Source organism: Vicia villosa, unplaced genomic scaffold, assembly GCF_029867415.1.
Source record: "Vicia villosa cultivar HV-30 ecotype Madison, WI unplaced genomic scaffold, Vvil1.0 ctg.000585F_1_1, whole genome shotgun sequence".
In the NCBI taxonomy this organism is placed as follows: Eukaryota; Viridiplantae; Streptophyta; class Magnoliopsida; order Fabales; family Fabaceae; genus Vicia; species Vicia villosa.
In genome coordinates this window covers 146,626-218,714 of record NW_026705267.1, presented here as the reverse complement: position 1 = coordinate 218,714, position 72,089 = coordinate 146,626, and the positions used below count along the sequence as shown (strand labels likewise).

Sequence of the window (72,089 nt, the reverse complement as noted above, 5' to 3'; positions counted from 1 at the left end):
AAAAATAGTGCGGTTTGGTTTGGTTTGGTTGGCTTTTTAAAAAAATCCGAACCAAACCAAACCAAACTAATGCGGTTTGGTTCGGTTCGGTTGGTTCGGTTTCTTACAAGAATAGAAACTTAGTTGGAAGTATTTAGGATATCTCGTAAGCACTACCTTCCACGAGGTTTTTATTGATTGAGGTTATATCATATATTATTCATATTTAAGACTGCTTCAGACATCCAACCATTGATCATATCACCATCCTATTTTATTGTGCTCTCAAGTCGGAGTTAGGACTTATTTCACCTCATAGAGATCACCAAACACCTTGAAACACAGAAAAACCCAAGCACAACAACAAACAACACAATAACAATAATGTACACAGATAAACAAAAATAGGCTTAACCCATTTAAGGAATCTCCCCAGCAGAGTCGTCAGTCTGTCGCGGCAGAAAAATCGGAGATTAAGCTATTGATTAACTTAACTCACAAATAAAGCAAGAGTCGCCACCGGTATTTATTGTTTCCAAAAGGATAGGAAAAGAGCGAATAAAACTCAAATAAGTTTTTAAACAAACTTATAAAACAGAGAAAAAAGGATACGGAGTTGGTTATGCGAGGGTAAGATATTAACACCCATCTCATTTGTGGTATTCCACACGAGTCTTTTTGAAAATTTGTGTAAAACATAAAGAGTTGTGTGCAAAAGATGGATGCAATGAGAAAAGAAAATATTTTTGGTTTTTATTCATGCTCGGCAAGACGTCGCATCTTGTGCCTACATACCTCCTCAGTACAATGGAGAAGTCAGAGCATTTGTTGTTCTGCTCACAAAGAAACATGATGGTTTGTCTTTAAAATGAAGAGACACTTTGTCATCTCAGAGGAGAAAACTCGACTAATCAACCTTGAACATGAGAGTGAGTGGACCTTTGCATCACAAGTGAAAGAAGGGCTCCAACTCGGATAAAGATCAACGAGTATGCCACTAACTCTTTCAAGTGGAAAGAAAATCAACACTATATCGATCAATATCAAGGAGATAGGGGAATTATATCTCGATTATGATGATTACTCATGCCTAATCTTTAGAAAAAGATTTTAAAAGAAGAAAATTCAAATGGAAAAATATTTGAATGAAGTTTATTATCAAAAGTCAAAGTTATTTACAAAAAGAGTTAAATTTGAAAACAAAGAAGATTTTGAAAAGGAGAGAGAAAACTTTGAAAATTTAAGAAGAGGGGCAAGAGATGAAGGGACTATCCTAAAGTATAATGTAAAAGTTAAAGACAATAACAATCTAACCAACAAAGAAGCCAACACTTAACATAAAGTCAACATGAGTATTCCCTTCCTTTGGATTCACTTCAAAGCATAGCAAATAAAACACTTGAACAAAATAGCTAGAGTTTCAAGATAATAATCCCATTTAAGCATTGTCTCAAGAATCTTGGTTTTGCCTCAGATGAAATTGTCTTTGATAAACACTCAAAATTTTTAAATCAATATAACACCTGGACACATACAAAAACAACCAGAACAGACAGGCTATCAAAATTTCAAGGGCCTCAGATGAATCGGTCTTAGATGAAGGTTCCAAGGTCGCAATCCTAATCCTAGGTCCAGAGGTCCAACTCCTTGAGCAAATGACAGTGGACATAGTCTAAAGTTTAAAGAATCAATTTTTTTTAGGATTTTCTTATTATTAAGTGTCTTTTAACAAACAAACAAACAAGATAGAAGCTCAAGTGATTAAAGAGAAAATAAGTGATCAAGTGAGCAAAAGAAAAAAAACGTAAATATAAAATGCTATGAATGATAAAATGGCATAAAATAAGGAGTGCAAAAATAAAAGGTGGAATAGTAAATTGCAATAAAATAAAGTTAGTACAATATAAAGTTAGAACAAATGGTTAATAATCCGATTTGAGACAAATTTAGCGTTATGCTAAGCAATTGTAAGTGAACTTATATATAAGTTGCACCTATGGGAGGCCGTCAATAACAATATATGTGCTTAAGAATAAATTAGAGAAATGATATAGAATATCATCCTCCAAAAACTTGCAACACATGTAAAACAAATAAAAATGATTAAGACAAAGTCAAATATTTAATGAGATTGTTAAGATACGAAAGACTAAGAGACATTTGAATAAACCGTGTGTCTTGTAAAGCACTACGGAGACTTTATTATATATAGAGAGATTACAACTAATTACATAATATAGTCGATGTGGGACTATTCTATATACAAATATTCTTAACACTATATTTACAAATATCAACACTCCCCCTCAAGCTTGAGCATATAAGTCAAATGCACCAAGCTTGCCACATATATAATTAGTTCTGGGACTTCGCAGGGATTTTATAAACACATCTGCTAATTGATCATTGGAGTTGACAAAACTTGTAACAATTTCGCCTGATTCAATATTCTCTCTGACAAAGTGATAGTCTATCTCAATATGTTTGGTTCTTTCATGGAAGACTGGATTTGAAGCAATGTGCAATGCAGCTTGATTATCACAAATAAGTGTCATTGATCTTGCTTCTTCAATTTGAAGTTCTTTGAGTAACTATTTTAACCAAATAAGTTCGCATGTTGCCATTGCCATGGCCCTATACTCTGCCTCGACACTTGATCTTGCAACTACATTTTGTTTCTTACTTTTCAAGGATATAAGGTTTCCTCCAACAAGTACACAATACCCATAAGTGGATCGTCTATCAATGGGTGACCCTGCCCAATCAGCATCAGAGTATCCAACTATCTGGGTATGTCCTTTATCTTCATACACGAGACCTTTTCCTGAAGCACACTTGATGTATCTCAGAATCTGGACAACAGCATCCATGTGTTCTTGGCAAGGAGAATTTAAGAACTGGCTTACCACACTAACTGCAAAAGAGATGTCCGGACGAGTGAGTGTGAGATAATTCAACTTTCCAACCAATATCCTATACCTTCCTGGATCAGATAGAGGCTTCCCCTGATTGGGTAGTGTTGTACCCCAAAATTTGCCCACTTATTTATTCCCCAATTGAATTTCATATCACATTCATGTGCATACTTCATCTAGGTCATTCATCCAATACATTCATTCATATAATGGTTACTATTCAGAAATGGATAAAAGAAAGATTTTGTGGAAAATACTTGGTTAAGAAGAATCAGATCTGAGGTCCCATGAGAAAACATCATTTACATCATTTCCATTCCGATCCTCTTGAGATCAGGCTTTCATCGCTTATAAGTCAAAGCTTTGTTTAAAAGGAGATGACATTTGAATGGAAAATATGGATGCTCAGAAGAAAATGTACAGTGGATTTTATTGGTTGAGGTCTGAGTGGAAACTGGATTAGAAGCTGAGTAATCTGGAAAATTCGCCTAGAGCTGAAAAAGTCAAACAGGTGACTTTTGAATATTTTGGCCAGAATCAGAGTCAAATTGTCATATTGTGGACTTTCATTGGAAAATTGACCAAGAAAGTCAAAGAAGTAAATAAAATCAAAGATTTCTCAAAGTTACTAAAAGTGGAAAGTTAGTTGAATTTGAAATCTTCCATAAGTGGAAAGTCTTGACTTAGAGAAATTCTTTGGGTTTTCAAGATGATTGCGCAGCTGACTTTAGGTCTAATTCACACGTGGATAGAAGCTTTATTTCAAGACAAGGTCAACTGCAAAATTACTCCTCTCATGGCATAGAACAACTTTGTAGTTGTGAGTTTTTCAATTTGAAGTCTAGATGGAAAGATACAAAGCCATGAAGTTTGGAAATTATAACTGGTGCAAGTCATATTGCTGGGCAGAGCTTCTCGTCAGCGCAAGCATTTCCACAAACACATAGTGTGCCGTTTATAATCCAATTCTTAAAGAGTTACGAGCATATTATCAAGCCAATTCAAACATACATGTGTTCTACTCCATGCCTCCTATTCATTGAGCTAAACATCATCGATTTTGACTGTGGGGTTGGGAAGATACAAGGCTCCAAAGTCATGCCCTTGGAACGGTTGTGGGGTGGTCCCTTGACTAGGGCAAGTGCGCAGGCAAATCCAGTTGCGAAGGACTGAGTTCCAATACGTTTTTGAATAAGTTCCAGCCCTCAAGTCAATGTTCTCTCAACACAAAAGTTGTTCATATCTTAGCCCACTACAAAATTGTAGTTGGAAATTTCTCCATTTAAATTTTGTATCAAAAGATGTGAAGGGAAAGTTGAGGATTCAATGTTGATTAAGTTTCCAATACTTGAGAAAAATCCAGAAAATTGGAAACTGAGAGAATGCATGGCTTTAAGGGGAACTTGTGTAATGATCCAAGTCTCAATTGGAGAAGTTATTGAAATAATAATTTCTCTATCCCATCTCCTCTTTCAATCGATGCCCTGATCATATCATTTGGTTGAGGGAATCATAAGATGTAAGGTTGCAAAGTGGTGTATTTGGCATGGCATCATGGCCGGCATCGGGAAAGGACTGGCATACGCGTGTAGCAAGAACGCAAGGGCCTGTTTCTCAGGAATTCCGAATGAGTTACAAGTATCTTCCCCAAATCATTCCAATGTAAAACTTGTTCTATCATACACTATCTCTATCGTGAGGCCAAGATGAACTAATTTGAGAGTTTGGTTAGCAGGTTAGAGGACTACAAAGTATGCCTTTTGAATCTGCTAATGTTACAAGGCTGTCCAGCAGGTGTTGCAACACGAAGGCAGTGGGGGTCGAGGCTTTTCGAAGTCGTTTGTTACACGCACACAGCCATCATTCCGGGAACGCATCAACATTGTTGTTGCTCTAGTAAATAGCCCTGTTACATTGATTGTGAGCTTGAGCTAAGAGGCGGCCTACTGAGAAGATTATACGCGCTTGAAGTTAACCACGACACGTCGAACCGGCATGATATGGTGAACCGAGGTTTGTGGCTGCCTCACGAGAACGTTCCAACAAGTGCACCCCTTGGTGCTACTCCAATCAGCAAGTTCATTTCTGTTGCGTGAAAAGCAATGGAGAGAGTACGCATGCATGAAACAGGTATCATGAGCAAAGCACACCAAAAAATTCATCGAGCCGTTTGTCTCAGGACTGGTGCAAGAGCTTTACGTGGAAAAAGGCTGCAGCGTGACTGTTAAACATCATGGGCTTGCTCATTTTTGCGTGACAGGATTCTGTATATAAATAAAGGTAGAGAAGGGATTACTACAAATACTCCACTATATGAGTCCACACCATAATAGCCATGCAACCTCGCCATATATATAGAAAACCCTTCACAATTTTCCGGTCACGATTCATTTTCTTTCACTTTTCTTTTTTCCAGTTTCAAACAACACAACTCTCTTCTCTCTTCCCTCACCACTCTCTCACTTCATCAACCCCAACAACTCTCACAAACCTTCACCCACATCTTCAACACTTCAAGGAACTTCATCACCATCATCTTACTACAAGTTCCAAGAACCATTGCATACTAAGTTTATTTCTCAGTGGAAGACTTATACAGCAAGAGGCCATTGTTGACACCAGCATCATCTTCAAAGAACAAAGGAAACAACCGGATTCTTCTACAAATCTTGATTAAGACTTTTCCAAGTAAGATTCTTTTTTCCCTTGCATTAGAAGCATGTATAGGCCTGGAACCCGTCATCAGGGATTGGGTTAGGACCATTAGACCGCCATGTTTTCGTCGTATGTGTTGCATATTGTGTATGGATTTGTTTCCATTGAACATGAATTCGGTTTGCGTGATATAGTTCTCGTATGAATATTGAGTTGCGTATTTGAGCTCCTTGTAGCATGAGGAGTATTTTGGTATCACTTTTGTGTGCATTAGTGGAACTTTTGAAAGTTAGGGTTCACTTGATGCCTTCGGTTTGTATGATAGAGAGCGAATTAGGAAAATCTAACACCGGATCTGTGACCTACGCGAGATTTCGAGGGGAAAGGCATAGGCTTTTTTAGTTTCTGGAAAAAAAGGTGTGGCTCCGCCGTAGCCCCTCACCGGAGAAGACGACCGGAGAGTATCTCCGGCGTCTGAGTTTTGAACAATCTTTTCTTTTTTTTTCCTTCAGTTTGCATACGTGGCGCCTTCTTATTGGATCTTGTTCCCATTATATTGTGGTTTTGGCTTTATTATAATGATTAGTGTGTGTTGTGTTGTGTTGTGATTGGTTCAGGTCCCACTTTTGTCTTTTGTCACTTAAGTAGATGATGACCCATTGATATATGTCTTGCTTTACTGCATGTCACGTTTCTTGTTAATAATAAACCACATATAATAAATATCATGCAAGGAAATGAAAAAAAATGGAATAATAAAATGGTAACGGGCCACACGTGTTGATTGGGCCATAGCGCCATTGTTTTCTGCACCCCCTCGCGTCAGGCCCATTGTGCCAATGAAGAGATTTCAGTCCTTCAGTAATTACTTTCTCACCCCCTGGCTAGGCAGAGTTGCATCTTTGTTTAAACTTGTTTTCCCTCTAGTTTTTTATTGGTAAATCATTTTCTCATGAAATAGAAAATCAATAAAAATATGTTTTAAATAGAATAATGTGTGTAGAAATTTTTGATATTTTTGTTAGATTTTTAGAACTTAGTTTGTTGTTTTTAATAAATCATTTTCTTTAGTGTGTTCATTGTGTTGTTTAGTTTGATCGGTTTTGCAAATTAATTTTGTTTAATACCTTAGGAGTAGAATTTAATTGCCATTTTTTGTGTGATATCAGTAGACTCATATACCATATTGTGTGAAAAAAATAAAAGTTTAATTCTATGTTTTGGTTAGGTTTTCATTAGATTTTCTATACCCGATATGTGTGCGTTCCTAAACGGATAACCATGTGGATTTGACCTATAATTTGCTTTGCATTTATGCAATTGACTTAGGTTCTTTTTGTATATATAATTAGAGATGTTTAGAGGTCCTAAGACCTGGAATTAGATTTTTCAAGTCATGTTTTCTTATTTTACTTGATTTTTCTTTTTCACTTGTAAATAACTCACCTTTGGTTAACGATCGCACCGTAATTTGTCCGAATGACCTATAATTTTGTATGAAACTTCTTGACTTGTTTTGTGATTGTTTAGACACCTATTAGAGGTCATTAGCTACTGACTTATAACATTTGATCACATCTTTCTAACTTCACTCCTAATTTGAATTCTATTAACTAGTTTTGACATAGTTTTGTATAGTTTTGTTAGAACTTTGTTTGTTTCAAGTTAATTGACTAACATAGATTGGTATAAGGTCTTGGACCTATAAATGAACTAATTGCTACTGACTTTAAGCTTTGTTCATGGTTTCATTTGCTTTTTGTTTTGATTAATGGATGTTTGTTCACTAATTGTTAAGTAACGATTCATGCGATACTTTGGTAACTCTTTGTGAATATTTTTGTGTAGTGCCATATGGCTTTTGTGTTTGATTTAGGACATTTATTTCCTTGATTTGCTACTGCCCTAGGGCTCTCTTCTCATCTTGTTGGAGTTGTAACTCCATTCTTTTGCCATGTTCCCTTAGACTCTTCCTTCTTTGTTAAGAGGAATTGAGATAGGTTAGGATAGTTATCCTTGACCTTAGGGCCATTAGACTTAGATTAGAATAACTTAGATTAGAGAATAGGTTAGTTCCCCTTTGTTCATTCTTTTTTCTTTTCAACTTTAAAACACTAATAAATAAAGAGGCGAATCACATTAAGAAAGTGATAGAGAAATGAGTGGGATTCATTCCCTAATCTGTTTCTCAATCACTTAGTGGCATAGAAATGAGTGGGATTCATTCCCTAATCTGTTTCTCGGTCACTACTTAATGGGAGAGAAATGAGTGGGATTCATTCCCTAATCTGTTTCTCAAACATTAATTAATGGAATAGAAATGAGTGGGATTCATTCCCTAATCTGTTTCTTGAACATTATATAATGGGATAGAAGTGAGTGGGATTCATTCCCTAATCTGCTTCTCGATCATTATACATTTTTATGTGATTCTAATCGCAAAGTAAATCCCCTTTAAAAAATACCCAACCAAAAACATTTAAAACACTTAATAAAGGCTCGAATTAAAACAAAGTGACGAAGTGGTGCAAAACCTTGTATTGGGTTTTGTTCATCATGTAGTTACATAAAAAAACACAAACCCAAGTTCATTCTTTTGCCTTGTTAGGCGCTTAAGAACAAGTTAAGTCCTTTCCAAAACTAGGCGTGTAAGTCTCCAAAGGTCGAGCATCGTGGATTGTGACCTTAACCTCTGTTCAACTAAAAAACACAAAACAAATGGAAACTATGGAGCCGAACTACGGTCGTTCTGATTCCTGAAAAGGATACGTAGGCATTGGGTCGCGGGGCCTAAGCGAACACACTTGTAAATAATTCCTTCTTTTCCCCGTTTTTCTTTTGCATTCATTCGCATTTAGGTTTAGACATAGATACACCCTTTAGATAGAAACAAACATAGGTGGATACCATCGAGTACGATGGGCGTGAGGGGTGCTAGCACCTTCCCCTTGCGTAACCGACTCCCGTGCCCTATTCTCTGGTCGAAAGACCTTGTTCTTGTTCTGAGTTAGGTTTTCTGATATTCCTTTCCCGCGATGGGATGAATATATTAGTGGCGACTCTGATCCATTTTTCGCGGTAGCGACAGCTGGCGACTCTGCTGGGGATGTTGATAGACCTGTTGCTGGTCCATCCTTAGTGAGTCGATCCTAGCCTGCGTTTGTTTGTTTATTTACTGGGTGTTTATTTGTTTTTATGTCTATACCTTGTATATATGTTTACATGTTTACTTTTCTGCTTGCATATCATGTTTATTTCTGTTTGCACATCATGCATATGGATTATATTCTGTGTTCCTTGGGGTCTTCTGTTCTGTTTTGCAGGTTGGGTGGGTTGTTCTATGAGGTAAAAGGCCCAATACCCAGGCCAGAGTTAACACATAGGATACCTAGGATAGAGTGGATAGTCATGACGCCAACAGAATGTCAGGTTCTGTTGATTGCGATCATGAGACCCACGACCAGCCGAGACTCGAATGGGATACCGTTGTTGGCATGTATTTGCAACAATGATGGTGTTTCAGGAGAGTTGTTAACGCTGGAGACCTTTTGACCTACCTTGACCTAGATTTACCTGTGAGTGGGGAGGGATATACATGACAGGTACCGTTGGTGACTATTCTATTCTGCTGGTGACTATTGGTTCTCCTGGTATTCAAAAGGGTGTCGGACCTTTGATCTCATGACATCTGACCTACATCAGTTATATAATGGTTACTCGGATTATATGGACCCTGATCCCATGCTTTTGCATTGCATAACATCATTACTTTATCCTTTTCATTTGTGGGGGATTCTAAAGTCTATTTCCAAAAGAAAAAGAGGAAACGAAAAAATAGAAAAACAGAAAAGATGGAAAAGAAAAAAAAGAAAAGATATTATATACACAAAAAAAAAAGAATAAAAGAAAAAAACAAAAGTTGATGAAAGGACTTTGGGATCCCTTAGAAATGAAACATGCATTCATACTATCATGCATTTCATTGTTCTCTCAGAAGCTTATGAGGGCCCTTTCCATTCAAATTCTGACTTCAACAACAAATTGACTTCTCACCGCTACGTGCTCAAAAGTTAATGATGGAACAACTCCATGAGGACTTAAATGAGATGAGGACAGAAATGGGGATTAACATGAATCAGTGTATGGAGGTTATGCAAGCCTTTTCTCTTAGACAAGAAGAGTTGAGAGAGAGTATTCAAAGGCTAGATGCAAATGTTAATCTCACTCATGAGATTGTCTTGTGAATCAAAATTGTTTGAAATAATGTTGAGATTCCTATTCTTGGTAAGGAGAGCTCACATCATTGAAGTCTTCAAGTTTCCGAGTATTGAAAATAACAAAAAGACTCCACCTCTTGAAGACAAGGTTGAAAGCCATAGAATATTATGACTCCATTGATATAGACATCGTTGGATTGTGCCTAGTGCTTGATGTCAATAGCTGCAAAGGTCATTTATTTTCTCTCTGGATAGTTTGGACATGCAAGCAAAAGTGGTATTCATCTCTTGTACATATGTGGAAGATGCTTGGGGCTCCCGACCGAGGGATAAGCAAGACGTATCCTGGTCTTGAGCACTGCACCATTTGCATTGCTCGAATCCCTTAAAGCATTACAAATTCTTGTGTGACTCCGTCTGAATCTTTTTCCATGTGATAATCAAGAATGTTCTACAGAGGCATTTCTCATTCTCAAGCTATTGCTTCATATCATGTGTCATCTCTTCCCGGAATTTTCTTCTTAGTGGCCTTTGCTCGTCAACAGAGAAAGACAGAATAGGAGAAATGAACCGATGTAATTTCAGCGCCTTGTGTCCAAGTTGCTTCCCTGCTTGTTGGAATCTCAATTGGTTAAGATTTGTGTTGTGGGTCTTCCTTACCACATATAGTTCTCCTGAGTTTGATGATCATACTAGCTTCTTCCATTTACGATGGTGATTACCGTTCTAGCATCTATATTTGGGGCTCCCGACCGAGGGATAAGCAAGACGTATTCTTATCTTGAGTATTGCATCATTTGCATTGCTCGAATCCCTAAAGTAAGGCAAGAATGCACCACTCCTGTACGCCTTTGTTGGAACATTCTTCTGGGAAGCAATCTAAAGTGTGCGGAGAGAACATATGATAATGCTAAGTGGTTACCATGTTGGGGGCACCTAGCCATTTAACTGAAGGTGGTAGGACATTCAAAGGAAGAATTCAAGTCTTCGACGATTCCAGAGCAATCTCATTCACTCCAAGAGTTTTATGCACAAATTGAAGTCTCAATGGGGTATCAAAACTGCAAAAAGCATTCAAGAGCAATAAGTCCATACGGAGTCAAGTCTCCTCAACAAGGGCATCCATTTAGTTCTTTATTGCATTCTCATTGGTAACACTTCATTGTCTGTTTAAGCATTGCTAGCATGTAAATACTTGTTAATTTTCGAATGAAAATCATAATACATTGTTTATGTTTGTCTTGAAGTAATCCATTCGTTTTCACTCATAAAAATGTTTTTGGCATTACGATACCAACTTTACTAATCACTTGCTTAGGCAAAGAGCGGAGGGAGAATGATGACATAAAAAAAAAAATGCAAAATCCCTAATTGTGTGTTTTTGAATAAAATCCTGCTGACGATGTACAGGCATTGTTTCAATCCCCAAACACCGGAGATATAAGGGAGATAGACCCTCGTCAACCCCTTTGAGCCTTGAAGTAGGAGTTTCTTTTCTATTCAGAAAAAAAAACCTTTAATTTTAACCCTGGGGCAGGGTAGTGTTCATTTAACTTGATCAAGTGTTCAAAACTCACAAATAATATGCATCTAAGGATACAATAATGGTTATCTTTCAAAAGGTTGAGGAAAGTAAGAACTGTGATGGTTATCCTTCACCTACCAAGAGGACAAAAGATGACGGTACCACAATGGTAATCCTTCATTAATCAAAGAATGAGGCAGTCGCAATCACTTCCAATGAATCAAAGACAATGCAAGGTCACACGACTTATTCAAAAAAAGAGCAAAAATGATGATGAAAAAAAATGAAAAAAAAAAGAAAAAAGAAAAAATATATAGCAATAAAAAGAAAAAAGATGGTGAAAATAAAGCAAGAACAAAGTCGTGTGATAATGAATCAAAAGAATAAAAGGTGAGCGACTGCCATGTCCGAAGAGCCTCATTGATTCCTCAACCATTTCAAAAATTCCTTGTGAGGGATGAGCACTCATGTTGAGTTAATCGAACTTAGGAGTGGAGAACATCACGAAGGGGGTGGGCACCAAATAATTTTGAGCCTAAAAATCCTTTGTTTCTGAAAACCATGAACTCGACCAAGTTACAACCCTTAAAAGTCCTAATTGAAGTAGGGTTTATTTCGAAGACGCACTCCAATGAGATAGTGTTTACTGACTCCCAATGAAGCGTAACACATGTATGTTGGTATTGTATGCCCGCTTTATCATTTCATTCACAAGAGGTGGCCACCTCATTGCATAAAAAGTTTTTAAACTTCAAGACTAGCATAGGCTTTGCATTAGATTTATCATTCTTAGAATTAACATTCTTTTGCATACAAAACATTTGCTTAAACATCAAGGAAATTTCTATGATGAGAATCCATGAAGAGATTGATCATGTCAGAGTAAAAGAGACTTGAAAACTCCGTAGAGTAAAAAGAAATCATTCCAGAGACTAATATATCAAGGGGCATGTTGCCTGAAGACTCCATTGAGCATAATCAGTTTATACTTTCTTTGATTGACTACCCTGAGGGGAGAAGTTTGAGTACTCGGTGGAGTAGATGCATGTTGATTAAGTACCCTGAGAGGAAGAGTTTGAAGACTCCATCGAGTATGCTAAAGTTGCTTCCACAGTTCGGTTGACTTCAAGGGAAGTAAGCTTGAGGATTCTGATAAGGTGTGCATTATCAGGGGCAGTCACGACGAGGAATCTCTCTCTTGATTTTAATCCATCTGAAGCAGTGACGTCGAGGAATCTCTCAAACTCACTCAATCTGGGGCAATTATGTCGAGATTCAAAAAAATCTCTTCAAGGATCCGTTGATCAAAAGAAATAGTATTTCAAACGCTTGAATATGCTGGGGTAGAATTATCTCAAGTAATTGTGGTGGAAGGATCCTTTCGAGGCAAATATCTTTGTAAATCAAACCTCTTCGTAAGTCAGGTAGCCTGGGGCATACTCTTTTGGTTTGTATTGGGGAACCATAATTCACTTGTAAAGTGCAGTTGACCATCACAAAATGGAGAAGTATCATAATGCTTTTCCCCAACAAGTTACTCTCTCCCCAAGCATAGGAGTTTATTTCTCCTAAGAGTTAGTTCCAGTTATCAAGCATAGGAGTTTATTCCTCCTAGAAAAGCCTCTCCCCGCGCATAGGAGTTTAGTTCTCCTGAGAATTATTTCTCTCCCCAAGTATAGGAGTTTATTTCTCCTCGAAGGTGTTCCACTCATCCCATAAAGAGTTCCTCATCAAGGTTTCTCATCCCCAATATGGTAAATTGAGGGAATCTCCTCAAGCTAAAAATTCTCCGAGCTATGGCACATGGTGAGAAGTCCGAAGTTATTCTTCAACCCAACGAAGAGATATATCTTGCAAGGGGATTCTCCCTGGCGTTTACCTCTCCCGAGGTCAGAGACGAAGCTCGATTGACAAGTCAGCGAAATATTCTTTAAAAGGCCCTCATTATCTCTACATATAGTAGCCATTGCATTCACATTGCATCTACAAAAACGCGTAGCATTTCCATGAATATGGAGCATTACGCCATGGAAAAATTCAAACATGCATCAATGCATAAGCCAAGTTTGTATGTGCTCCCAAAGGCACAAGGTAATATATCCCCATAAAAAGTATCACTTGCGGACTGGATACAAAGTCTTTCTTAGTCAAGATCATTGCCTCTTTGGTTATTTCCCTTTTGTCGAGTTCAATCGTTTGGATAACCCATACTTGGTGTGTGGCAGTTCGAATGATTGCCACTCTTGATGAGTTACACCCCGCCTTTGGCCTGAGGGATCCATGTAATTCTTATGCTTCGCAAGCATTGATATCTCCTTGAAAGCCCAGTATTTACTAGCATCCCCTGACTGACTCTAGTTGTCACTAGCCTTTCTTTCAGTCAAGTCCAATGATTATTGGCATCTCTTACAAAAGTCCCATGGTTATGGGCATCCTTCAAATTCTGGTTGTTACCAACAAAAGCCCTGTTGTTACAGGCATCCTTTGGTTGAGTCTAGTGGTTACTAGCCTTTTCCTTGAAAGTCCCATGGTTATGGGCATCCTTCGAATTCTGGTTGTTACCAGTAAAAGTCCTATGGTTATAGGCATCCTTTGGTCAGTTCTAGTTGTTACTAGTCTGTTCCTTTAAAGTCCTGTGGTTACAGGCATCTTTCGGTTAGGTCTGATTGTTATTGGTCCTTTCCTTCAAAGTCTGGTTGTTACCAGCAAAAGTCCTGTTGTTACAGGCACCTTTGGCCAGTTCTAGTCGTTACTAGTCTGTTCCTTTAAAGTCCTGTTGTTACAGGCATCCCTTGGTCGAGTCTAGTGGTTACTAGCCTTTTCCTTAAAGTCCTATGGTTATAGGCATCCTTTGGTCAGTTCTAGTTGTTACTAGTCTGTTCCTTTAAAGTCCTGTTGTTACAGGCATCCTTTGGTCAGGTCTGATGGTTATTAGTCCTATTCTTCAAAGTCTGGTTGTTACTAGTAAAGGTCCTGTTGTTACAAGCATCCTTTGGTCAAGTCTAGTGGTTACTAGCCTTTTCCTTAAAGTCCTATGGTGACAGACACCCTTCGGTTGTGTCTCTTTTTAAAGTCTAACTAAGGTTAGCAAAATAGGATCGAATTCCCCTTCGGCTGGTTTCATCCTTTATCGAGTCACCCTTCGGCTGTGTCTCTTTTTGAAGTCTAACTAAGGTTAGCAAAACAGGATCGGATTCCCCTTCGGCTGGTTTCATCCTTTATCGAGTCACCCTTCGGCTGTGTCTCTTTTTGAAGTCTAACTAAGGTTAGCAAAATAGGATCGAATTCCCCTTCGGCTGGTTTCATCCTTTATCGAGTCACCCCTCGGCTGTGTCTCTTTTTGAAGTCTAACTAAGGTTAGCAAAACAGGATCAGATTCCCCTTCGGCTGGTTTCATCCTTTATCGAGTCACCCTTCGGCTGTGTCTCTTTTTGAAGTCTAACTAAGGTTAGCAAAACAGGATCGGATTCCCCTTCGGCTGGTTTCATCCTTTATTGAGTCACCCTTCGGCTGTGTCTCTTTTCCAAGTCTAACTGAGGTTAGCAAATTAGGATCGGATTCCCCTTCGGCTGGTTTCATCCTTTATCAAGTCACTCTTAGATTGTGTTTCCTTTTGAAGTCTAACTGAGGTTAGCAACCTGTTTAAGGTCCACCTTCGGCTGGTATCCTTTGATAATACTCAATACTCTTTGTTGTACCATAGAATGCAAATTTTGATGGTACTTTTGGGTATTCAATCCACTTACACCTCTCATGTCTCGAACTTGTGTCGTTCGTACATTCAGGTCCAAGAAGATTGAATAGGGGCAGCTGTTGTACCCCAAAATTTGCCCACTTATTTATTCCCCAATTGAATTTCATATCACATTCATGTGCATACTTCATCTAGGTCATTCATCCAATACATTCATTCATATAATGGTTACTATTCAGAAATGGATAAAAGAAAGATTTTGTGGAAAATACTTGGTTAAGAAGAATCAGATCTGAGGTCCCATGAGAAAACATCATTTACATCATTTCCATTCCGATCCTCTTGAGATCAGGCTTTCATCGCTTATAAGTCAAAGCTTTGTTTAAAAGGAGATGACATTTGAATGGAAAATATGGATGCTCAGAAGAAAATGTACAGTGGATTTTATTGGTTGAGGTCTGAGTGGAAACTGGATTAGAAGCTGAGTAATCTGGAAAATTCGCCTAGAGCTGAAAAAGTCAAACAGGTGACTTTTGAATATTTTGGCCAGAATCAGAGTCAAATTGTCATATTGTGGACTTTCATTGGAAAATTGACCAAGAAAGTCAAAGAAGTAAATAAAATCAAAGATTTCTCAAAGTTACTAAAAGTGGAAAGTTAGTTGAATTTGAAATCTTCCATAAGTGGAAAGTCTTGACTTAGAGAAATTCTTTGGGTTTTCAAGATGATTGCGCAGCTGACTTTAGGTCTAATTCACACGTGGATAGAAGCTTTATTTCAAGACAAGGTCAACTGCAAAATTACTCCTCTCATGGCATAGAACAACTTTGTAGTTGTGAGTTTTTCAATTTGAAGTCTAGATGGAAAGATACAAAGCCATGAAGTTTGGAAATTATAACTGGTGCAAGTCATATTGCTGGGCAGAGCTTCTCGTCAGCGCAAGCATTTCCACAAACACATAGTGTGCCGTTTATAATCCAATTCTTAAAGAGTTACGAGCATATTATCAAGCCAATTCAAACATACATGTGTTCTACTCCATGCCTCCTATTCATTGAGCTAAACATCATCGATTTTGACTGTGGGGTTGGGAAGATACAAGGCTCCAAAGTCATGCCCTTGGAACGGTTGTGGGGTGGTCCCTTGACTAGGGCAAGTGCGCAGGCAAATCCAGTTGCGAAGGACTGAGTTCCAATACGTTTTTGAATAAGTTCCAGCCCTCAAGTCAATGTTCTCTCAACACAAAAGTTGTTCATATCTTAGCCCACTACAAAATTGTAGTTGGAAATTTCTCCATTTAAATTTTGTATCAAAAGATGTGAAGGGAAAGTTGAGGATTCAATGTTGATTAAGTTTCCAATACTTGAGAAAAATCCAGAAAATTGGAAACTGAGAGAATGCATGGCTTTAAGGGGAACTTGTGTAATGATCCAAGTCTCAATTGGAGAAGTTATTGAAATAATAATTTCTCTATCCCATCTCCTCTTTCAATCGATGCCCTGATCATATCATTTGGTTGAGGGAATCATAAGATGTAAGGTTGCAAAGTGGTGTATTTGGCATGGCATCATGGCCGGCATCGGGAAAGGACTGGCATACGCGTGTAGCAAGAACGCAAGGGCCTGTTTCTCAGGAATTCCGAATGAGTTACAAGTATCTTCCCCAAATCATTCCAATGTAAAACTTGTTCTATCATACACTATCTCTATCGTGAGGCCAAGATGAACTAATTTGAGAGTTTGGTTAGCAGGTTAGAGGACTACAAAGTATGCCTTTTGAATCTGCTAATGTTACAAGGCTGTCCAGCAGGTGTTGCAACACGAAGGCAGTGGGGGTCGAGGCTTTTCGAAGTCGTTTGTTACACGCACACAGCCATCATTCCGGGAACGCATCAACATTGTTGTTGCTCTAGTAAATAGCCCTGTTACATTGATTGTGAGCTTGAGCTAAGAGGCGGCCTACTGAGAAGATTATACGCGCTTGAAGTTAACCACGACACGTCGAACCGGCATGATATGGTGAACCGAGGTTTGTGGCTGCCTCACGAGAACGTTCCAACAAGTGCACCCCTTGGTGCTACTCCAATCAGCAAGTTCATTTCTGTTGCGTGAAAAGCAATGGAGAGAGTACGCATGCATGAAACAGGTATCATGAGCAAAGCACACCAAAAAATTCATCGAGCCGTTTGTCTCAGGACTGGTGCAAGAGCTTTACGTGGAAAAAGGCTGCAGCGTGACTGTTAAACATCATGGGCTTGCTCATTTTTGCGTGACAGGATTCTGTATATAAATAAAGGTAGAGAAGGGATTACTACAAATACTCCACTATATGAGTCCACACCATAATAGCCATGCAACCTCGCCATATATATAGAAAACCCTTCACAATTTTCCGGTCACGATTCATTTTCTTTCACTTTTCTTTTTTCCAGTTTCAAACAACACAACTCTCTTCTCTCTTCCCTCACCACTCTCTCACTTCATCAACCCCAACAACTCTCACAAACCTTCACCCACATCTTCAACACTTCAAGGAACTTCATCACCATCATCTTACTACAAGTTCCAAGAACCATTGCATACTAAGTTTATTTCTCAGTGGAAGACTTATACAGCAAGAGGCCATTGTTGACACCAGCATCATCTTCAAAGAACAAAGGAAACAACCGGATTCTTCTACAAATCTTGATTAAGACTTTTCCAAGTAAGATTCTTTTTTCCCTTGCATTAGAAGCATGTATAGGCCTGGAACCCGTCATCAGGGATTGGGTTAGGACCATTAGACCGCCATGTTTTCGTCGTATGTGTTGCATATTGTGTATGGATTTGTTTCCATTGAACATGAATTCGGTTTGCGTGATATAGTTCTCGTATGAATATTGAGTTGCGTATTTGAGCTCCTTGTAGCATGAGGAGTATTTTGGTATCACTTTTGTGTGCATTAGTGGAACTTTTGAAAGTTAGGGTTCACTTGATGCCTTCGGTTTGTATGATAGAGAGCGAATTAGGAAAATCTAACACCGGATCTGTGACCTACGCGAGATTTCGAGGGGAAAGGCATAGGCTTTTTTAGTTTCTGGAAAAAAAGGTGTGGCTCCGCCGTAGCCCCTCACCGGAGAAGACGACCGGAGAGTATCTCCGGCGTCTGAGTTTTGAACAATCTTTTCTTTTTTTTTCCTTCAGTTTGCATACGTGGCGCCTTCTTATTGGATCTTGTTCCCATTATATTGTGGTTTTGGCTTTATTATAATGATTAGTGTGTGTTGTGTTGTGTTGTGATTGGTTCAGGTCCCACTTTTGTCTTTTGTCACTTAAGTAGATGATGACCCATTGATATATGTCTTGCTTTACTGCATGTCACGTTTCTTGTTAATAATAAACCACATATAATAAATATCATGCAAGGAAATGAAAAAAAATGGAATAATAAAATGGTAACGGGCCACACGTGTTGATTGGGCCATAGCGCCATTGTTTTCTGCACCCCCTCGCGTCAGGCCCATTGTGCCAATGAAGAGATTTCAGTCCTTCAGTAATTACTTTCTCACCCCCTGGCTAGGCAGAGTTGCATCTTTGTTTAAACTTGTTTTCCCTCTAGTTTTTTATTGGTAAATCATTTTCTCATGAAATAGAAAATCAATAAAAATATGTTTTAAATAGAATAATGTGTGTAGAAATTTTTGATATTTTTGTTAGATTTTTAGAACTTAGTTTGTTGTTTTTAATAAATCATTTTCTTTAGTGTGTTCATTGTGTTGTTTAGTTTGATCGGTTTTGCAAATTAATTTTGTTTAATACCTTAGGAGTAGAATTTAATTGCCATTTTTTGTGTGATATCAGTAGACTCATATACCATATTGTGTGAAAAAAATAAAAGTTTAATTCTATGTTTTGGTTAGGTTTTCATTAGATTTTCTATACCCGATATGTGTGCGTTCCTAAACGGATAACCATGTGGATTTGACCTATAATTTGCTTTGCATTTATGCAATTGACTTAGGTTCTTTTTGTATATATAATTAGAGATGTTTAGAGGTCCTAAGACCTGGAATTAGATTTTTCAAGTCATGTTTTCTTATTTTACTTGATTTTTCTTTTTCACTTGTAAATAACTCACCTTTGGTTAACGATCGCACCGTAATTTGTCCGAATGACCTATAATTTTGTATGAAACTTCTTGACTTGTTTTGTGATTGTTTAGACACCTATTAGAGGTCATTAGCTACTGACTTATAACATTTGATCACATCTTTCTAACTTCACTCCTAATTTGAATTCTATTAACTAGTTTTGACATAGTTTTGTATAGTTTTGTTAGAACTTTGTTTGTTTCAAGTTAATTGACTAACATAGATTGGTATAAGGTCTTGGACCTATAAATGAACTAATTGCTACTGACTTTAAGCTTTGTTCATGGTTTCATTTGCTTTTTGTTTTGATTAATGGATGTTTGTTCACTAATTGTTAAGTAACGATTCATGCGATACTTTGGTAACTCTTTGTGAATATTTTCGTGTAGTGCCATATGGCTTTTGTGTTTGATTTAGGACATTTATTTCCTTGATTTGCTACTGCCCTAGGGCTCTCTTCTCATCTTGTTGGAGTTGTAACTCCATTCTTTTGCCATGTTCCCTTAGACTCTTCCTTCTTTGTTAAGAGGAATTGAGATAGGTTAGGATAGTTATCCTTGACCTTAGGGCCATTAGACTTAGATTAGAATAACTTAGATTAGAGAATAGGTTAGTTCCCCTTTGTTCATTCTTTTTTCTTTTCAACTTTAAAACACTAATAAATAAAGAGGCGAATCACATTAAGAAAGTGATAGAGAAATGAGTGGGATTCATTCCCTAATCTGTTTCTCAATCACTTAGTGGCATAGAAATGAGTGGGATTCATTCCCTAATCTGTTTCTCGGTCACTACTTAATGGGAGAGAAATGAGTGGGATTCATTCCCTAATCTGTTTCTCAAACATTAATTAATGGAATAGAAATGAGTGGGATTCATTCCCTAATCTGTTTCTTGAACATTATATAATGGGATAGAAGTGAGTGGGATTCATTCCCTAATCTGCTTCTCGATCATTATACATTTTTATGTGATTCTAATCGCAAAGTAAATCCCCTTTAAAAAATACCCAACCAAAAACATTTAAAACACTTAATAAAGGCTCGAATTAAAACAAAGTGACGAAGTGGTGCAAAACCTTGTATTGGGTTTTGTTCATCATGTAGTTACATAAAAAAACACAAACCCAAGTTCATTCTTTTGCCTTGTTAGGCGCTTAAGAACAAGTTAAGTCCTTTCCAAAACTAGGCGTGTAAGTCTCCAAAGGTCGAGCATCGTGGATTGTGACCTTAACCTCTGTTCAACTAAAAAACACAAAACAAATGGAAACTATGGAGCCGAACTACGGTCGTTCTGATTCCTGAAAAGGATACGTAGGCATTGGGTCGCGGGGCCTAAGCGAACACACTTGTAAATAATTCCTTCTTTTCCCCGTTTTTCTTTTGCATTCATTCGCATTTAGGTTTAGACATAGATACACCCTTTAGATAGAAACAAACATAGGTGGATACCATCGAGTACGATGGGCGTGAGGGGTGCTAGCACCTTCCCCTTGCGTAACCGACTCCCGTGCCCTATTCTCTGGTCGAAAGACCTTGTTCTTGTTCTGAGTTAGGTTTTCTGATATTCCTTTCCCGCGATGGGATGAATATATTAGTGGCGACTCTGATCCATTTTTCGCGGTAGCGACAGGTAGCAATTTGACACTTGGATCCATAGGAGTATCAGCTGGTTTAGCGTTCAACAACCCTGTTTCTTGCAAAATATCCATAACATATTTCCGCCGGGATATCACCAAGCCATCTTTAGATTGGGCCACCTCAATTCCCAAGAAATAGCGGAGTTTACCAAGATCTTTTGTTTGAAATTGATTCGAGAGATGTTGTTTCAATTGGAGTATTCCTTGATAATCTCTGCCAGTTATCACAATATCATCCACATATACAATAAGATAGATACACCCTTGGGCAAAGTGACGATAAAACACAGAGTGATCAACTTCACTACGGACCATACTAAACTGCTGTACTACAGTGCTGAATCTGCCAAATCAAGCTCTCGGAGACTGTTTAAGACTATAAAGAGACATGTGTAGCCTACAAACCATTTGTGAGGACCCCCCCTGAGCAACAAACCCAGGTGGTTGCTCCATATATACTTCCTCTTCAAGATCACCATGTAAAAAGGAATTTTTGATGTCAAGTTGATGAAGAGGCCAATGTCGAATGGCTGCAATTGTAACACCCCAAATCTAGCCCGCAATAAAGAGGAATATCAGAGTACAAAATTTCAAGCAAATAGAACATAACGATTCGGAGCATCACATTTAACAACGAAATCACCGCATACATATATCATGCTCAATCACTTAGATACATAGCACACATGTAGGAGAACAATATCGAAATCTTTAATCATTGCCATCAAATTAAATACTTACATCGCAGCGGAAAATCATAAGTCAACAACAATACAACACATGATGTCAAGGCCAAACACGGCTCAATACATCTAACAAGTCTTAGCATAACATAAGGACAAAGTTCAACAAGGATAAACACAAGAAACAAGACGTAAACAAGTAATCCAACGTTCCCCGAGTGTTACGTATCAGAGCATTGACACACACCGACTCGAGCTATAGGTACACGACTACTCCGCGTCATTACCTGCATGTTACCAACGGAGGGCAACATTCAAACATAAGGGGTGAGATATCATTCATTATAAAGAAGCGTATGATAATATTCAAAGCGGAGAAATAATCATACATCGGTCACCACCTCTCAACATATATCACTTACTACTATTCACATCATTCAACATCTTACCGACAACAATAATATCAATCTCAATTAAGGCATACATAGGCATTTATCACATATGCTCAACGAAACAACCATCAAATCGACACCAGATAACATTCATGTTATGCACACACAAATATTCAAATACGACTCTTCACACGACTTTACTTATGCAACTCGAACAATGCAAATGCATGTGGTACCATTGGAGTAAAACTCCCGTCTCAAACAATTGCCATTGGGCCGTCTCAAACATTCGCCACAAGGGTCGTCTCAAACATTTGCCACTAGGGCCGTCTCAAACAATGCAATGAATGTGACTCAATGATGCATATTCACAATCACACTTAACGACATAATCGACTCGAACAACACAATCCACGTAAACGACATGATCAACTTAAACGACATAATCAATTCCGGATATCTAATGTCAACAAAATCCAATGCAAGAAGATTCCAAGAGTATTCAAAGTTACACTAAGCATATTCAATGGAAAGACATCAATTAGGACTTCACGTAGGTTCAAACGACACTTAAAAAGGAGTTACGGTTCAAAAGATACATCATTTCAAAGTTTAGGAAAAATTCTGCAAAACAGGGTTCGCGGCGCCAACGGGAGGTCGCGGCGCCAACTGAGCGAATCCAAAAATTCCCAACTTTCTGCCCAGCAGTTCGCGGCGCGCACAAGGGGTCGCGGCGCGAACTGAGCAGATCCAGAACTTCCAAAGTTTATGCCAAGGGTTCGCGGCGCGTACAAGGGTTCGCGGCGTGAACTGGCGATTTTCAGAAAACCCCAAACATAGAAAACAGCATACGAAACCCATATCAAAACCCCTAAACTCAACCCAATCAAGTTGGAAAACATCAAACACCACGAAAATCAATGGAATACATGTTATAGACACAATTATAACATCTATTGTGGGTCTTCTAACATCAATACATCTTCAATCATGCTTAGATTCACAATCACATAGAAGTTTAACATAAACCCTAACAATCTCTATTCAATTTCTACACAACTTCCATGGATGCAACATACCATTAAATCCCACCCAAAACATCATCATACATCCCTTTAGCATGAAAGAATCCCACCCTTACCTTAGGTTTGGATTGAAGACAACTCTAGCTTCAACCTTGAGATTCCCTTCTTTTTTTTCACTCTACTCTTCTCTTCTTTCACCAAAACCCCAAAATGAACTTCTAATTTCTATTTTCTCTAAAACCCCTTGTTTTAGTTAAACCCTTACTATCTTAAATTACTAATGGGCTCTAACTAACACCCCTCACTTACTAATACTGACTTAGGCCCAATTATCAACAACACTTACTATCTTATATTATTACTAATAATCCCCAAATAAAACAACATAAAATCAATTAAACATATAATTAACACATAATGCACAATTAATTCACATAAATAAATAATTAAAGAAAAATGGTCGTTACAGCAATGGCTAGAAGAAGTCGAACAGATGCCATCTTGGCTACAGGCGAGAAAGTATCACTATAATCCAACCCAAAAATCTGAGTGTATCCTTTGGCTACCAAACGAGCTTTAAAATGATCAATCTTACCATTTGGACCAACCTTCATTGTGTAAAGCCAACGACAACCTACTAACGATTTTCCAGGGGATAAATGAACCAGTTCCTAAGTACCGCTGCTTTGAAGAGCACACATTTCGTCAATCATTGCTTGCCTCCACTCAGGGTGAGATAATGCTTCACCTGGAGTGTTAGGAATAGAAACAGAAGACAAAGAAGACAAGCAAGTATACTGCAAAGGAGAAAGACGATGATAACATAAATCAATATAATGTGGAGAAGGATTTCGTGTTTGACGTATACCTTTTTGAAGAGCAATCGGAGGAGAGTCTGCAATGACCTCAGGGACATGTACTGCCTCAGGAATAGGTACGACAAAAGTGGGTTGGCGATAGGGGTGTTCGCGGTGCGGTTTGGGCAGTTTTGACGAAAAAAATCATCCGAACCGCAAGAAAAAAAAATAGTGCGGTTTGGTTTGGTTCGGTTGGCTTTTTAAAAAAATCCGAACCAAACCAAACCAAACTAATGCGGTTTGGTTTGGTTCGGTTGGTTCGGTTTCTTACAAATATTTTACTGAGCCATACATACACATATAGATGACAACATAATTTTGTATTTAGACATTCATACACTATCAAATAGCAACATATTTTGACAACAATTTTCCATTTAATATGTAAATATTAAATTAGACAAAAGTGGAATATTAAAAATAAAATAATAGCATAAAATAATATTAAAATTATTATAATGAAACAAAAAATAGAATAGACGAAAGATTAGTGAAGGTGAAAAAGAAAAAAAAGTGTTGAGAGATTAGAGAAGAAGATGTGCGATAAAAACGAAATTGAAATACGGAACATTTACATAAAAATGATAAGGTGAAAAAGAAATAATATAAGAGAGTAGAGATTATAGAAGAAGAGGGGAGATGTATGTGACAAAGAATGTGCGATAATGTTATTAGAGATTTGAGAAGATCGGGACTGAAATTATATGTGTAAGGATGAGAAAATTGTTCGTAATCATAAGGCTAATGTATAATAGGTTTAAGTCTGTGTTGGATGTGAGTTAAGTAAAATTATGGTTGTAACATAATGCGGTTTGATTCGGTTTGGTTCGGTTTACAAAATACAAACCGCAAACCGAACCGAACCGTGCGGTTTTGTTAAAAAATGACCCAAACTAATCCGAACCAAATGCGGTTTTTTGCGGTTTCGGTTTGGCTTGGTTTGGTTTGCGGTTTTCTATTGGGTTGGTTTGGTTTTGAACACCCCTAGTTGGCGACGCTGATATGTTTGAAATGGGCGAGTAGTGGGAGGGTCAACCGTAAGGCTAGACTGGTGGGGGATAAGGGGAAATGAGACTTCCGGAAGAGGTGTAGGAGTGCTTTCCTGAAGGGGTTCCGGAGTTACTTGGCTGGACTCGAAGTATGGAATTGACTTGAAGAAGGTAACATCGGTCGATACGAGGTATCGTTGTAGAGTATGTGAGTAGCAACGATATCCCTTTTGGGATCAATGATAACCAAGAAAGATACACTTTAGTGATCGAGCTGATAGTTTATCAAGACCGAGGGAGAGATTATGTACAAAACACGTAGACCCGAAAACTCGAGGAGGAACTGGGTGAAGAGGAGAGTTTGGAAACAGGATTGAGTGAGGGATTTTATTATTAAGGACAGATGAGGGCATGCGATTAATGAGGTAACATGCCGTGAGCACCACATCCCCCCAAAACCGGAGAGGAACATTACCATGGAGAAGTAGGGTCCAAATGGTTTCTACGAGATACCGATTTTTACGCTCGACTACCCCATTTTGTTGAGGTGTATGAGGACAAGATGTTTGGTGCAGAATACCATTGGATGACATAAAATTTGAAATTATTGAGATAAATATTCGCGTGCATTGTCACTTTTTAAGGTACGGATAGACAAGCCAAATTGGGTTCTTATTTCTTGATAAAAATTTTCAAAAATAGAAAACAATTCTGATCTGTTCTTCATTAAAAAAAGTCACGTGCAACGTGAAAAATCATCAATAAAAGTGACAAAATACCTAGACCCAAAGGTAGACTCAGTATGCGAAGGACCCTAAACATCGGAGTGAACTAAAGCAAAAGGGGACGCAGCCCGTTTATTGACTCGATTGGGAAAGTGACTACGAGTATGTTTCCCTAATTGACACGACTCACAATGTAAACTAGATAATTTAGATAAGCTGGACACCATCTTTTGGAGCTTGGGAAGACCTGGATGACCTAACTGCGCATGTATAATGAGTGGAGAATCTGTGGCAGAGCATTTGGTGGATGACGCAGAGAAGTAGTAGAGACCTTGAGACTCACATCCGACGCCAATCGTCTTCCCCGAACTCCGATCCTGCAAAGTAACAACACTATTAGTAAAGGTGATATAACAATTAAGGGCACGAGTTAAACGACTGACTGACAGTAAATTAAACGAACAATTAGGTACATACAGGACAGAAGTAACAGAGAGAGATGGTAGGATTTGAACAGTACCAATCCCTTGGGATTGGGTTTGAGAACCATTTGCGGCGGTTATACTAGGTAAGAAACCAGAGGTAGAGATGGAAGAGAAAAAACCTTTATTACCGGTAACATGATCAGACGCACCAGAATCGAGGATCCAAGGACCAAGAGGAGATGATTGAGAGAGGCAAACAGATGAATTACCAATGTGTGCAACCAAAACCGTGGAACCAGAGTTCTGATTAGTCTTACACCACCTGAGAAAATCGTCGTAGCTTGGCGTAGGATTTTGAAGTGAAGGTGAAGTCTGCATAGTATCGGGATAATCAATTTGAGCTGCATTTACCTGACATGGAGGTCTGCCATGCAGCTTCCAGCAACGGTCGATAGTATGCCCAAGCCGATTACAATGGTCACACTTGGGACGAGGTTTGGAGTTGGATGACCCTCCTCGAAGGCGATTTTGATTGTTTCCAAGAGATGCAAGGGCAGCAGTGTCACCTGGCGTTGGAGCAGCAATAGATGGAGGAGAAACCGGACTAAACTCATGAGGTGTGGCCAAGCGCAACAGTTGTTCACTAACTGTATCATAGCTAGGAACAATAGTACCTGATAAAATCTGGTTACGAACGAATTCGAGTTCTGATGGCAGTCCTTTAAGTGTCATGACCATGAAATATTTACTCTGCTGTTCGGCATGAGCTGTTGCATCTTTTGCGTAAGGCATGAGGGTTTCATAACTTGCTTTTAAGGCATCAAGCTTACTCAGATAAGCTTGCACATCCATATTTTCCAACGTCAGTGTGTTGAGTTTGTGGATGACACTGTATAGAGAGTGAACGTCGTTGGAAAAGACTTTCCTGGCCTTTTCCCATACCTCATAACAAGTGGAGTAGACTTGGTACTGAGCTTGGAGGTTAGGTGCTATGGAAAACCACAACACAATACACAGAGAGGCATCAGTTTTCTTCCATTTAGCGAGTTTGTCGGTTGCAACGGCAGACAATTTTGTGGTTAGGTGCCCTTCAAATCCCTGACCGTGAAACCACATATCGATAACACAAGCCCATATGTTATAGTTTGCTGATCCGGTTAGTTTTTCACATGGGATTAGCGGAACTTTAGTAAACGAGTCTCCCATAGCTTCAAGTTAACAAGAACGGGGCTGTTTGAACTGGAGGGTAGATTTTTGCGAGTCGGAAGAATAAACCGAGAGCAGATCTGCGATCAGAGAACAAAACTGAGCCAAAAAAATTTTTTGATGAACAGTTCCGCGCCGATGAACAGTACCGCACCGGTGTACAGTACCGATTGATGAATAGTGTCGCGCCAATGAATAGTACCGATTGATGAACAGTGCCACATCGATGAATAGTCCGCGCGATGAACAGTACCAATATAGTCACCGAAAAAAAAGGTAAACCGGAGTGATGACACGGTTTGCAGAAGGAAATTTCTCACTGGAAGACAGTAGGTCAACCGGGTAAAACACGGCGAAGATTTTCCTCTTAGTAGGCTCTAGATACCATGTTAAGATACGAAAGACTAAGAGACATTTGAATAAACCGTGTGTCTTGTAAAGCACTACAGAGACTTTATTATATATAGAAAGATTACAGCTAATTACATAATATAGTCGATGTGGGACTATTCTATATACAAATATTCTTAACACTATATTTACAAATATCAACAGAGATAATTATATCAATCAAAACTTTCTTAGTACTTAGGACAAACTTATCATCAATCGAAAGTACTCAAGGTAATCTTATGATTACTTTAAAGTAGATTTAAAATGATGAAAGTTCATCAATACTAATTAGGCCTTAATTGAACAAGATGAATCTTTAAGTTCAATTGATCGAAAGAAGAAAAAGATTGAGACGAAGAGGGATAGGGATGAAGAGATCAAAGAGTTTTTCACCAAAAATTGATCACCAAAACTCCAAAATAAATAAACAAGTCAAACTATATTTTTTGAGATTTTTCTAAATGAAAATAAAGGTGGAAATAACAAAAGAAAATCAAATCATCAAACAAAATTAAACAAGAATCACCATAGGTCGGAGACAATCAATGAACCATGTCAGAATTTTTTCGAATTTTAGAAGCATAAAGATCTTTTTAAACTAATTAAAATGCATGTAAAACGAGAAAATATAAATGAAATATAAAAACAGAAAATAAAATTCTAAAACAATACACAAGGTGTAAAATAAAGAAAGAAATTTTCAAGAATTTTCAGGGATTTTTTAATTAAAAAAGTGAATTTTATAAAATAAAACCAATTAAAAGTAAAATATAAGTAATTAAAATGAAATGAATTAATGTGAGCCATCATATCTGGTCAACTCAGGTGAAGTAATTGCATCAAGAGATCCAGATCCAAAGATCCATGGTAATAGTATGGGTGAGCACGCGAAGAATCAAAATAATTATCATCTTTTCAGGTGGGGACAAGTGGCTCCGGCGATCACTTGTCCCCCACTAGTTCACCGGCCCACATCCCAATAGGAAAAGAGGAAAGGGAATAAACTAACACAAAAAACAAATATCATCATTTTCTTTATTCTTTTGAAGAACAAAATCCTCGCTCCCTCCTCTTATTAACTCACGCCCATTCCCTTTCTGTAAACTCAGACAAATAATAAAACTAAAAGAAAATAAGATAAAAGCGACGGAGTTTTAAGAGCAGCACGATGGAGGTGATGAAGGTCACGATGGCCCACAAAAAATACGCAACGACATCGATGAAGGCCGACTGTGGCGCCGTCGCGGAGTGGCCAAATTCGAAAATTTTTTACATCAAAAGATTTGATTCTTCTCCCTTTATTCAAATTCGAAGTCCATTTTTTTAAAAGAAACAAGCAATAGGCGTAGATTTACAAAGGGAAGTCTGAAACCCTAAGTCCAAAATCAATAATAGAACAACATAAGAAGGAAAAAGCAAGGCTAGATTCGGTCTTAGACGTGAGAGAGCAACCTTCTGGAGGAGAAATGGTGAAGAGCGATGACAGTTTTGAGCTCTGGTGCGACGATTCTTTGCTTTCTGGTGGCAGCGGAAATGAGGTAAGGTCACGTTCTGATTCTATTTTCTTTCTTTCGTTGTGTGTTTGTATTTTGGGTCTGAATTTTGTGTCAGTCAAAAAATCCCCCAGAATGTACTAGATTGAATGTTTATATATGCTAGAAAATTAGGGTCTTCTGTGTGAAAGAATTTGGGCTGAGATTGTTGCTCTTGGATTGGAATGTTTGGATAAAAAAAGACAATTTCTTTATCCACCCCTACCTTCTTAGGAACCTGAAGCGAAATTCCAAAAACTCCCCTATATTTTGGAGATGCATCTCCGAAAACACTTGCGTTTTGTAGTTTAAACAAAACAGCCTCCCCCACTTTTTCATTTTACCCTAAAACACAAATACTTCAATATAACAACCATTTACTCCTACTAATACACAAAGTTTGCTAAACTTGCTCTACAACATTCAAAGGCTACTTCAAAGGCTACATTAAAAACTTCAAATTTGTAAGTTTCACAATCTTAAACTCTAGGATTGATAATCATATTAGGGTTGTTAGAAATTAGCATAATGAAGTAGGTTTAAGTTATTATGGGTCAATGGTAGTGTATAGTTGATAAAAGTAGGATTTTGAATGGGCTAGTGCAAGAAATGGGTTTCTACAAAAAATGGAGTTCGCAGGTTTTTTCGAAAGTGCACTTTCGAAAACACCTCTCTGGCCAGTTTTTGAAATACACTTTCGAAATGTAGTCAGAATTGTTTTTTTTATTTTCTTAATTATTTCTCCGTCTTAATTGTTGTCATTATGGAGAGGATGGTCAGTGACGCGACTGGTGCGACGACGTATAGGAGGCTGTTTACGGTGATTTCCGGTAAACAACCGCTAGTCTTCCAAACTATAAGTAAATATGATTTGGTTACTCGCAGGATCGACTAGATTGATCCTAGGACACATAGTCAAAAAGATTGTTATTAATGGTCGTTCGAACCATATTTATGATTTATCTTTGTCAATAAGAGTTTCTTCGAATAAAACAAGTAAACTTGATAGTGACTTTGTTATATGCAAGTATAACTTCAACAAAAGGGTAAGTAAAAAGAAGACATGAAACGAAAGCTGTTTAAAGTGCAAAGAATCTAAAATTGCAGAAATATTAAATACTTCAAAAGTAAATGACATGAAAATAACAGTACAAGAATGTAAATGGCAAGAAGTAAATGAAATGCAATAATACTGAAAAGATATCTGAAAACGAAAAGGGAATACACATGTATTAAAATGGTGGTGTCATACGTACATTTCTCAGCGAACTCTTTCTCTTTAACACTTGATACTTGAGTAATATGTGAGTGACTTGTACAAAATGAACACACAGAATCCTAACATTAAGACTCCTATTTATACTAATTTCGACCTTAACGGCCCTACGCTAATCTAATGCCACGTTTCTCATAAGAACTCCAGGGATGCCATCTGTTGTTAGACAGTTACGAAACCGTCTTCGAATTTCAAATCTTCCCGCCTAAGTCCTTCTTCGACGCGTGGCAGTGTATTTAACATTAAAACACTACGAAAACACGCTAATTAGTAATACTTTAACATATTTCATGAAATTTGCCTAAGTCTTCAAAGACATGCACTCCTATGAGCTTCAGTGTTCATCATCTCCGCTGTGACTTAGAAATCTTCACTCTCGAAGCATGGCCATCAGGAGCCATTTTCTTATCTTCAAACGATGGTCATCAGTAACCATCTCTTCTTCGAATTTTTATTCTTCGAAGAACCATATATTTGCAAAACGAAATCTTCAGCTAACAAATTGCCCCCAATAAATGTCTGTTTCGAAAAAACAAGAGAAATAGGCGTTTCTTGTTATTGTAAGATTTCGTTCCTTGCTACTCTTTGAAAGTTCCAAGATTGCTGACTAATGTCATAATCATTGATGACCCTGTTTTCAAAACGTCTTGTCATTTTCAAAGATGTCTTCTCATAACTTACATTCCCACGTTTTTGACCTTACTTCTTGATCATTATTCCTACATACTAGGAGTAAAGCTAATTTATTTGACCGTCGTTGGATTAAATCAAAACCCGCCGCGTGTCCTTTTGTTTTACCCAAAAGATTTAAAAAGGTTCCCGTTAAACCTTTAAATACCTGGTCTTCACTTTTATACAACTTTTCATTCCTATTTCTTCATCTTCTTCAACAGAATACTTTCTCAATCAAACTTCTCTATGGCTTCATCTTCAAATGTTCTTCAACCTGTTCTAAAGCTCCAAACAACAACGTGGTCTGGGGAACGAGAACACATTCCAAACCCTAACACCGCAGAGGTGCGCGCAATTTACGCTTCTCAGGTACTCATCCCCTTTGAACTTTCTGGAAAACCTCTTGCTTTTATGGGTCCATTTCCAGGTGAAATTAATCCATCTATAAACAAATTCTTCCCTTCTTATTACAAAACTAGACCCTTGGTTAGTAAGATTAAGATAGATGAAGATGGTCATTCCTCTTTAGGAGAACCTGATAATGCTGAAGAAACTTCAACTGCACCCCCTTTGGCTCTGGCACAAATTAGGTTAAACTATATGACCAACTTTGTAAAAGTATTTAGGTCAATCCCTTTAGCCAAAGATCCTGATCTATACTATGCCTGGTTAGAAAAAGTAGAGAAAAAGAAAGAATCTTTCTGGAAATCATTAGGAATATATGATTTGATTCAATTATCAAAAATAGGCTTAGAATATAACCAACCCATGTTAGTAGCAGCGGTTCATTTCTGGGATGCTTCCCACAACACCTTCCATCTTCCATGTGGGATGGTTACCCCCACTCTCTTCGATATAGCTGCTATTACAGGACTTCGACCAACTGGGGAGACCTTCGACCCCAATGATATGGATATTGATACTATTAGCTTTAATGAATCAACAGTTACTTATACTGCATTCATCCAGAAGTACCACAACACAACACAAGCAGAAGTTTCTGATGAAGAACATATTGCTTTTTTAGCACTATGGCTCTCGCGATGCGCTTTCTGCTCAAGATCCATACAGGTTGCAAAGAGGTATCTTTGCATGGCTAATCAACTATATGCTGGAAAAAAGCTCAACCTAAGCCAATTACTCTTGGGATTTCTTTATGAAAACCTCAGCGAAGCCGCGAATCTTACCAAAAACTACCAAATTGGCACTCTACTTTTTGCTGGTCCTTTTTGGCTACTGCAACTGTGGCTTAACGCTACATTTGAAACTCACCTTCCCTTTCGAAGCAACGTCAATGAAGAAGATAATAAAATTAAGAATCGAACTATAGAAGGAACTAGGTTGGCTTACCTAACGCCAAAAGAAGAAACTGGGAAACTTCGTGAACATTTTCTAGCATATACAATGATGTTCGCCCAGCGTAATCAGTTCGATCCTTCCATGGCTCCGTTTGTACACAGAACAATCGGTCCTGAATGGTTCACCCGAAGGTTCCCATCAACATCTCAGGATCAACAAACTGAGTCTATGGAAATTTGGGAAGCCTTTCTGACCCCAAGGTTGTTTTATCATCGTCTTCGACCATCAAAAAGTCAATGCGTTCTCGTATGCTACCAACCAAATCTGGTCTCGAGACGGTTTGGGCTGGTGCAGGTAAAACCCAAGTGTTTATATGATAAAAGGAACCATTTGTGCTTCCATACCTTGCACCTGACTGAAAAGGAGTGTGAATCAAAGATCAACAAATATGTTGGCGTCACCAATCTTTCTCCTATTTTCTTCGAACCTGCCTTTTACTCCACACCAGACTTTCACCAATGGTGGACGGATTACTATACTTCACAAATCTTTGACGCCGATAGTCTCACTCAAGAACTAACTACAGCTTTTAATGATGTGCAGAAGAATTTCCACAAAGGTACCTCGACTCATATTAAAGAAATCCAAGCTTTTCAAAAATTCTTTGAAACTATCTATCGGCCTGATGATCTTAGTCGGACCGCTCGTGAAGCTGCAATTATTTTACGCGAAAAGTTTTCCGCCAAACTGGATAAGTTAAAATTGCCCTCGCATGTTCGACCAGAACTACGCTATGAAGTGGCTTTCAAACTTAATCCTCCAAAATTCCCTCCACTACCAAGTGCGGATTTTGGTGTGGCTCTGAGCCCTCCTTTTCCAAATTGGTTTGTGTGTGGCAACGTTTTAAAAGATCTTCAAGAAAGTACTAAAAAACGTGCTGATCGAGTGGTTCCGACTAAGCATACCCTAGATACTTTCAAAGGGCATCTTCATATAGATCTTGAACATGTTCGTGTCTTGACCCCAATACCTGAAGGTTTGGACTCAGACAATCTTTCGACTGACTTTTCTTTTTTCTGTTGATATACTGATTCCAGTCTCAACTACAGCAGTTGCTCGAAGAAAGAAGATTAAAGAAGTTCCTACACAGAAGGACTCTGGGGCATCTAAAAGTAACAAGCCAAGTGAGAGTGATTCCATTGCCACTAGCAAGAAACCCACGGTACATACCCATTTTATATCATTAATCTCATATAATCTGTGAATAGTGCTTATTTTACTCAGTTTTATATTTCCCAGAATTCGAAACCCCCGGTAGGTTCGAAACGACAAGTCTCTTCAATAGTTGTCTCAGATGATGAAGACAAATCTCCTCCTCGTACCAGGCAAGGCCATAGAAAGAGACAGAAAGCTATTACTCCTTCGGGAAAAGAGAAAGGGCTAGGTTCCTCCAAAGTTGCTTCTCCTAGCGACAAGGCGTCTTCTTAGGAATCACCTTTAAAAACTGCCAGTAATGCCTTCGTTGTCGAAAGTCATAACTCAAGTCCAGACAATATTCCACCCAAGGTATTTTGGTTTCAACCCAAAATCATCTCATAATTTTAACTACATGATTAAGTTAACATCTTACCTTGTCATTGCAGGATGATGCTGGCACTGCTACTTCAGGTCTTAAGACTTACAATCTCACCATTAATGTCGATAAACCTCAAGGTAATCATAACTCTTTCACTTTCATCGATAAACTTCTCAAGGCCTTATCATTCTGACCAAGTCTGGTTTGTTTAATGTAGATATTTCCCAAAATAAATCCCATGTTCTCTCACCAGTTTTTGAAGATGCTAGGCCTCTTACCACCATCTTACCTAATGAGCCAGTCGAAGAAAGCCAATCCACTGACGAATCCCCAGCTACTCATCAAGATAAAAACCTGGAAGAAAATCATCCAGTCTCAGGTAGTGACAACGTGAATCCACAACCACATGGTAGTGAAGATACTGTATCCGAACAAGATGCTATGGAGGAAATTTCTAAACCAGATAAACACAATCCTCCAGAAACTTCACCTCTTGACACAAAAACTACTCCTGGGGCAACTTCGATGCCTGCCCCTACGAAGCCCACTCCTTCGGAACTAGAACAGCTTAAGCAAACTGATCCTCTCAGTTTTCTAAAAGCTATGATGAATGTGAATACTACTTCGCCTTCAGAACTTGACATCTCTCCAGCTGTCCTTGTAGAATCTGGTGACAAGGAAGACATTCCTGACCTCCTTCGACAGATAAAAGAAAGATTATTTGGGGTCAATCTTGTGGATGTTCTTAGTCAAGATCCTATTAAAAGTCATAACTTGAATCAACTCTTGAAGAAAGTGGATTTGTTTCGAGTCTCGAAAGAAGTTTCAGAGGTGATTGTTTTGCTAGGTTCTCTAGTTGAACAACTTCAAGCTAATATTCTTCGAAAATAAAATATCGAAAAGCAACTATCTGAAAAAATAGCCTCTCATGACTCTTCATGGAACTCTGTTGTGGATGCAACGAAACAAGGTGAGGCCCTCAAGCTTAAACATTCAGAAAATCAAAAGGCATATGATAATTATGAGAAGGATATCAACTCCTGGAAACAAGAGATAAAAGCTCTCGAAGAAAAGATAAAGGAAGCTGAGAATTGTCAGGCAACCATACAAAAGGCCAATCAACAAGATCTGCTTGCAGTGGCGCAATTGGGGATTAAACACTTCGAAACCGCACAAAATTTAGTGCCAGAGATTGAAGGATTGAAGAAACACCGGGCGTTACTCGAACTTCGTATGTCTTCATGGGAAACTCAATATTTGAAGATCAAAAATAGTCTCCCCGAGGATTTCAACTAGCTGCTTCGAACTCTGTATTTTGTTGCACTTTTGTTTTGTAATCGAACCTTTTATAAAAATATCTATCTGTATGCTTGACCTCTATTTTTCGTCTATGTTTTCCATATTCGCAAGCACTATTTTTAGCAAATCTTTCATATTCTACCAAAATATATATCTTCAGATTTTCCACAGTGATTCTAATCAATGCAACACATAACCCCGACCACTCTTCGCAGTATCTTTATTCTTAGACTTGACGTTTCTACTTCTCTAGCCGTAATCATTATTAAACAGTGACGTCACTTTCTTCAAAACGCTCATTTGAGGCGTGCGTGCATCAGTTTCATGATTACTTTTCAACTTCCAAGGGCGGGAAACGGCGGAAGCCTTAACTCCCTTTTTGGATTACCAAACCGCAGTCCAATCAATCATTAAAACTTTAAACCACCCTTCATTACCTCGGGTCTATATAAAGGCCTAAGATCGTTTTCATTTCTCCATTCTTGCATTTCCTCAAACACTAACAACAGAAGAGAGAAACCTTTTCTTCAAACTTTCTTTTCAAAAAAAAATGGCTGCGCCTCTCTCTTACAACAACATAAAGGCTGTTATCAAGAAGGAGTTCAAACTTTGTGAGGATGAACTTGATAGCAACTTCATCACTCTTGGCAATCTCTTTGCTAACCAAGATCTGGATTTCTATTTTGAAGAAATCCTGGAAGGTCCTGTTTACCCCAACATGCTTGCAAATTTCTGGATGTTTGCGTCTCTACGCATAGATCCTGAAGGGAGGACCACCATAGTTTCTGAGGTTCGACACGCTCATCTCAGCATCACTCCCACCACCATTGCTAACCTGATGAGATGCAACAACTCTGGGGAAACATTTGATGACAACAGCTTCAACATGACTACTCATCTTATGTTGAGGACTCTCATGGACAGCGATCCTTTCAGTGCCAAGGTTATCAGGATCTGGCATCAAATGCTTGTGGGTAATTTCCGTCCTCGGAGGCTTGACGAAAACAACATCATGGTCGAAGACTTGGAGTTTATTCTCTGTGGTCTTCGAGGGAAGAAGATTAACTTCCCTTTGATGATTTTCAAAGGGCTTGTTGAGGCCGTTTCTGTGGCTACTGCCGGTCAGGGAAACGTAACCTGTCTTCCGTATGGTAGACTCCTCTCTTATATATTCCTTAAGAAGGGTGTCGTGAGGCGGATGCGCACTTCTGGATCCATGGACATGTTCGAGGCTGAAAGCTTGCCTGTGCTGCCCTTAGAAGGATTGGATCAGAGGATTAATTAGTCAATATTTGCCCTAGGTTTTTATGCTTTCCCTTGTTTTTTTTTATTTTTATTTTCAGGAGTTCCTGGGTCATGTCCCCGGATCTCTTTTTGTAATGCTTGTACTTCTATGTTCCAATGACAAAATATTTTGGTGCTTATCTGACTCTTTTTCTTAATTTACCATCTATTTTGATCGTAAAGCCATTTTGATCAATGCAACACATATACTTTGGTACATGTCTGACCATTTTGGCTTTCGTAGTCCCCTGAATGTCTACGTTTTTGCAATCTTTACTTCGTACATGCTTGGTTTATATCTCTTTAGATATTTTCCGTTTACTCTCAAGATCCTACGATCTTCTGCTAACTCTTCAATTTCATAAGCATTATTCGAAAATATCTTTAAGATTCGAAAGGGTCCTTCCCAGTGCGGGGACCATTTACCAAGTGCTTGATTCTTTCGATCTATAGGTAAAATAACTTTCCAAACTAGGTCATTACTAATAAACGTTTTACCTTTCACCTTTTTGTTGTATGCTCTGGATACTCTTTCCTTTTGCCTTTTTATCATTTCCTGCGCTCGAAGTCTGTCTTCATCCAAATCTACTAACTCATTCATCATTAACTCCCAGTATACGTTGGGAGGAATATCTGCTTGTCTTTGTACCCTTACTGACTGTAGATATATCTCGATTGGGAGTACTGCATCATGCCCAAACGTCAACTGGAAAGGAGTTGTGTTTGTAGCTTCTTTTGGAGATGTTCGACAAGCCCAAAGTGCTTGGTCCAAAGTTTTATGCCAATTCTTGGGTTTCTTTCCCACATGTTTTTTGATAAGGCCAATTATTATTTTGTTTGCTGCTTCAACTTGTCCATTTGCTTGAGCATAGTAAGGTGTAGAAGTAAATAACTTGAAACCTATTTCTTTGGCAAAGTCTTGCATTTTTCGTCCAGTAAAGACCGAACCTTGATCAGTTGTTATACTTTATGGGATTCCAAACCTATATATAATATGTTTCTGAATAAACTCAATCACGGCCTCTTGATCCACATTTGCTAGTGGTATTGTTTCGACCCATTTTGTGAAATAGTCTATTCCTACTAATATGTATCTTTGGCCTTTAGACGACTTAGGGTGAATTTCTCCGATCAAATCTAACGCCCATCCCCTGAAAGGCCAAGGTTTCCCTATTGTACTTAATTCGTTTGCTGGGGCATGCTGGATACCTGCATGTTCTTGACATTCTTGACACCCTTTTGCAAACTCTATGCAATCTTTTAACATGGAAGGCCAATACATTCCATAACGAAATAAAAGCCATTTCATTTTGTGTCCTGCTTGATGTGCACCACATGCCCCACTGTGTACGTTCGACAGAGCCAAGTATGCTTCTGCTTCACCTAAGCATTTCAACAATAACCCTTCAAGAGTTTTCTTGAATAATTCGTTTCCCATCAGGAAATATGACAGGGCTCTATATTTTATCTTCCTGTCTGTATCCGTCGAAGGGCTTTTTAGATAGTTTATTATTGGACTCCTCCAATCTGTATCTGCTAATGAGTCTATGTTTAGCACTTCGAATTCTCCTTTGTTGGCGTAACCCAACTGTGAATTCTCCAGATCACTTGGGGAAAGTTTAGTAGACATTGCTCTCCCTCTTACTTCAATCAATTCTTCTAACTTTTCTTTTGATACCTTGTATCCTGAAGCTAACTGCGCCAAGTCGTTTGCCTCTTGGTTATTCATCCTTGATACGTGTTTTAATTCCACATATTCGAATTTCTTGAGTAGCCTATTTGCTATGACAAAGTACATGATCAAATTTTCTTTGATGCACTTGTATTCCTTTGTCAGTTGTTTAATGACCAATTCAGAGTCCCCTTTAATTTCGACTCTGGTTGCCCCCAATTCTAACAAAGCTTCAAGTCCAGCTATTAATGCTTCGTACTCAACTTCGTTGTTGGAGCATAGCGGACCCTCGATTTTATACTTGAGCTTTGTTGGAATTCCATCAGGAGAAATTATCAACAAACCAACTCTGGTTCCCTCTCTGTGCGTTGAACCGTCGAAGTATAACTTCCAAGGTTTTAAACCCACATACTGTTGATGACTCTCAGCTACTGCATGGTCGACAATGAAGTCTGACACAATTTGACCTTTCATTGCCTTGAGAGGCTGAAATATTAGTGAATATTCAGTTAGGGCTAAAGCCCATTTACCGATTCGACTATGCAGTATAGGCTTGGATAACATATGCTTAATAACATCACAATGAGACGAAACATAAACATCAACTGGCTTTATATAATACTTAAGTTTGATACAAGAGAAATACAAGCAAAGGCAGAGTTTTTCTATAGCGGTATATCTAGTCTCTGCATCATTGAGTACTCTACTTAAGTAATAAATGGCTCTTTCGATGCCGTTCTCATCTTCTTGCGCCAGCATGCTGCCTATTGTTTTATCTGAAGCTGAAATATATAGGCGCATGTGCTTCTTCCCATTTGGGGGAGATAGAATTGGTGGACAAGTCAAGTATTGCTTGATTTTATCAAAAGCTTCTTGATGTTCAGCATTCCATTCGAATTTTCCTTGCTTAAGCCGCAGTAGAGGTGAGAAGGCTTGTGTGCGTCCACTCAAATTAGAGATAAATCTCCTTAAGAAGTTTATCTTTCCCAATAAAGATTGTAGTTCTTTCTTCGTTGATTGAGACTTGGTTTCCATTACGGCTTTCGTCTTATTCTGGTTAATTTCTATTCCCTTTTTGTGGACTACGAAACCCAAGAAATCACCTGCCTGCACAAAGAAAACACATTTGAGGGGGTTCATCTTCAAGCCATGTTTCCTCATCCTTTCGAATGATTGGCTCAGATGATTGAGATGAGTTACATCTGAGGTGGATTTTACCACAATGTCATCTATATATACTTGCATGAATGTTTCTATGAAGTCATGGAATATAGAATTCATTGCTCTTTGATAAGTTGCCCCAGCATTTTTTAAACCAAACGGCATTACAATCCATTCGTAAGTACCTATTGCCCCTGGGCAACGAAACGCCGTTTTGGATACATCATCTTCTGCAATAAAGATCTGATTGTATCCAGAATATCCATCTAACATGCTCAAATACTCGAAGCTTGCTGCTGAGTCTACTAGCATTTCTGCCACAGGCATGGGATACTCATCTTTAGGGGTGGCTGCATTAAGATCACTGATCGGAAAAATAGCAAGTGTACTATTTTCACCGGTGTAGTTATAATGGGTTTTACCCCAAGTATCGATCACGAGGATTGCGTAGGAAACACAAGTTATTTAAGTCAATTAAACAAAAGAGCAAATAGGTGTTTTGTTATAAAGCAATAAGTAAATTTAAATAAAAGAAATAATAAAAATAAGCTGAAATTAAAGTTTGACTTTTTAGATGTAATTTGAGGTAATGCCAGGGTAGGTGTTTGATCTTCCTTATAATGACTCTGTAAAAAGATCTCTTCAACAAGTTCATAGAATGCAACTATTTGTTCTTAAGGGTGTTTCCCTAAGTCCTTAGTGGAAAACCTTTTGGTTTGCAATCCTATTGCCTAAGTCCTTAGAAACAAAGGTTTGTAAACCAAAGATGTAAATAATCAAGAATGTTCAAATAACCTTTCGGTATCCCTAGTCCTAGGTGATAACTACTAGATCAAATTGTTTAAAAACCTTAACAACCGTAGTCCTACAAATTGTTAACCGTAGATCAATCTTTGTTTTTCCGACAAAGAAGGCATAAAAACATTAAACAATCAAATTGCATAAAACTAATACTTGATTAAAGAAATACGGGATTCAAAAGTCATTACAATTCAAATCAGGGACACCCCCTGGCATTGGGGGGTTTAGCCTCTCATAATATTCAAGAAACCAAAATCAGAAAGTATAGACATTTACAAAAGATTAGGAGAACTCTGATCTTCAATGGCTTCCACCGTTGAATCTCTTCTTCTTCCACAACCTTGAATACGCTATCTTGCTCTCTTCTGGAATTCTTTCGTACGATCAAAAAGTCCCTTCTCCTTGTCTCTCAATCCTCTTTTAATCCCTCTAGGTTTTCAGATCTCAGCCGGAATACCCAAATTGCCCCCAGAACTTTAAAATTGTAAAAACATAGAAAATCAGAAATTCTGTCCGCACAGGCTGACACGGCCGTGTCACTTGACACGGGCTGACCGTGTCAGCTTCTGCCACTTTTGGGGAAAATTCTTCGGCAGGTCGGACACGGCCGTGTCACTTGACACGGTCTGGCCGTGTCCGACCCTGCCGCTTTTGGCTTTGACTTCAACATCAAAGTTGTAGCTCTTTTCGTTAGCGAAATTTTGCCACCGGAACCGCGTCATTCCGAGTTACGAAGCTCCAGTTATGATCAAAATACTACACGCCTGTCACGATTTTCAGCTTCTGTTACACCAACACTTGTGCAATTTCCATCTGATCCAGAATTAACCTACAACCACCAAGTAGAGAGATCAAAAGCATCTAAAAAGACATGATAAAGGGCACAAAAACATAATGCAAGCAATTAACTAATATTAAAGGAATCAACGAAAAACTCATGAAAACAACCACAAAGTGTTACCAAGTATGACGATCTTATGCCAAATTTATGACGAAATTAAGTAGAAATGGTGACCGATCAATCACGAAAGTCTATGCATACTCTTAATGAACCATTATTTTTAAGTACAGGCACTATATTAGCAATCCATTCAACATACCTTGTAGTTTGGATGAACTTGCAGCGTAGAAGCCTTTCGACCTCTGCTTTAATCTTCGAATGAATCTCTGGCGCGAATCTCCTGGGAGTCTGCTTTATAGGCTTCTTTCCTTCCTTTATTGGTAGTTTTAATTCGACCAAATTTCTTCCTAGACCAGGTGTGGACCTCCGTTTTTTTTCGGGCCATACCTCTGAGCGGGAGAGATACGTGAACTGACTCTTTTTTATCGCTTAATGCTTTCGCTTTTTTTTTTTGAAAATTCACAGAGTCGCCACCGACCTTTTATTTTATCCAATTAAGGAAAGGTTTATAAAAGAAACAGAAAAAAGACCTTTAAGAAATTCTGGGTAAGGGGGTAGGTTATACAAAGGGAAGGTGTTAGCACCCTTTGTATCCATGGTTATCCATGGGCTCTTAAGTTTGCTTAGCTCGATTACTTTTCAATTGCTTTAGAATGCTCATATGTGGTTTCAAATACCTTTGTAAATTGAATTTTGTAATGATCCTTGTGTGGATGTATACAAAATGTTTGTTTATCTTTCGAAAGATGTTTTGAAAAGAACGTTAACTTTGTAATGATCCGTGTTTGGATGTATACAAAATATTGTCTTTTTGGAAAGTTTTGTTTTGAAAAACGACAGTGTATGAGAATTTTGTTTGTTTTGATTTGAGCAAGCAAACTAGGAGGTCTACCCTGAGTTGTAAGGTCTTTATCCTTATTTCCTTTAAAAATCTATCCTTTCACCAGATATAAACAAAAGGTTCGATTTTGTACTCAAAACAGTGGAATTTTGACTTTGATTTTGAAAAGAATGAGAAGGGATTACCTTAAGAGGTGCAAATGTGATTTGTGTTTGAATTCAGATATTTTATCTTTTGGAGTTAGTGATCTAACGGTTCAATTTTATCTTTGACATACACGCAGTTTATATTTGCTGGAAATTAAAATGCGGAAATGTAAAGTGCGGAAAGTAAATCTACGCTATTACATCGATTGTGAAGGAAATGTAAACTAGCCTATTTACATGAATTTGACATCCTGTACATTTATCTAGGAATTTAAATTGCAAGAAAAATAAAAGGCATGTTTTTGGATTTTTTATGATTGATTTTAATTATAATTAATGCATGATTAATTAAATTAAAATGAAGAAAAAAGATGAAAATAGATTTAAACCTAGAAATTAAGTTTAAAATATGTACAAAATATTTGTCAATTAATTTTAAAACAAAACTAATTTTTTTGGAATTTTTGAAATTGATTTGAAATTGATTTGAATGCGATTAAGCTAATTAATACATAATTATACAAATAATTAAAACTTAAAGAGAAAATTATTCAAAATATGTACAAAATTAGGTTATAATATATAAACAATATTTTATATAAAGAACAATTTTTTTATGATTTTTTTATTGGTTAGAATAATTAAAAAGCAAATATATAAATATATACTAATTAATTATGCAAAATATTGAAATTTTGAAGAAAAATAAAATATTTTTATTTCAGAAAATAATATATTATTTTAGAAGTCTAAAAATATTTTTTGTGTAATTTTTTGGATTTTTGAAACTATTTTTAATTAATTTAACAAAGAAATTAAAATAAAAATAGAAAATAAAAGGATACTAATCAGATGTGGTATGCATGTGAGGGAACATGATGTAGCTGCATGATCTGGCGCGTTGGATTAGGAGATGGATGGATCAGATGGTGGAAAGCATGAGGGACCATAGCACGTGGAACACCTGCAAAACACTGAATCCAAGGTCAGTTTAAAAAAATCACGCGCGCGCCTTCCAGCCAATCAGAGGACGCCACGCATCATCTTCAACCTTCAGATGGGCTTTTACACCGTTCATTTGCAGGTGGTGTAAAAACTCCAATCTTTTACACCTGGTGATAATAGCGAATGCAAGCAAACACGAGTATAAATTTGGCGCGATGCCATGGTTAAGTTCGTATTGTTCACGTGAGTTTAATGGTGCTATTTAGAACTTGTAATTTTGCATGGATCATAAAACCCTAAATTTGAAAGTAAGAACCCTAAAATGGTGGTTCCTCGTATAGGTGTCCAAACTTCAATTAAGTTTCCAGAAATGATCTACACCTCAAACCAAATCCAAATATATGTCTACATCTTGCTAAATATGCGTGTGTTATGAGATACAAGTTGATTTTAGTTTGAACAAACCGTGGCTTGTGTAGCTCGATTTGTGAGGTTTCAGAGCTTGCAATTGATTGAGACACGTTCAATGATACTTGAGGATGATGTTTAAGTGTTTAGTTTGAATTGAAACAAGCTGGAAATTAAAATTCGAATTTTAAATTTCCTTGAAAGAAAACAAGTGATTACAAGTGTGTTACAAGCAAGGCTTTGTTTCTGAACTTGTCCCTCCATTGCTGAAGTATTGTGGCCTATATATAAGCATTGAAGTGCTTAGAATTGAAGCTAAGAAGCCTTTAGTTGCCTTTGTGGAATTCTTGATTTTTTTATATTAAAAACCTTTGAATTGTTGACCAAGTCTTCTTCTCTTCAATGCTCTTGCCTTGCTCTTCAATTCTCTGCAGAAAATCAGAGATTCCTTGGGTGAGTCATGCTTAGATTGTAAGCTAACCATTATCCATTCATTTTTCCTTTTAATTTAATCTTAAAATAAGATAAAATTATGCCAAAAAATGGATAAAAATGGTATGGGCCTTGTCTTGGTCGTGGGAGGCCCATAATATTATGGAAATGATGTTTGAACCATGAAAACTTGGCCCCATTTGGAAAAAATACATTTTTGAGCAATGTTGGTTTCATGCATTTTCCCAAAATTTAGCCAACTTCAACAAGGTGTAAATCCCTCAATTTTTGTCACATGAAGGAGATCTTGCACTTTTTGGAAACCTCAAAGAGTCCTCTAACCAATGCCTTTGGTCTCATGTCAAAATGATTTTTGATGCTCCTTGTGTGTCCTTTTGAAAAAAGTGTCTTTTTGTTGACTTTGAAAATGACCTGTAATGTCTTTGGTCATATTTTTCAAATGGTGAATGCAATGACCATGGGATCAATTGCATTTGAAAGATAACTGAATTTCCTTCAAAATGAGCTTTGGTTTGAATTTTTTGGATGAAGGATGAGAGAGTTATGATCAGTCAAAGTTGAGTTGACTTTTCAGGCAAAAACCCTAATTTTGAATCTTAGGGTTTTGTTGATTTTTGATCTTTCCTTGATGAATTATGATCATCCAATGATCAAATGATGAATCCTTTGACAAAATATGGACTTTGACAAAAAAATTCATTTTTGACTGTCTGTTGACTGTTTGAGCTGCTGACGGTGCGTCTGAGTGAATTGAAGTTTGAAAATTTGTATGATGGTACTTTGAGATATATGGATGTGCATGAAATCCATTTGAGGTCTCAAAAACTTGTTTCTCCTGTAAAAACAAGAAAACCCTAGTCAGGGACTGTTTGTGTAGGAGACAGTTAAGCGTACCTGATTTTTGTGCAGTGTTGAGTCTCTGCTAATCGCGTGATATTCAGAAGACTTCTAGAACAAAAATCTTGGAATTTTGAATTGTGAAAGATTGATTTGATTGATGGTACAAATCACTGAGAATTGTACTGCCAGCAGTTTGGCTGTCAACTGACTGTTCAGGTATTGACGTAGCAGTTAGAGTGAAAAATCAACAGTCAAAGTTAATTTTCTTTTTTTTTGTTTTTGTTTTATGTGAAAGATTAAAGTTTATTTACATGACTTGTAAAAAAACATAGACATAATAAATAACTAATATTTACTGTTACCAGTACAGTCTGAGTTTCCTGATTCTGCGCCTGCAAAAAGATTTAACTCTGTACCAATTGTGTCAGTACTATTTATCTGTAAATAAATAAATAGCGTGTGTGAAGTAATAAACAGTATTTGGCGTTTGCGTAAGAATAAATTCAACTGCAAGCCAAATTACTGTATAAGAAATTCTAAAAACTAAGTATTTCATATGTCAGGATATTTGTTGAAATAAAAATCCATGATTATATGAGACTCTTAATTTTCAGATTGGAGTTTTCTTGAAAAAAGATGCGGGCAAATTTTGGGGTATAACACCAGGCATCTCGTCATAATCCCAAGCAAAACAGTCTTTGTTTTCCTTCAACAGTTTGATGACCGTTGCCTTTAATTCTGGTTCTAGTTTCGCGCTGATATATGTTGTTCTTTTTTGATCTTCGTCTCCAAGATTTACTTCTTCGAGTGGATCTTGAGCTAACATCTTTATATTTGGTGCCATTGGATCTTTTTCGAATCCCAAAGGCTCTTCATCGTAAATTGCATCTAACCTTTGACTCGATTCTTCTCTTATGGTTCTTTCGACTTGAAACGAATCTTCAGAAGATTTGGAACTCATATGTATCTCTAAATCTGTGACTTCCTTCTTGGTTAGACCTGTGTCAATCTTCGCATTTGATAGTTTGGCCTCGAGAGCCGCCTTTCTTTTATTCTCGGCCACGTAAGCCGAAATCTTTTCAAAGAAAGAAAACTCAGACATTATTAATGTCATCGTCCCAGCCTGTCGGCCGTTCTGTTGGATAATTCTCCAATGGTGTTGGATCTGCTGGGCCATCCATGATCTCTCTATCCCACTGGAATCCATTTGGGTGTAGAGTTAAATAGTACAACACATTCTTATTTGGGGTGTACATCTCTTCTGCCGCATGACAAGGACTTATGTTTGCCAAATTCCTATCGAAGTTAGTTTTATTAACCTGGTTAACTTCAGCCATATAGTAGCTCTGATCTCCTTCGATATTCTCTACTATACCGTCTTCCCTCCAAATTTTCACCCTTTGATGCATTGTTGAGGGCACAGCTGCCACTCCATGAATCCCTTCTCTACCAAGCAAAAGGTTGTAGTTTGCTTTTGCTGGTATAACCATAAACATAGTTGGCCTCGTGACTGAGCCTACTGTCAAATTGACCTGAACAACTCCTAGTGTTTGTCCTATCTTGCCTTCGTAGTTAGATAAAACCATGTTATGTGGCCTTATATCATTATCGAACATACCAATTCTTTTTAGCATGTATTGAGGCATTAGGTTCACTGTTGCTCCCCCGTCAACTAGGACTTTATTGATGCCAACATTCTCAATTTTAGCCCTGATATAGAGTGGCTTCAAATGATTTCGCATACCTTCATCAGGCCTTTCGAAGAAAGCGTTCTGTTCTTCAACTGCACCGTTATTCAGCACATAATAACACACAGGTCTGTGTTTTGCCATTTCTTCGATGTCAGCCTCCTCGCAGTCTTCAACTTCTGTTTCCTGATTGAACTCACGAGGAAGCACGGACACAACATTGCAGTTGAGGTTTATGGATGACACTCCATCAGAATCAAAGTCATTTGTCATTCGATCTTCTTCTTTCCAAGAACTAGAATGCATCTTTTCTTCTTCATCCAAGATCTTTTCAGCTTCGAATAGCCTGCGTTCCACTGGAGGTTTGTCTGACTTTGCCCCCTGGCGTGGGACTTGGTTGCTACTAGACTCTCCAGCTTCTCTTGTCCTGTATTCCTTTTGAGCCTTTTTTATTCTCTGATGCCTTCTCCACTGGGATCGGGACATAGGATTTTTTCCTTTGTAATTCTCCAATCTATACACCTCTCGATTTGGTTTTTGAAATTGCTTCCTGTATGCCATTGCAGTTCTTCCTCCTTGGTCCCAACTCCGCCATTTGTTTTCTCTTGCACCAGCTTGCACCCATCTATCCCTGGGTGCATCTGCAGGGACTTTGAATGTTACCCTTCGAACTCTGGGGTGTGGACTATCAGGTCTCTTCGTGGGAGTCCATATGTCGAAACCGTATAGGTTAGGACGCAACCCCTGAGTTTCTCGACCCATGTAGCAGTACACACGTTCGAAGGATCGTGCCAGCATTTCATCATAGACTGCCCCACATCTGGGACATAGTGCAACTTCAGTATTGCCTTTGTGACATCTGACCAAAAATCCTACTAAGCTCTCCTCCATCCTTGGGTACACTTGTAGTAGGGGATTTGGTTCTCTCCCTGGGTGTTCCCATCTTTCGCGTCGAGCCCTTTCGAAGTTAGCTTCGACCCTTCGATTCAGCATGATCGAACACCTTGGGCACATCCATTGTTTTCCACCGTTCCTCTCATGACAACCCCAAAGGTAGTCCTTGAAGCTTTCCCCTCTCAAAGGAACTTCAATACCCCCTTTTTGCCTTGTTAGCCATGTCTCTAACTCACCAAATTCAGAAACTGGACGTCTGGCGCTGACCATGTTAACGACTGTTGGAGGAACTTCAGAGATCTGGGTTTTGTGGAGTTTCATTCTGAGGTCTTCAGTGGCCTCGCTGTTCTCTCCCCTCGAAATTTCAGTTATCTCTGTCCTTGGAGATTCTTCGACATCAGTATCGAAGATTATATGGTTATTCAGACTCTCAGTAGCCTGCTCTCCATCGAACACTGCCTTAGTTTCTGCAACTTCGACTTCAGATGCCTCCACCATGTTGACATCCACTGGCTCACAGAGGCTAGCATCAGCGATGTTCAGAGGATTGGTATCGACCTTCATGTGACTCTTGGTCTTGTCAGCAAACTTCAACCTCCCATCTTTGATAGCATTTTGAATTAGATCCCTGAAAAGAAAACATTGTGAAGTTTTATGGCCTAAAAAACCATGATATTAGCAAAAACCTCTCTTCTTTCGTTGTTCTAATGGAGGAATTTTGGAATTTGGAGGCAGTATCATTTGGCCATCTTTTACTAGTAAATCAAATATCTCGTCACATTTGGTGATGTCGAATGTGTAAGTTTTCTTAGGGAACCTATCATTCTTATCGTTTTCTACTGGGTTTTTTCCATTTGCAGGGTTGAGTAATTTGCAGGCATAAGGTGGCGCTTCTCTTAATTCAGCCACATCTATTTCGACTTCTTCAGGGTTGTATGAGTCGCTAAGAGACTCATCACAAGCGTCCTCTGCTTCGACATACGCTACCCTTTCCTTCTTATAGTTTTTATTTGCCCTAACATTTTCTGCCTTCAAGCGTTCGACTTGTCGAACCCTATCTGCTAACTGGGCCATATCCCTAAGATACTGAGTATCTAATTTCTTTCTAATTGAATAATCTAAACCCCCCGCAGCCATTTCGACTAATTCATGTTCTGGGACAGTTGTGAAACATCTAGATTTCAACAGACGGAACCTATTCAAGTAATCATCAATTGGTTCTGTAAACTTCCTCTTAATACTAGCCAATTCCTTCAAACTTATCTTGGTTTGACCCATATAGAATTGTTCATGGAATAACCTTTCCAAGTATGCCCATGCATCTATCGAGTTTGGTGGCAAAGTGGTGAACCAAATGAACGCATTCTTTGTTAGCGAACTAGGGAAGTATTTGATCCGTAAATCCTCGTTCCCTGCTAAATCCCCTGCTTCTGTCAAATATCTGGCAATATGTTCCACAGTTGACTCGCTAGTTTCGCCTGAAAACTTTGTAAACTTAGGTACCTTAGTGCCCCTAGGCAATTCTGTCTGCATAATGTAATCTGATATGGGGGACGTATAGTTTGGACGTCGAAGTCCAGTACTAAGGCCATTATTGGCCATAACCCTTTCTATCATGGCAGTTAGGTTATTTTCGGTAGCCAGATTTTCCCTTCTGACTCTCTGGACAATCTCATCTGGATGTTCGTTCCTACCCACAATCCTTAATCTGGGTCGCTCTTCTTCTTCCGTTTCCTGTCGAATGGGAACGGTTCTTTGATTCGAAGCCTCTAAATTAATCACTTGAGTTCCTTCGATCGTTTATGTTCTTCGTGAGGGGCCTACATCCCTAGTGGCTGTCCTAGATGGGGGATCCACATCTTGTATACGCTCCAAAACAGGCCTCACTTCTTGATTCGAAGGCTGTTTGTCTTTTCTTCTAGGTGGTGGCACTCCCATGAAATCTGCCATTCGATTCATTTGAGATGATATCTTTTGGAAAGTCTCCACGTTTTCCCGATTTGTACTAGCAATATTCGCCGCTAGTGGGTTCAAAATTGAAGCCAACTCTTTGGCCAAAACCCCTAACATATCATGGTTGCTTCATCCATTTCTTGCCGGAATGCTGCTTGGTTATTTGTGGTAAACATGGGTATCTGGGTAGAAAAACTAGTGTTGTGTGCACTTCGACCCACTGAACCAACATTTGGCGAAAACGTCGCATTATTAGTTGTAGCATATGTAGGCCCAGCCCCTCGTACGCCTGTTCCATATGGGTATGGCATTCTGTATGGGTTATTTGGCCTCCATTCGAAAGCAGAGTTTGTGCCTTGACTAAACAAGTTATTTGCAGCATTTGTCGAGGAAAACGGTATATCCTCTGCGCTTGTGGATGAAGGTGCAGTGGTCGACACTGAAACTGGAACAGTCCCTAATGGTCCTGTATTATTCTCAGGGATGGCCTGGGAATTATCTGCAGGTCTTGACCCATTTGGACCTGGTATATCCCGTGCTCCTTGAGTGGAAGTCGAATTTGCTGCGCCTGATCCTGAACCTTGTGGGGGATCTTGATCTCCCCCTGCACTGGTCGTGACGACCATTTTCTTGTTGTACCTTCGTTTGGGAATCGATTGTGCACTGTTCGTTAACTTACCGTTCCTAAGGTTCATACAAGGTCTTGATATTTTCTAGACAAAAATAAAACAATTGATTAAAAACAATCTGGTTGACACAGTCCCACTGGGCGTGCCAATTTGTTTACGGTGATTTCCGGTAAACAACCGCTAGTCTTCCAAACTATAAGTAGATATGATTTGGTTACTCGCAGGATCGACTAGATTGATCCTAGGACACATAGTCAAAAAGATTGTTATTAATGGTCGTTCGAACCATATTTATGATTTATCTTTGTCAATAAGAGTTTCTTCGAATAAAACAAGTAAACTTGATAGTGACTTTGTTATATGCAAGTATAACTTCAACAAAAGGGTAAGTAAAAAGAAGACATGAAACGAAAGCTGTTTAAAGTGCAAAGAATCTAAAATTGCAGAAATATTAAATACTTCAAAAGTAAATGACATGAAAATAACAGTACAAGAATGTAAATGGCAAGAAGTAAATGAAATGCAATAATACTGAAAAGATATCTGAAAACGAAAAGGGAATACACATGTATTAAAATGGTGGTGTCATACGTACATTTCTCAGCGAACTCTTTCTCTTTAACACTTGATACTTGAGTAATATGTGAGTGACTTGTACAAAATGAACACACAGAATCCTAACATTAAGACTCCTATTTATACTAATTTCGACCTTAACGGCCCTACGCTAATCTAATGCCACGTTTCTCATAAGAACTCCAGGGATGCCATCTGTTGTTAGACAGTTACGAAACCGTCTTCGAATTTCAAATCTTCCCGCCTAAGTCCTTCTTCGACGCGTGGCAGTATATTTAACATTAAAACACTACGAAAACACGCTAATTAGTAATACTTTAACATATTTCATGAAATTTGCCTAAGTCTTCGAAGACATGCACTCCTATGAGCTTCAGTGTTCATCATCTCCGCTGTGACTTAGAAATCTTCACTCTCGAAGCATGGCCATCAGGAGCCATTTTCTTATCTTCAAACGATGGTCATCAGTAACCATCTCTTCTTCGAATTTTTATTCTTCGAAGAACCATATATTTGCAAAACGAAATCTTCAGCTAACAAATTGCCCCCAATAAATGCCTGTTTCGAAAAAACAAGAGAAATAGGCGTTTCTTGTCATTGTAAGATTTCGTTCCTTGCTACTCTTTGAAAGTTCCAAGATTGCTGACTAACGTCATAATCATTGATGACCCTGTTTTCAAAACGTCTTGTCATTTTCAAATATGTCTTCTCATAACTTACATTCCCACGTTTTTGACCTTACTTCTTGATCATTATTCCTACATACTAGGAGTAAAGCTAATTTATTTGACCGCCGTTGGATTAAATCAAAACTCGCCGCGTGTCCTTTTGTTTTACCCAAAAGATTTAAAAAGGTTCCCGTTAGACCTTTAAATACCTGGTCTTCACTTTTATACAACTTTTCATTCCTATTTCTTCATCTTCTTCAACATAATACTTTCTCAATCAAACTTCTCTATGGCTTCATCTTCAAATGTTCTTCAACCTGTTCTAAAGCTCCAAACAACAACGCGGTCTGGGGAACGAGAACACATTCCAAACCCTAACACCGCAGAAGTGCGCGCAATTTACGCTTCTCAGGTACTCATCCCCTTTGAACTTTCTGGAAAACCTCTTGCTTTTATGGGTCCATTGCCAGGTGAAAGTAATCCATCTATAAACAAATTCTTCCCTTCTTATTACAAAACTAGTCCCTTGGTTAGTAAGATTAAGATAGATGAAGATGGTCATTCATATTTAGGAGAACCTGATAATGCTGAAGAAACTTCAACTGCACCCCCTTTGGCTCTGGCACAAATTAGGTTAAACTATATGACCAACTTTGTAAAAGTATTTAGGTCAATCCCTTTAGCCAAAGATCCTGATCTATACTATGCCTGGTTAGAAAAAGTAGAGAAAAAGAAAGAATCTTTCTGGAAATCATTAGGAATATATGATTTGATTCAATTATCAAAAACAGGCTTAGAATATAACCAACCCATGTTAGTAGCAGCGGTTCATTTCTGGGATGCTTCCCACAACACCTTCCATCTTCCATGTGGGATGGTTACCCCCACTCTCTTCGATATAGCTGCTATTACAGGACTTCGACCAACTGGGGAGACCTTCGACCCCAATGATATGAAATTGATACTATTAGCTTTAATGAATCAATAGTTACTTATACTGCATTCATCCCGAAGTACCACAACACAACACAAGCAGAAGTTTCTGATGAAGAACATATTGCTTTTTTAGCACTATGGCTCTCGCGATGCGCTTTCTGCTCAAGATCCATACAGGTTGCAAAGAGGTATCTTTGCATGGCTAATCAACTATATGCTGGAAAAAAGCTCAACCTAAGCCAATTACTCTTGGGATTTCTTTATGAAAACCTCAGCGAAGCCGCGAATCTTACCAAAAACTACCAAACTGGCACTCTACTTTTTGCTGGTCCTTTTTGGCTACTGCAACTGTGGCTTAACGCTACATTTGAAACTCACCTTCCCTTTCGAAGCAACGTCAATGAAGAAGATAATAAAATTAAGAATCGAACTATAGAAGGAACTAGGTTGGCTTACCTAACGCCAAAAGAAGAAACTGGGAAACTTCGTGAACATTTTCTAGCATATACAATGATGTTCGCCCAGCGTAATCAGTTCGATCCTTCCATGGCTCCGTTTGTACACAGAACAATCGGTCCTGAATGGTTCACCCGAAGGTTCCCATCAACATCTCAGGATCAACAAACTGAGTCTATGGAAATTTGGGAAGCCTTTCTGACCCCAAGGTTGTTTTATCATCGTCTTCGACCATCAAAAAGTCAATGCGTTCTCGTATGCTACCAACCAAATCTGGTCTCGAGACGGTTTGGGCCGGTGCAGGTAAAACCCAAGTGTTTATATGATAAAAGGAACCATTTGTGCTTCCATACCTTGCACCTGACTGAAAAGGAGTGTGAATCAAAGATCAACAAATATGTTGGCGTCACCAATCTTTCTCCTATTTTCTTCGAACCTGCCTTTTACTCCACACCAGACTTTCACCAATGGTGGACGGATTACTATACTTCACAAATCTTTGACGCCGATAGTCTCACTCAAGAACTAACTACAGCTTTTAATGATGTGCAGAAGAATTTCCACAAAGGTACCTCGACTCATATTAAAGAAATCCAAGCTTTTCAAAAATTCTTTGAAACTATCTATCGGCCTGATGATCTTAGTCGGACCGTTCGTGAAGCTGCAGTTATTTTACGCGAGAAGTTTTCCGCCAAACTGGATAAGTTAAAATTTCCCTCGCATGTTCGACCAGAACTACGCTATGAAGTGGCTTTCAAACTTAATCCTCCAAAATTCCCTCCACTACCAAGTGCGGATTTTGGTGTGGCTCTGAGCCCTCCTTTTCCAAATTGGTTTGTGTGTGGCAACGTTTTAAAAGATCTTCAAGAAAGTACTAAAAAACGTGCTGATCGAGTGGTTCCGACTAAGCATACCCTAGATACTTTCAAAGGGCATCTTCATATAGATCTTGAACATGTTTGTGTCTTGACCCCAATACCTGAAGGTTTGGACTCAAACAATCTTTCGACTGACTTTTCTTTTTTTCTGTTGATATACTGATTCCAGTCTCAACTACAGCCGTTGCTCGAAGAAAGAAGATTAAAGAAGTTCCTACACAGAAGGACTCTGGGGCATCTAAAAGTAACAAGCCAAGTGAGAGTGATTCCATTGCCACTAGCAAGAAACCCACGGTACATACCCATTTTATATCATTAATCTCATATAATCTGTGAATAGTGCTTATTTTACTCAATTTTATATTTCCCAGAATTCGAAACCCCCGGTAGGTTCGAAACGACAAGTCTCTTCAACAGTTGTCTCAGATGATGAAGACAAATCTCCTCCTCGTACCAGGCAAGGCCATAGAAAGAGACAGAAAGCTATTACTCCTTCGGGAAAAGAGAAAGGGCTAGGTTCCTCCAAATTTGCTTCTCCTAGCGACAAGGCGTCTTCTGAGGAATCACCTTTAAAAACTGCCAGTAATGCCTTCGTTGTCGAAAGTCATAACTCAAGTCCAGACAATATTCCACCCAAGGTATTTGGGTTTCACCCAAAATCATCTCATAATTTTAACTACATGATTAAGTTAACATCTTACCTTGTCATTGCAGGATGATGCTGGCACTGCTACTTCAGGTCTTAAGACTTACAATCTCACCATTAATGTCGATAAACCTCAAGGTAATCATAACTCTTTCACTTTCATCGATAAACTTCTCAAGGCCTTATCGTTCTGACCAAGTCTGGTTTGTTTAATGCAGATATTTCCCAAAATAAATCCCATGTTCTCTCACCAGTTTTTGAAGATGCCAGGCCTCCTACCACCATCTTACCTAATGAGCCAGTCGAAGAAAGCCATTCCACTGACGAATCCCCAGCTACTCATCAAGATAAAAACCTGGAAGAAAATCATCCATTCTCAGGTAGTGACAACGTGAATCCACAACCACATGGTAGTGAAGATACTGTATCCGAACAAGATGCTATGGAGGAAATTTCTAAACCAGATAAACACAATCCTCCAGAAACTTCACCTCTTAACACAGAAACTACTCCTGGGGCAACTTCGATGCCTGCCCCTACGAAGCCCACTCCTTCGGAACTAGAACAGCTTAAGCAAACTGATCCTCTCAGTTTTCTAAAAGCTATGATGAATGTGAATACTACTTCGCCTTCAAAACTTGACATCTCTCCAGCTGTCCTTGTAGAATCTGGTGACAAGGAAGACATTCCTGACCTCCTTCGACAGATAAAATAAAGATTCTTTGGGGTCAATCTTGTAGATGTTCTTAGTCAAGATCCTATTAAAAGTTATAACTTGAATCAACTCTTGAAGAAAGTGGATTTGTTTCGAGTCTCGAAAGAAGTTTCAGAGGTGATTGTTTTGCTAGGTTCTCTAGTTGAACAACTTCAAGCTAATATTCTTCGAAAACAAAATATCGAAAAGCAACTATCTGAAAAAATAGCCTCTCATGACTCTTCATGGAACTCTGCTGTGGATGCAACGAAACAAGGTGAGGCCCTCAAGCTTAAACATTCAGAAAATCAGAAGGCATATGATAATTATGAGAAGGATATCAACTCCTGGAAACAAGAGATAAAAGCTCTCGAAGAAAAGATAAAGGAAGCTGAAAATTGTCAGACAACCATACAAAAGGCCAATCAACAAGATCTGCTTGCAGTGGCGCAATTGGGGATTAAACACTTCGAAACCGCACAAAATTTAGTGCCAGAGATTGAAGGATTGAAGAAACACCGGGCGTTACTCGAACTTCGTATGTCTTCATGGGAAACTCAATATTTGAAGATCAAAAATAGTCTCCCTGAGGATTTCAACTAGCTGCTTCGAACTCTGTATTTTGTTGCACTTTTGTTTTGTAATCGAACCTTTTATAAAAATATCTATCTGTATGCTTGACCTCTATTTTTCGTCTATGTTTTCCATATTCGCAAGCACTATTTTTAGCAAATCTTTCATATTCTACCAAAATATATATCTTCAGATTTTCCACAGTGATTCTAATCAATGCAACACATAACCCCGACCACTCTTCGCAGTATCTTTATTCTTAGACTTGACGTTTCTACTTCTCTAGCCGTAATCATTATTAAACAGTGACGTCACTTTCTTCAAAACGCTCATTTGAGACGTGCGTGCATCAGTTTCATGATTACTTTTCAACTTCCAAGGGCGGGAAACGGCGGAAGCCTTAACCCCCTTTTTGGAATACCAAACCGCAGTCCAATCAATCATTAAAACTTTAAACCACCCTTCATTACCTCAGGTCTATATAAAGGCCTAAGATCGTTTTCATTTCTCCATTCTTGCATTTCCTCAAACACTAACAACAGAAGAGAGAAACCTTTTCTTCAAACTTTCTTTTCAAAAAAAAATGGCTGCGCCTCTCTCTTACAACAACATAAAGGCTGTTATCAAGAAGGAGTTCAAACTTTGTGAGGATGAACTTGATAGCAACTTCATCACTCTTGGCAATCTCTTTGCTAACCAAGAACTGGATTTCTATTTTGAAGAAATCTTGGAAGGTCCTGTTTACCCCAACATGCTTGCAAATTTCTGGATGTTTGCGTCTCTACGCATAGATCCTGAAGGGAGGACCACCATAGTTTCTGAGGTTCGACACGCTCATCTCAGCATCACTCCCACCACCATTGCTAACCTGATGAGATGCAACAACTCTGGGGAAACATTTGATGACAACAGCTTCAACATGACTACTCATCTTATGTTGAGGACTCTCATGGACAACGATCTTTTCAGTGCCAAGGTTATCAGGATCTGGCATCAAATGCTTGTGGGTAATTTCCGTCCTCGGAGGCTTGACGAAAACAACATCATGGTCGAAGACTTGGAGTTTATTCTCTGTGGTCTTCGAGGGAAGAAGATTAACTTCCCTTTGATGATTTTCAAAGGGCTTGTTGAGGCAGTTTCTGTGGCTACTGCCGGTCAGGGAAACGTAACATGTCTTCTGTATGGTAGACTCCTCTCTTATATATTCCTTAAGAAGGGTGTCGTGAGGCGGATGCGCACTTTTGGATCCATGGACATGTTCGAGGCTGAAAGCTTGCCTGTGCTGTCCTTAGAAGGATTGGATCAGAGGATTAATTAGCCAATATTTGCCCTAGGTTTTTATGCTTTCCCTTTTTTTTTCAGGAGTTCCTGGGTCATGTCCCCGGATCTCTTTTTGTAATGCTTGTACTTCTATGTTTCAATGACAAAATATTTTGGTGCTTCTCTGACTCTTTTTCTTAATTTACCATCTATTTTGATCGTAAAGCCATTTTGATCAATGCAACACATATACTTTGGTACATGTCTGACCATTTTGGCTTTCGTAGTCCCCTGAATGTCTACGTTTTTGCAATCTTTACTTCGTACATGCTTGATTTATATCTCTTTAGATATTTTCCGTTTACTCTCAAGATCCTACGATCTTCTGCTAACTCTTCAATTTCATAAGCATTATTCGAAAATACCTTTAAGATTCGAAAGGGTCCTTCCCAGTGCGGGGACCATTTACCAAGTGCTTGATTCTTTCGATCTATAGGTAAAATAATTTTCCAAACTAGGTCATTACTAATAAACGTTTTACCTTTCACCTTTTTGTTGTATGCTCTGGATACTCTTTCCTTTTGCCTTTTTATCATTTCCAGCGCTCGAAGTCTGTCTTCATCCAAATCTACTAACTCATTCATCATTAACTCCCAGTATACGTTGGGAGGAATATCTGCTTGTCTTTGTACCCTTACTGACTGTAGATATATCTCGATTGGGAGTACTGCATCATGCCCAAACGTCAACTGGAAAGGAGTTGTGTTTGTAGCTTCTTTTGGAGATGTTCGACAAGCCCAAAGTGCTTGGTCCAAAGTTTTATGCCAATTCTTGGGTTTCTTTCCCACATGTTTTTTGATAACGCCAATTATTATTTTGTTTGATGCTTCAACTTGTCCATTTGCTTGAGCATAGTAAGGTGTAGAAGTAAATAAGTTGAAACCTATTTCTTTGGCAAAGTCTTGCATTTTTCGTCCAGTAAAGACCGAACCTTGATCAGTTGTTATACTTTCTGGGATTCCAAACCTATATATAATATGTTTCTGAATAAACTCAATCACGGCCTCTTGATCCACATTTGCTAGTGGTATTGCTTCGACCCATTTTGTGAAATAGTCTATTCCTACTAATATGTATCTTTGGCCTTTAGACGACTTAGGGTGAATTTCTCCGATAAAATCTAACGCCCATCCCCTGAAAGGCCAAGGTTTCACTATTGTACTTAATTCGTTTGCTGGGGCGTGCTGGATACCTGCATGTTCTTGACACCCTTTTGCAAACTCTATGCAATCTTTTAACATGGAAGGCCAATACATTCCATAACGAAATAAAAGCCATTTCATTTTGTGTCTTGCTTGATGTGCACCACATGCCCCACTGTGTACGTTCGACAGAGCCAAGTGTAACACGGTGAACTGACTTTTTATAATCGAAAAATGTTGCGGTTAAGCATGAGTCGCCACCGACTTTTATTTTATCCAAACAACATTCGGAAAGGCAAAAAGAAACAGAAAAAAACCTTTTAAGAAATCTAAGTTCGGGGGGTAATTTATGCAAAGGGAAGGTGTAAGGCACCCTTTGCATCCATGGTTTTCCATGGGCTCTTAATTGCTTTGCTTGCTCGTTTGTTTAGAAAATGTAGATGAAAGAGATAGGGACTTTAGCTCGTAAATGAGCGTAGCCCTTTTGAAAAATTATGAGAAAGAATATAATAAAAAGGTTTGAGCATTGCAAGGCAATTAGGGGCAATTACCTTAAACTCAGATGATAGGTCTCTTTTTGCCTTTCAGAATGAAAGGGTCTATCCTTGCCATAAGAGGGCAGGAAGCCTTTCGTTTGGAGGTTGAAGGGTCATCGAAGCATCCTTTGCCATAAGACTGTCCCATGCCATAGAAGGGCAGGTAGTCTAAGGTAAGGATCAGAATAAGCCATTTTCGTAGGCAGCCAGAAGATACCTCAGCCTTTTTCCGTAGGCAACATCCGAGGGTCGAGGTCATTTGTGTATCGAAGGCAGCATCATTAGGGTCGTGACCTTTTTATCGAGGCAGCATGGCTGAGGTATCCTCGTATTCGAGGGACATGGCTATTCTGCGAAAAATACACAAGGCAACAAGGCAACAGGCAACAAGGCAACAGGCAACAGAGAGGTTACCCCGAAAGTGTGCGTGTGTGCACCAATCATGTGATTATGTTCAGAAAATTATCTTGTAATTAGTGAGGCTAATTCAATTCAAGGTTGCACTCCCTAAATTACTAACCACGCAGTTTAATATAAAGCAACAACAATAGCAATACGGGGAAGGGGACAATGAAACCAGCGGATCCCTAATAGGGTTTGGCATAAGTAATAAAAGACAAGAGATATCAAGGTTTAGGGTTACCAGTACTCGTAGCTTTGGCAGTCGACAAACCCTGAAAATTGGAAAAGAAAGAATAAACAAAGAAGGGTGAGTGCATTATCGGTTCGGAGGCAAACGAGGTTAACCCTAAAAATATAAGGATAAAGAATAATAAATATAAATAGTAGATACTTAGCTTTGCATTTGATCTGACATGGTTGGCGGGGAGCCCTTGGGGTTAACCCTGAAAAGGCAAAGGCAGAAGAATGAAGGCAGGGCCAACCCTAGATTTAAAGGAAACCAAATAGTTTTTAAGAAAAAGAATAAATAAGGTACTTAGCTTCGAGTCTTGATCGGGCGCGTTGTCGAGAGAAATCCTGTTGCTAACCCTGAAAAACGCACAAAGGAATACTTTTTCAGTGTAGGAATGATTCTCGTAAACCCTGATTAGGGCGTAAATTGAATAAAGTAACAAATCGATTTAATTAACTATTAGTTTTGCAACCTAATTAATTAAATCGGAAAAAGGAAAATAAATTAATCGGACAAAAAGCATTCTCCTAACTTTTATTAATTAAAACACAATAACTATAATTTTATAAAGAATTTAAATAAATAAAAACTAATTTTAATAGTAAAAAATAAATAAATATTACTTGTTATTTTAAAAAAAAGGAATCTTAATAAAATTAATTTGTTAAAAGAAAATATATATAAAAGAAAAGAAATAAATTCATAAAAATAAATAAAACAAAAATATAGATTGTGTAATTAAACATAAAAAAAAATAGAAAACTTAGCTGTTTGATCCTGTGTGGTACAGAGGTGATGGTCCATGGTGGACTTGCGCTTTTTGAAGCTTTGGATCTGGCGCCTGGAATATCCAATGGCTGATAGTTCAAAGGCGCGTCGTACTATAATAGAGGTGAGATGCACCGGATCTGCAAACAACAATTAGTAAAAAATAACCCTGTCCGGCCAGGGATCGAACTCAGATTCCTTGGTTTGCCATTCACGCGCCTAGCCGTCTGTACTAGAGTACCAATTTGTTATTATAACGCCAGAACTAATTATATGGAAAAAACGAATCAGATGCGATTTTGAATAAAAGAAACCCGCGCCCAGACTGTTTCTTCTTCGTGGAAACATCAAGAACACAGACACATAGGGCAACGGTTTTTGTGCGTTTTCTTAGCCCCTGCAAATTCAATCCTAGCCAAAACGATGAGTGAACAAAATTCAAAGACATGAATCAATTGCAAACTTCCCTCTGAATCCGTTGGTGGCCACGGTTTGGGCCGATTCTCCTTAATTCAAGAATCCCCAAATTTGAACTCCAAACCCTAGCAATGGTGAATTTTTGTGGCTGCGACTAAAATCAAATTAAACAATCCAGAAAGCTTGCAAATGTCATTATGATCGAGAATATGTATTCATATGCCATTTATAATGATTATATATGCATACTTGAATTCAAAAAAAATGACACAAACCGTGAGGTATATGCACCTGTTTCCGGCCGCTCCGATCGCTGGGGATAATCCTAAAAGCTTCAGAGATATCTTGGGAACCTGTTTGAATCGAAAGAAACTCTTGAATCGACCTTAAACTCAAAATTAGATCTTGAATTTTTGGTGAATTTTTAACTCGGATTTTGGATTCTTCTGACTGCAAATTCGTGAACCCTTGTGCTATGGACCTGTTGTGCTCTTATAGGGGAAGCTTTAGGGTTGACAAAACTGAAGGAAATCCTTTTGAATCTTGAATTGAAAGTTTTGGAAATTTGATTGAAAATCTCTTATGAAAACTTTCTTAATTTGCTCAATTTCAATCTAATCTCTCCAAATATTATTTGCACGAATTTGTAATGATTATATGATATATTTGATGATGAAAATAGATCCCAATCATATCTTTTATAAAATATTTGATTTTCTTCTAATTTATATGATTTTAATTCTTTTTAATTAGAATAAAAAATCAAAATGAATCAAATTAATCATATATTTTCGTGGCAAAGAGATTTTGGGCTCTTGAATACTTGGGGACCAAGATTGAAGCAAAATAATTTGGGCCCATTTGCAAAAAGTTCCAAGTTTCTTCACATTTTTTCCTCCAAAATGACCCAACTTTAATAAGGCCTATCTCTCTCAATTTTTGAGGTATGGAAGTGTTCTAAGACTTTTTAGAAACCTTAGAGAGTATTCTAACCATTGTCTTCGGTCTCATGTCAAAATAATTTTCCATGCTCCTTGCGTATCCTTTTGAAAAAAATGACTTTTGGTTGACTTTTGAAAAGAACCTATAATATTTTGATCCATATCTCTCAAAAGAAGCATTTCTAGACTTGGCATGTGAGAGACAAATTTGTAGATAATCAAATTTCCTTCAAAATGAGCTTTGGATGGAAAATTTCTGATGTTCCATGTAGGAGTTATGGCTGGTCAAAGTTTAGTTGACTTTTCCTATAAAAAACCCTAATTTAGAAACCTTTTGATTTGTTGATTTTTGATCTTCCCTTGATGAACCATGATCAATTCTTGACCAAATTGTGAATGATACTTCGATATGAGGATCTTGACAAAAAATCAGGAGTTTTGACTTTATTTTGACCACAGTTGACTTTTTAGGTTAACTTAGTCGACTGTTGACTTTCTGAACAATTGGGTGACCAATCCTTTGAATTGAGACTTGATACTTGTCATAGAGATAGTGTGAGATATATTGAGCCATATGAGATGCCTTGGAGCCATTGATTCATTGATTTTCCTTTGAGTAGACCAAAACCTAGTTTCTGAGCCTTGTATAGGAGAATGTGTATTGGAGCTTCATGTTTTGATTGGATTTGTATAAGAGAAATAGTATGGGCAAATTTTGGGGTATGACAGCTGCCCCTGTTCAATTTTCTTAAACCTGAAGATGTAGAGTGGTATGTATGCCAGTCGGTATCTGAAGGTGGAAGATGATTGAACACTAGAATACCCAGGAATTTGCCCTAGCTGCTGATGAAGGGACTTTTGTCGGGGATGGGCTTGAAGATGCCATCCAGATGGGAGTATGAAGTGAATTAATCGTAATGACTCTATTGTCATGATTGTTTCTGAACTGAATACTGGGATTAGATTTGTGACTTACTCGTTGTGATTCCATTGTCGTGACTTTATTGTTGTCGTGATTCCATTATCGTGACTCAGTTGTCGTTATTCCTTTATCGTGACTCAGTTGTCGGGATTCCATTATCTTGACTCAGTTGTCGGGATTCCATTATCTTGACTCAGTTGTCGGGATTCCATTATCTTGACTCAGTTGTCGGGATTCCATTATCTTGACTCAGTTGTCGGGATTCCATTATCTTGACTCAGTTGTCGGGATTCCATTATCTTGACTCAGTTGCCGTGATTCCATTATCTTGACTCAGTTGTCGGGATTCCATTATCTTGACTCAGTTGCCGTGATTCCTTTATCATGACTCAGTTGTCGGGATTCGTTTATCTTGACTCAGTTGTCGTGATTCCTTTATCGTGACTCAGTTGTCGTGGTCTTTTCTGAATTGTGTGTCGTGATTAAGTCTATTTCTTTCTTTGATAGTGTCAGCACCATTTGTGGTGGCCGAATTAGGTCTTGGAGGTATGATCGTGTCAGTACCGTTCATGGTAACTGAATCAGATCACAAATATTGTTTATTTGCTTGTACTTGTGTCTTGAAAAAAGTAGAGTTAGTCTTTATGCAATGTTATGATGTATGTAATGAATGAGATGGAGTTCTCAAAATAAATAAGAAACTTGCATATGAAGTAATGTATGCAATGTATGAATATGTTTATGATATATGATGTCAGAATATGATTTGTCTTTGATTGAGAAAATAAATCTCCGTATCATTGTGATTTTGATATCTGATCTTGTTTTGAATATGCTCAGCTGGGGATTTATAATTTAGCTTGGGGATGACCAGTAACTTGATGTACCCTGAAAGATATTTGGAGAAAGCCAAGTGTTAGAGAACTGGTAGTGTTGAAGGCGTAAACTCTGTTGGGGAGCCATGTCTTTATCGGGACGAGTATGTTTGAAAGTATCCTCTTGAGGGTTGCTCTGTGGGGATATGACCTTGTGAGGTCGACTCTGTGGAGAAGCATGGATGCCTTGATCATTGCCCCCAGTTTTTATAGTAACCACTATTTGATTTAGGACACGCCACTGAGTATTGATCAAGATGCCCAACTAGACTTGCATAGATTTTCCCCAGTTAGTAGGGACTTTGGAAAGACTCGCCTTGCGAGGGCTTTAGGATGATGCCCCTTATTGTTTTAGCATCCTGAGAGATTCTCGGAATCTTGACTTGATTGCCCCAGATTAACTGGATAGATTGCGTCATGCCCCTTGTATACGTAGGAGACATTGCTTCTTGGAGTAATATTGTCTGTCGGGATAACTTTCAGTCATTAGTTGTACCCTGTGCAAATTCTTTCTGTTGCTAACGTTTGAAATTATGTAGCAAAATTTGTTTAATAATGGATTCATGAGATGCAATGCATACGTTTGTCTTGATTTTTTTTTTTTTTTTTAAAAACGTTAAAACAGAAGATGTAAAGGCGTGATGTTTGTAAAAACATGATATTTGTAACAACGTGATGTTTGTAAAAACGAAATATCAACTCAGCATTTTTAGTAAACCTTAAGGAGTCAGGATACCTTTTTGGTGACAGTATGCTTTCGTACTAACCATGCTTCAGTTAGGACTTTCAAGGGTTGTAACGTGGCTTGGTTCACGGTTTAAGAAACAAAGGATAATGGCTCAAAATTTGATTGTACCCCCCTCTTCGTGATGATCTTCAGTCCTAAGCTCAGTTAATTCGACTTTTGCATTCAGGTTCCAAGAGACTTTTGGATTTGCACCTTTGATAATGATGATGGTTCACAAGCAAAGAGAACTTTTGAGATGACAGTCGCTTCTTCCTTTTGGTAGTCACAACATTGTGTTGTTCAGGAATTTATTGACTTTTTTTTTTTTTGATATCCCTAACTTTTGCCTGAACTGTCTATTTTGAGCTTTCAGTCAGCGGGATGCCTTGATTTTTTTTTTTTTTGCCTAAGTCATCTTTTGACTTTTGTACTTAACAGGCTTTTCTTTGTATATATGTTTTTTATTTTTTCCTTTTTGAAAGATATTGACTGCCTTGTTTGATGATTGATGAACCATCATCGTCTTCTGATTGACATTTCCAACACTTCTTTGATGTGTGCGGTTGAACGTTTGTGATTGAAACCTTTATTGAAAGGTGTACTGAATGATTCTCTTAAAATAGAATGCACAGCCAAATTAACTGAGAACTACCCTGCCCCAGGTTATGATCAAGGGTTTTAATTAGTACAAGAAATAAACTTCTACTTCTTAGGCTCAAAGGGGTTAACGGGGGATTAACATCCTTATATCTCCACTGTTTAGGAATTGAAACAATGCCTGTACATCGTCAGCATAGTCTGCTTAAAAGCATACTGTATGAGGTTGCGGTATCATTTTCGTCATCCTCCCTTAAAAGGCTTACAGCTTAGCAGGAGTTGAGTAAAACATATGCAAAGTAAAGACATAATTTTAAAATGAGTGATAGCGAAATAAATTATTCAAGACAAACATGTGCAATGCACTGATGATGATTATTAAAATAGATAATGTCTATCATAATTTGAATGTTTAAACAAATAGAATAGAAATTTGCAAATGAAAATAAAACTAATGATTAAAAGTTTATCCCTCTAGCCATCCATATTATTAGCAGTTACATTAGGAGTCTCAGGAGGATCAAACTCAACTTCTCCAGCATCGATCATATCTTGGATTTTGTTCCTCAATGTCCAGCAGCTATTCGTGTCATGACCAGGACTATCAGAGTGGTATGCACACCTCATATTAGGATTATAGCTTCGAGCAGAAGTGCTAGGATTCTTAGGGGGATCCTTTAGAGTGATCAACTTTAACTTCAACAGGTGTTGTAGTGCTTGAGCCAGTGACATATTGATCTTTGTGAACTGACGCCTAGGCGTGTCTTGCGTGCTTTGACGACTTCTCTGAGGTGTTGGTGTGGAGATCAAAACTGCCCCAACAGATTGACCATGGTTATTATTTGAATCTGACTTCCCACTAAGAGGCTTCTTTGTAGTACCTGAGGATGTAACAGCTTGAATCTTACCACTTCGGATGCCATTCTCAACGCGTTCCCCAGTCAGTATAAGCTCAGTGAATCCAGATGACGAACTTCCCAGCAAATGACTATAGAAAGGGCCAGTCAGTGTATTCATAAACATATCTACCAACTCTCTGTCAGTCAAGGAAGGTTTGACTCTTCCAGCTAGATCTCTCCATTTCTGAGCATACTCTTTGAAACTTTCCTTAGGTCCCATAGACATGCTTTGTAGTTGCATGCGAGTTGGTGCGAGATCGGAATTATATTGATATTGCTGGTAAAAGGCAACCATCAAATCTTCCCAGGTACGGATGTTAGTACTTTCCAGTTGATAGTACCATTCGAGTTGAGTTCCAGATAAGCTTTCCTGAAAGAAATGAATCCAGAGCCTCTTATCAACAGTGTGAGGTTGAATCTTCCTTACATAAGACCTTAAGTGCATCTTGGGACATGAGACTCCATCATACTTAGCAAAGGCGGGAGTTTTGAATTTTGGAGGAATAACGACCCCAGGAACGAGTCCGAACTCTTCAAAATCCAGCCCAGGTACCTTCTGAATTTCCACGCTTCTCAGACGCTCTTCTAACATCTTGTATTTGTCATCGAGATGTTCGTCCTCACGATAATAGTCCTCTTCTTCTTCAGAGAGTTTGGCAGAATCGTGGTTACTTTGTGCATCAGTTTTGACACTAGCATCATCATCTTGCTCATCCTCATCACTCTCTTCAGAGGTTTCAGCATCCCTGAGTTGCAAGATCGGTCTAAGCTTTTTCACTCGAGTCTTCTTACCCTCTTTGGGAATTTCAGCTTCTCCAACCTTTTTGAGAGGGCCTTTGAACCTTCTTCCCAGGTTGATAACACTTTTAGGTTTCTTGGTCTTCTTTTCCTTCTTAGTCAAAAGGGTTTTCAGCTCATCTTGCCCCTTGGACAAATTCAGGATCAAGGCTTGGAATTCAGCATTTTGAGCTTGGAGATCCTTAACTGATTGTTCGAGATTCATGATGCTGAAATAAATAGCGAGGATAGATGAGAGACTCATTGTAAGAAACCTGTTATGCAATGTTATGAATGCAAATGCAATGTTCTCAAGGATCTTTGGGAATTTAGTTAGCAACATTAGAAAATGATTTGGTCGCATCTTCGTTTGAAGAACTCTGATTTTTGGATGTTCTTCTTTGAGAATCAAGCTCACCATATCTGGTGGGTCATAGCCTCTGATTCGGGATACTTCTGAATTTGCAGGTACATGACTAGAGGAAGATAAATCCTCTTTCCCCTTGATGGGTACTGAGTCTCTGAATTAGAAGGTATGTGGCAAGAGGAAAATAAATCCTCTTGCCCCTGGATAGGTACTGAGTCTCTGAAGTGGAAGGTACGTGGCCAGAGAAAAATAAATCCTCTTGCCCCTTGATTAGGAAATCAACCTTTGATAAGGGCACCTGAAATTGTGCGCCCTAAATCCCTAAGATCCTTGAAAGGGTTAGTTAATTATGTTATGCTTATGATGTCATGATGTCATGATGTTATGCGAATGCAGTTCGTTAGACTTAATGCGAGATGGTAAGGACAAACAAGTCCTTTCAACAAAACCTGCGAGGAAATGAAGGTTAGTAGTAAACACAAACAAGTCACACAAGTCACGCAAGTCACACAAGTCATACAGTTTTTGGCTTAAGGCTTGCATGGAGTCTGATCAGGTGTCCTTCCCAAGGGTATTTCTATGGATAAGGAAATTTCAGCAACGGGTTCTACCAAGTGACCCAGAATTGTCAGCCCTCCTAAAGCACCCTCGAACATGATACATACATACCATGCAATGATACTTTGAGAAAGAACCTATCTGAGTTGTAGTATCGGGTAGCGACTATGCTCTCAACATACATCAAGAGTAGTCCCCCCACTACGTTCCTAAAAGTCAGGATGGGTTAAAGGTTACTAACGGTTCTTGAGCTCCGACTCACCCATAGGTATCCACACGAACCTCCCTCATACAAGAGAAGTATGTAAACACCTATAGAGGCCTAACTCAAGCGTGAACTCTCATATTGACCAATCCTCCACATACATGAAGGAGGTCGCCATGACTATGCCACTTCCTATCTTAGATGTTCTTGAATCCGGGTGTAGGATTCGTCCTTTAATTAATTCCCAAAACGCCCCTGAAAAATAAAACAAACAAAGCAAACAATAGAAAACATTTAAAGTGTTCCTAAACTTTTAAGGTAACCCCTCTTTTATAAGAAAATTCTCCCCAGCAGAGTCGCCAGTTCTGTAACACGGTGAACTGACTTTTTATAATCGAAAAATGTTGCGGTTAAGCATGAGTCGCCACCGACTTTTATTTTATCCAAACAACATTCGGAAAGGCAAAAAGAAACAGAAAAAAACCTTTTAAGAAATCTAAGTTCGGGGGGTAATTTATGCAAAGGGAAGGTGTAAGGCACCCTTTGCATCCATGGTTTTCCATGGGCTCTTAATTGCTTTGCTTGCTCGTTTGTTTAGAAAATGTAGATGAAAGAGATAGGGACTTTAGCTCGTAAATGAGCGTAGCCCTTTTGAAAAATTATGAGAAAGAATATAATAAAAAGGTTTGAGCATTGCAAGGCAATTAGGGGCAATTACCTTAAACTCAGATGATAGGTCTCTTTTTGCCTTTCAGAATGAAAGGGTCTATCCTTGCCATAAGAGGGCAGGAAGCCTTTCGTTTGGAGGTTGAAGGGTCATCGAAGCATCCTTTGCCATAAGACTGTCCCATGCCATAGAAGGGCAGGTAGTCTAAGGTAAGGATCAGAATAAGCCATTTTCGTAGGCAGCCAGAAGATACCTCAGCCTTTTTCCGTAGGCAACATCCGAGGGTCGAGGTCATTTGTGTATCGAAGGCAGCATCATTAGGGTCGTGACCTTTTTATCGAGGCAGCATGGCTGAGGTATCCTCGTATTCGAGGGACATGGCTATTCTGCGAAAAATACACAAGGCAACAAGGCAACAGGCAACAAGGCAACAGGCAACAGAGAGGTTACCCCGAAAGTGTGCGTGTGTGCACCAATCATGTGATTATGTTCAGAAAATTATCTTGTAATTAGTGAGGCTAATTCAATTCAAGGTTGCACTCCCTAAATTACTAACCACGCAGTTTAATATAAAGCAACAACAATAGCAATACGGGGAAGGGGACAATGAAACCAGCGGATCCCTAATAGGGTTTGGCATAAGTAATAAAAGACAAGAGATATCAAGGTTTAGGGTTACCAGTACTCGTAGCTTTGGCAGTCGACAAACCCTGAAAATTGGAAAAGAAAGAATAAACAAAGAAGGGTGAGTGCATTATCGGTTCGGAGGCAAACGAGGTTAACCCTAAAAATATAAGGATAAAGAATAATAAATATAAATAGTAGATACTTAGCTTTGCATTTGATCTGACATGGTTGGCGGGGAGCCCTTGGGGTTAACCCTGAAAAGGCAAAGGCAGAAGAATGAAGGCAGGGCCAACCCTAGATTTAAAGGAAACCAAATAGTTTTTAAGAAAAAGAATAAATAAGGTACTTAGCTTCGAGTCTTGATCGGGCGCGTTGTCGAGAGAAATCCTGTTGCTAACCCTGAAAAACGCACAAAGGAATACTTTTTCAGTGTAGGAATGATTCTCGTAAACCCTGATTAGGGCGTAAATTGAATAAAGTAACAAATCGATTTAATTAACTATTAGTTTTGCAACCTAATTAATTAAATCGGAAAAAGGAAAATAAATTAATCGGACAAAAAGCATTCTCCTAACTTTTATTAATTAAAACACAATAACTATAATTTTATAAAGAATTTAAATAAATAAAAACTAATTTTAATAGTAAAAAATAAATAAATATTACTTGTTATTTTAAAAAAAAGGAATCTTAATAAAATTAATTTGTTAAAAGAAAATATATATAAAAGAAAAGAAATAAATTCATAAAAATAAATAAAACAAAAATATAGATTGTGTAATTAAACATAAAAAAAAATAGAAAACTTAGCTGTTTGATCCTGTGTGGTACAGAGGTGATGGTCCATGGTGGACTTGCGCTTTTTGAAGCTTTGGATCTGGCGCCTGGAATATCCAATGGCTGATAGTTCAAAGGCGCGTCGTACTATAATAGAGGTGAGATGCACCGGATCTGCAAACAACAATTAGTAAAAAATAACCCTGTCCGGCCAGGGATCGAACTCAGATTCCTTGGTTTGCCATTCACGCGCCTAGCCGTCTGTACTAGAGTACCAATTTGTTATTATAACGCCAGAACTAATTATATGGAAAAAACGAATCAGATGCGATTTTGAATAAAAGAAACCCGCGCCCAGACTGTTTCTTCTTCGTGGAAACATCAAGAACACAGACACATAGGGCAACGGTTTTTGTGCGTTTTCTTAGCCCCTGCAAATTCAATCCTAGCCAAAACGATGAGTGAACAAAATTCAAAGACATGAATCAATTGCAAACTTCCCTCTGAATCCGTTGGTGGCCACGGTTTGGGCCGATTCTCCTTAATTCAAGAATCCCCAAATTTGAACTCCAAACCCTAGCAATGGTGAATTTTTGTGGCTGCGACTAAAATCAAATTAAACAATCCAGAAAGCTTGCAAATGTCATTATGATCGAGAATATGTATTCATATGCCATTTATAATGATTATATATGCATACTTGAATTCAAAAAAAATGACACAAACCGTGAGGTATATGCACCTGTTTCCGGCCGCTCCGATCGCTGGGGATAATCCTAAAAGCTTCAGAGATATCTTGGGAACCTGTTTGAATCGAAAGAAACTCTTGAATCGACCTTAAACTCAAAATTAGATCTTGAATTTTTGGTGAATTTTTAACTCGGATTTTGGATTCTTCTGACTGCAAATTCGTGAACCCTTGTGCTATGGACCTGTTGTGCTCTTATAGGGGAAGCTTTAGGGTTGACAAAACTGAAGGAAATCCTTTTGAATCTTGAATTGAAAGTTTTGGAAATTTGATTGAAAATCTCTTATGAAAACTTTCTTAATTTGCTCAATTTCAATCTAATCTCTCCAAATATTATTTGCACGAATTTGTAATGATTATATGATATATTTGATGATGAAAATAGATCCCAATCATATCTTTTATAAAATATTTGATTTTCTTCTAATTTATATGATTTTAATTCTTTTTAATTAGAATAAAAAATCAAAATGAATCAAATTAATCATATATTTTCGTGGCAAAGAGATTTTGGGCTCTTGAATACTTGGGGACCAAGATTGAAGCAAAATAATTTGGGCCCATTTGCAAAAAGTTCCAAGTTTCTTCACATTTTTTCCTCCAAAATGACCCAACTTTAATAAGGCCTATCTCTCTCAATTTTTGAGGTATGGAAGTGTTCTAAGACTTTTTAGAAACCTTAGAGAGTATTCTAACCATTGTCTTCGGTCTCATGTCAAAATAATTTTCCATGCTCCTTGCGTATCCTTTTGAAAAAAATGACTTTTGGTTGACTTTTGAAAAGAACCTATAATATTTTGATCCATATCTCTCAAAAGAAGCATTTCTAGACTTGGCATGTGAGAGACAAATTTGTAGATAATCAAATTTCCTTCAAAATGAGCTTTGGATGGAAAATTTCTGATGTTCCATGTAGGAGTTATGGCTGGTCAAAGTTTAGTTGACTTTTCCTATAAAAAACCCTAATTTAGAAACCTTTTGATTTGTTGATTTTTGATCTTCCCTTGATGAACCATGATCAATTCTTGACCAAATTGTGAATGATACTTCGATATGAGGATCTTGACAAAAAATCAGGAGTTTTGACTTTATTTTGACCACAGTTGACTTTTTAGGTTAACTTAGTCGACTGTTGACTTTCTGAACAATTGGGTGACCAATCCTTTGAATTGAGACTTGATACTTGTCATAGAGATAGTGTGAGATATATTGAGCCATATGAGATGCCTTGGAGCCATTGATTCATTGATTTTCCTTTGAGTAGACCAAAACCTAGTTTCTGAGCCTTGTATAGGAGAATGTGTATTGGAGCTTCATGTTTTGATTGGATTTGTATAAGAGAAATAGTATGGGCAAATTTTGGGGTATGACAGCTGCCCCTGTTCAATTTTCTTAAACCTGAAGATGTAGAGTGGTATGTATGCCAGTCGGTATCTGAAGGTGGAAGATGATTGAACACTAGAATACCCAGGAATTTGCCCTAGCTGCTGATGAAGGGACTTTTGTCGGGGATGGGCTTGAAGATGCCATCCAGATGGGAGTATGAAGTGAATTAATCGTAATGACTCTATTGTCATGATTGTTTCTGAACTGAATACTGGGATTAGATTTGTGACTTACTCGTTGTGATTCCATTGTCGTGACTTTATTGTTGTCGTGATTCCATTATCGTGACTCAGTTGTCGTTATTCCTTTATCGTGACTCAGTTGTCGGGATTCCATTATCTTGACTCAGTTGTCGGGATTCCATTATCTTGACTCAGTTGTCGGGATTCCATTATCTTGACTCAGTTGTCGGGATTCCATTATCTTGACTCAGTTGTCGGGATTCCATTATCTTGACTCAGTTGTCGGGATTCCATTATCTTGACTCAGTTGCCGTGATTCCATTATCTTGACTCAGTTGTCGGGATTCCATTATCTTGACTCAGTTGCCGTGATTCCTTTATCATGACTCAGTTGTCGGGATTCGTTTATCTTGACTCAGTTGTCGTGATTCCTTTATCGTGACTCAGTTGTCGTGGTCTTTTCTGAATTGTGTGTCGTGATTAAGTCTATTTCTTTCTTTGATAGTGTCAGCACCATTTGTGGTGGCCGAATTAGGTCTTGGAGGTATGATCGTGTCAGTACCGTTCATGGTAACTGAATCAGATCACAAATATTGTTTATTTGCTTGTACTTGTGTCTTGAAAAAAGTAGAGTTAGTCTTTATGCAATGTTATGATGTATGTAATGAATGAGATGGAGTTCTCAAAATAAATAAGAAACTTGCATATGAAGTAATGTATGCAATGTATGAATATGTTTATGATATATGATGTCAGAATATGATTTGTCTTTGATTGAGAAAATAAATCTCCGTATCATTGTGATTTTGATATCTGATCTTGTTTTGAATATGCTCAGCTGGGGATTTATAATTTAGCTTGGGGATGACCAGTAA

General features: G+C 38.3%; 1 protein-coding gene across 1 annotated transcript; it reads left to right on the top strand.

The window, feature by feature from the left end:
* Positions 1-32,520: 32,520 nt before the first annotated feature.
* LOC131629603 (uncharacterized) lies at positions 32,521-54,590 on the top strand. Its single transcript, XM_058900392.1, has 9 exons — positions 32,521-32,578; positions 33,322-33,446; positions 33,524-33,679; positions 33,868-33,937; positions 34,018-34,470; positions 53,399-53,523; positions 53,601-53,867; positions 53,944-54,013; positions 54,094-54,590. The coding sequence occupies exons 1-9, from the start codon at positions 32,521-32,523 to the stop codon at positions 54,588-54,590; spliced, it is 1,821 nt and encodes a 606-aa protein (XP_058756375.1).
* The last annotated feature ends 17,499 nt before the right edge of the window (positions 54,591-72,089 follow it).

Excerpts from the sequence above, each read along its gene's own strand:
- LOC131629603 (XM_058900392.1), top strand. The coding sequence starts at position 32,521 with ATGCGTTCTCGTATGCTACCAACCAAATCTGGTCTCGAGACGGTTTGG. Across the intron at positions 33,447-33,523 it reads CCACTAGCAAGAAACCCACG|AATTCGAAACCCCCGGTAGG; the intron begins GTACATACCCAT and ends TATATTTCCCAG. Across the intron at positions 54,014-54,093 it reads TAATGTCGATAAACCTCAAG|ATATTTCCCAAAATAAATCC; the intron begins GTAATCATAACT and ends TGTTTAATGCAG.